Genomic DNA, 72,089 nt, shown 5'->3' with positions numbered 1-72,089 from the left:
AAATTAGCCCTGTGCACTCCCACGCATCTTGTCTATTTAGTTCGGTAAGAAACTCTTTCTCACATTGAAAGCCTGAGAAAATTTTGAGTCAGAAAAGATGATGCCTTGAAAAAAAAAAAAAATCAGCTCGATTAATAATAGTAACTAGGTGCCCAGAGACCTTTCCCAGGGAAAGTTAGTCACAGAGAAAATTCAGTTTCAGCTGTATTTCATCTGATAAGCAACTTAGCCTCCAGGCAAATGGTAAACTTTGCAAATGGGTGGGCACGCCCCGTGTGCCTTATTTCCTGTCTCAGCACTTTTTGCTCCTGGCCCTTCCATGTTCGCTATCTGGTCTTTTCCACCACCGCTCCCTGTTCTTTTGTTTCCCTCTTTCCTACTTGCAACAATGTCACACCAAGGAAGATAGGAAAGTTGGAAGCAACAAACTCACTGAGGGGGTTGGTCTTCTGCCTCTTCCACACGATGTCAGGTGTCAGATAAATGAAAACAAAAAACACACACACCCACACACACACACACACACCCCATTAGAATTATGCAGACTGCTTCCCTAGGGCTCTTGGTCCCAACCAAACCATTTCCACTATTAAATGTTGGCCTTGATTTCCACTTTCTATTCAAATGATCCTGCCAACTAATCTGGATGTAGAATTATCCAATTGATAGCCAGTTAGCTGTAGTGCAAACCCAGATTTAGCCGTTTGCTCAGGAAGTATGTATACTGAGTGACAGGCACTGTTCTAATCACTGCGATGAAGAGAAAGGGGAAAATGATAAAGTTCCTATTCTTACAAAGCCTACAAGAAAGCAGATAAAACAGTAAAAAATAAATAAATAAATAAATAAATAAGCAGGTAATGCATAAGAGTGGCAAACACTATGAAGAAAAAACGCAACTTAGAGTGACTGCAATGGGACAATTCCGGAAGGCTAGTCATATGCCTCTTTGGATAAATAGCAAGTGGTTCAGGCAGAAGAAACAGTGCTCTGGGGAGAGGGAACAGCTGAGTTTGAAGGTCCTGAGATGCAAAGGGGCCTGATAGGTTTAAAAATATTCTGGGTGCGCAGGAGAAAACTGAATGGCATATATTTTGGAGGCATGGCAGTTCATAGAAACTCAAATAATGTGGCATCTTTGGGTCCGAGCAAACAATCTGTATGCAATTGAATACCATTGAAGGGTGTTAACCTGGAATCTCAAATTCTGATTAAAGTTTCAAAAAAGTGGCAAAAGGATTATGGAGGACAAGCAAGGAGAACAACTTAAAAAACCGATCAAAATAGTTTGCACGGGGAAAATGGAATATTAAGGTTGTGTTATCAGGGCATCAATTGTAGGAAATTAGAAACATTTATTATTAGCACCAGCATTCTTAGACCATAGTTTTACACACACACACACATACATAAATATTCTAATAGCGCCATTGTATATACTTGATATTGTGATTTAGTATAAGAAATACATATTTGTCTTCCTCCCCATTTCAGAGCTCCTAAAACCCTTGGAACATCCTAAGAGAACTACAAGTGGTGTCTTTTGTTATGTCAATGAAGTGACTTTTGGAAGTGCCTAGGGATGGAAATGGTTGCCAGGAAACCAGCTTTGTGCTTAGAGGTTTGGAACTTTCCATCCCACCCCAGGACTTCTGGGGACAGAGTAGAGGTGAGTGTCTGGATAGTAAGTCACCAATGCCCAATGATTTAACTAATCATGTGTCGGTAGTGACGCCTCCATAAAGCCTAAAAGAATGGGGTCCAAGAGCTTCCAGGTTGGTGAACACGTAGAGAGCTGGGGAGAGTGGCTCACCTGGAAAGCATGGAGGCTCCAAGCCCCATGCCCTGCCCTGAGCACCTCTGCCCTCTGGTTGTTCCTGAGTTATACCCTTTTATAATAAACGGGTGATTTAGTAAGTAAAGTGTTTCCTGAGTTCTGCGAGCTGCTCTAGCTAGCTAATCAAAGCCCAAGGGGAGGAGGTGGCGGCACCTCTGATTTATAGCCTGTTGTCAGAAGCTGTGGGTAATCTGGGGACGCCAGCACTTGCCACTGGCATGTGAAATAGGGTGGGGCAGTCTCGTGGGACTGAGCCTTCAGCCTGTGGAATCTGACATTAAATCCCGTAGATAGTGCCAGAACTGAGTTAAACTGCAGGACACCCAGCTGGTGTTTTGGAGAATGCTTGCTGTGGAGAAACACTTGCACACATTTGGTAACCACGAGTGTCAAAAGCGAGTATTTTCTGTGAAGATAAGGGAGACTCACAGGAGGGAGGCTTAGAGGAGACCCACATGTGGAAGACTGATGTTTTCCCTTCTTTAATGTATTAGGAAAATATATGATTAAGTAAAATTTTTCATTATACGTTACTACAAGATATTGAATACAGTTCCTTGTGCTATAGAGTAGGACCTTGTAGTTTATCTATTTTATACACAGTAGTTAGTATCTGCAAATCTTGAACTCCTAATTTATCCCTTCCCACCCCCTTACCTCCCTGGCAACCATAAGTTTGTTCTCTGATCCTATGTCTGTTTCTGTTTTGTAAGTAAGTTCATTTGTGTCTCTTTCCCTCTGAAGGGAACTCTAATTCGGAAAGACACATGCTCCCCAATGTTCATAGCAGCACTATTTACAACAGCCAAGACATGAAAGCAACCTAAATGTCCATCGACAGATGACTGGATAAATAAGCTGTAGTATATTTATGCAATGGAATACTACTCAGTCATAAAAAAGAATTTAAAAAATAATGCCATTTGCAGCAACATGGATGGACCTGGAGATCATTATACTAAGTGAAGTAAGACAGAAAGAGAAAGAAAAATACCATATAATACCACGTATGTGGAATCTAAAACAAAAGACATAAATGAACTTATTTACAAAGTAGAAACAGAAAACAAATAGAAAATAAACTTATGGTTACCACGGCGGGAATGGGGTGGTAAGGGATAAACTGGGAGTTCCAGATTTGCAGATACTAACTACTATATATAAACTAGATAAACAACAAGGTCCTGCTGTATTGCACAGGGAACTATATTCAATATCTTGTAGTAACCTGTAGTGAAAAAGAATATGAAAAGAATATATGTATGAATATGTATGGCTGAAACATGATGCTGTACACCAGAAATTGACACAATATTGTAAACTGACTATACTTCAACTGAAAAAAAGTCAAAAGGAAGAGGCATATATATATAAAAAAATTAGTGTCCCTATGAACTGCAAAAAAGCAGTTTGAGACAGACTACCTACAGCCACAAACCTCAGCTTTCAGTCTGTGAAGCACTCAGAAGAAGCATGGGGTCCTCTACCCTCAACAGGAGAACCCCCAAAGAGCCAAGAGTTCTTTCTTGAAAAGCACAATGGACCAACTTGATGTTGGCGGCTGAAATGAGGAGGATTTTGCTCACCCTCATAGAAGCTGAGTACAAGGGATGTGCTGCGAGATCTGAAATGGCACGGGGAACACAGCCACCAGGGACCCTCCAACATAACCAGCCAGGCCGCTCTTCCAGAATACGTCTCCACGAGGAGGACAGACTCCTGGAAGTGGGATCAAATTGGATTGGAGCAGGAACAGTGGAGACAAAGGCAAGAAGTGGTTCTGATGAAAGTCCAGTGCAGACGGGAGACACAAAGACACACACTTAAAACACAGCATAAGAACAACAGAAGGGGGGCTCGGTGAAATTAGAAACACTTAATTAGACCACACCTCCTTGTAGAAGTCCAGGGAAACTAATTTCACGTAGAAATGAAAATGGGAAAATGTTAAGTTCAACCCCATACAAAGTTACTTTAAAGACAAGGAGAATTAGTAGCAAGCTAGCATCCTCAAAGACAATGGAAGCATTTCAGAAAGATATGCTCATCAAAAAAGATAAAAATTACAACTTACTGTTTCAGAATAAGCTAAAAGATGTTTAAACAATGAAAGAAATGAAAGGACCGTATGAATCAGAATCAGTAAATACCAGAAATGACATGAGAGCACTTAAAAAATAAGAAAAAAAATAACTGCAGAAAGATTAAACTAGAAAGAACATAGGGACAGATAAGCCCACTAGTTAATACCTTAAATAAAAGGTGAAAAAATTAAATAAAAGTGAAATGAAGAAATAATTAAAAGGACTTTTTGAAAAAAAGTAAAAGCTAGGAAAAATAAGACCCAACATACAATAAGAATCCCTGAAAAAGAAAACCAAAATAAAGAGAACAGAATGAATACCTAAAGCTTTGAAAATTTCCTTTGATAAACGCCCCAATCCTTAGAATTTCAGGGGAAAATGACCAACAGAAAAGCATATTCTAGTGAAATTATTTAACTTAAAAAATTATTTGAGAATCTAGGCAAAAATAGCAAGTATCCTAAAAGGGAAAAAAGCAGACAATAAGATTTTTTGACAGCAAAGGTTTATATTTGAAAAAAATATAGATAATATACTTAAGTACATAAGAAAAGAAAATGTGAACCATGGGTTTTATATCCAAGAAAACTGACATTAAAATACAGAGAGTGCAAACAAAATTTTATCAATTTTACCAATTACAGTAATATTGGTGATGAATTACAGATAACCAAGATGATTGAAGAGATGAGATATAAAGTCTAATGTATTCAATGCAAACTGCTGGCAAAATCACAAAAAGGAGACAACCAGATCTTTTGTGTCCTTGTGTGAAAGAAAGCAATGCCTGCAGTCTTCATAAAAAGAGCATTTGGGAGCAATCAAGCTTCTGGACCCAGGCGCCAATGTGGAGGGATTTCCAAGGACAAGGAGACCTGTTAAACTGTACCACAGGTGTTTCCCACGGGACGTATTCTTCTTATTGAAATCTGTACGATGGGAAAGTCTGCAGACTAAATGACTTATAGTGTGTTAATTTATAAGAAAAAGAGGAATGAAGGAGCAATCTGAACATTAAAAGAGGACTTAAAATATATTTGAAAGCAAAACAAAAAACTAAACCATAGAATCTTGGATAAACAGTTGGGTGATAAATCTAATAAAAATGCAAGGAAATGATTACTGTGAAAGTTGAGAAGCATTTAAGAAGAGGGCTAGTGATAGTCGTTGGGTACATACATGGGTTTCTGGTGTGACAAAGGTCTATTTCCTGACCTGGTTTGTGGTTGCAAATGCATTCACTATATAATTATTCAATAAATGGTACAATAGCTTTGGACAGTTTTCTGTCTCTGTGTTTTATTTTACAATAAAAATCACAAAACAACCTTTATTTCACTTCTATTTTCAGAAAAATCATGTAAAGTTAAAAAAAAATTCAAAATATCATCCAAGCATAGGAAGTACCGTCACAGTCAATTAAGCCAAAGACTGAAAACGGGGATGTTTGCAGGAGGAATTCAGAAATCATGGCTGTAATGTCAGTAGCATAAGCAGCTGCAAAGGACTAGCAAAGACGCCTGGGGGACAGGGTGTCATTTCTGGTCGAGGTTAAAGCCAAATACACAAAAGGAATGGTGGCACAACAACGTATATGCTGGCATTTCTTTCTTTTTATCCCACCACTTCGGAGTGCTTCTAAACTGAGTTTAGTTGGCTAAACTAAACTCAGTAGTCAGTAATCAGATAATACATATTGTCATTGCTTACGTCAAATTTCCTAGTAACTTAACTTACATAAGATGTTAGTTTTTGTCATATGTTCTCATTTGTGGCTTTGGTTTTTTCCTATGGTTTTTAAATAATGAGCTTTTGTTCTATTAAAAAAAAAAGAGGAGGTGAGAATTACTTCTCAAATGATTTAGTGATTAGTAGAGTTCATTTGGTTATAAATTAAGGAAAGAAAGAGTTAACACATCAATTTATATCAAGAATATTAACAATTTGTAATCAAGTGGGCATTTAAATATATCTGGGTTTAGAAGTTTATTCACTTGTGTTTAAATCAGTTTAGAGAGTCAAGAGTCTGGGCTTCAAATCACTGTTTTTGGTTTATGTCTAGCTCGTGTCTGGTATTTTCACAATAAGCATCTTTGCCATAGACATCTTTGCTGTAAGCATTTTTATCCCAAGCATTTTTACTGCATAAGTAATTGGTGCTAAGGTAATTTTGCTGTAAAAGATAAAACAACTGGTTGACAGTTTGGTTTAACTGTTTGGTTTCATTTCTCCACTGACACAGAACTGATGTTTTTATTACATTAATCTTAGCCCTTGTGATCTATACAGTGATGACCAGACGTGGTGGTCTTAAAATAGTGGATGATAACAACTACATATATCGATTTGATAGTGGTTAAACTTACTGGAAGTATGACACAAAACGTTCTAATGCAAGATTGCATGCTGTGCTGGAAAATGATAATATGTCAGTTTGAGAACCCTTCGGTGATTTGCAGATACAGAGTTGAGCCCACATTTCACGTAGAACTTTGCAAAGTCTAACAACAGGCACATGACAACATGCTAAGAACAAATGACAGTGCAGAGGTTTCCACAACACAGCACAAAGTTCAGTTTTCAAGCATGCATCTTGGTATTGGAAACTGATACCTCTCTTAATGAAGGAAGAAATTTAAGTGAAAAAGAAAAAAATGTGATGTTGAAAAAGGAGAAAAATCAACAAGCAAAACAAACAAATGAAAGTATAAAATACGATGGAAAAAAGACTTGGAAGACAAGTGCTTCTGTACAAACCCACAAAAGAAAATCAGTTATTTGCACAGTATTGCCAAGAATATACACACATGTTAAAATACCCAAATATGTGTATTTTACAATAAAGTCTTTTTAATTGTTATTCATTTTTCATGTTTCATTATGTCCTTCTTAATGCCCTCCTTTTATCAATTGTTGTTTTAGCTTTTAAGGCAGATTTGCCTTGCTGCCAACTAGTTATGCAGCAAAAATGCTTGGGGCAAAGATGTTTATGGTCAAAGTACCAAAAACCAGCTGTTCTATTTACTACCAGATCTTGAGTAGATCTCTTTCATAATTTTAGCACAAATTTTCTTACTGTTTAAAACGGTTACAATAATTATCTCCCAAGTTCTTATAAAATGAAGTATAATGCATATGGTCTCCCATAAGTAACAGTAAGGTTCTTTATAATTTAGTTCTTTTATTCATTTAAATTATAAAATTAACCAGGCTACAAATCATTTTGAAAACAGAAAAAAAATTATGTATTAAAAAAGATCAATTTGATTTTTTTTATTATTTCCAATGAGTACTTTCTCCTCATCATTTCAAATATATACTCTAAACATACATTAAAATATTTACCCAATTTCACTTAACATCATATCTTAAACATTTTTCCATAGAGGTACATGATACCTATTGTATTTAAATACTGTATACTTACCTACTGATAAGTTTGGCCAGAAGTTTACTTCTTCTCTACTTATAACCATCAATTATATCCATTTATTTGATATTCTAAAAGTCATATATTGGATATATTTGTGCATATGTCTCTTTATACATTTTGAGAATTTGCCTAGCATAAACTTCTATGAGTAGAATTATTTTCCAAAATAAAAATTTCAATTTATAAAATAAATTGAAGCGTATGAGTATCATTTAAAAGGTTTAGCTTTCTCTCTATGACATTGTTTAAAGTTGTTTGTGTCCTGCTAACAGAAGCTCTCTTCCAAAATTAGTGCAAAGGTAGCTCCCTACTGAGTTCGGCTCTGCCTTATCCCAGATTCTGTAAGACAAGACAATTAAAGGGACTTTGCTGTGTTAGTGTATTCAGACATGTAGTTCTAGCAGTAAAGAAGGTGCTATTAAGCAACAAATAGAGGTCTACATTAAGTTCCTAAATGGTGCTAGGAAGTATTTTTTGAAAATATATGAAGAGCTGCAGTCAGTTAAAAACATGTACAATTTACATATTTAAACACAAGTTTAAATATCAGCTCAATTCAGATAATCACAGGTGTGTGATGTAAGTGGTCTATCCAAATTTATATTATGCAGGTTACTGATAGTCATTTGCAAACAACATCAATTCATCAGGGAAAGTTAATTAGAATTTAAATCTGGTGGGACATGGAGCAACTTCACCAGCACGAGAGTCACTTTCCTTCTAATTGACTCACTCCCAGGTCAGCTCAAGCAGGATCCAGTTAAAAGAAATAATTTATCATATAGAGATCAAAAATCAAAAAAGCTGTAGTCATCCTACTGGCAGTTTCAAACCCTTCTGTTTTCCCTACCAGCTGGAGCCCGCCTCCAAATTAAGGACCATTGATTTTTCACAGCAATGGATGGAAATTCTCACTTGCTCAGACAGGTATTTATAAATATGAGGAAAATTACTGGTGGACAACAAGGATGTGGAGGAATATAAATATAATATATATTTAAATAAGTAAATATATTAAGTGTATTTTACCATAATACAAAAAATTAGTAGGAGGCACATTATTTGATTTATTTCTATTCCCACCCTCCCTCCTTTCACACTCTTAATGATACTGTCCTTTTCCACATACTTACATCCAGGTCTTTTTCCCTGTGTTTTTTCTGCTTTTTTATCTTTCTCTCTTTTTTTTTTTTTTAAATATTCTCAAATACCTATTTAAAAATGAATCATTCAAAGCATTAACATTAAATGAACAATCTAATTTTCAAGGTCCCAATGCAGTGGAGTCTGTGAACCATTGCTCTGACTTGAAATAAAAGACTCTGAAGCCTGTGGTTGGAGGGGACACATTTCCTTCTAGAACAAAAAATTTCAAAAGAAAACTAAAAATAAAGTGGCATCTTTTAGTGAATCCCCTCCGTAGTGCAATTCTCTCCTAAAGGCTCCACGAGAAAAGCTTCCTCTGGAGATGATTAAGCACACACTGTCACACTGTCACTTGACATAAGTCTTCATGTTCTATCTCCCCACCCACACACCACCTCGCACACCTTTACCAGAAAGCTTTCCTGGGTAGCAAAAGGTTAATGTTTTTCACTCCTGTTTGTGTGTATTCTGTCGTTTTATTATTTATTAAACGTAGTTCAGGCTCTTGCCCCCAAAGGAGCCCATTTTATCAGGACTGTTCAGCTTCACCTAGAATGTCCCTGGCACAGTGATTCATTCCAGGATTGTTACTTCTTTTCTCAAGTTCACAAAAGTTGTGAACAGAAACACCAGCTGGGAGACTGCAGTCTCCATGTGGGGGTAGGTGGGTCTTTGCTCAGCTTTCTTTCATAGTCTGTGCACAGTCAAGGTATTAGGAGTGAGAAAATCTGAATTCAGTCCATCTCTCCAAGACAAAACAAGCCCCCAGCAACCAGGCCCCCAGCCTCTAAAAAGACCCACACAAAGAGATCCTAACAGAGTCCCACCTGAATAAACACTGAATTTTATAACTTACCTCTCAGGTAAAGCTAATCTAGGTGTCATTATCATAAAGATAACATACTTTCTAATTCACTACAGACTAATAAGTTAGACTCTTTCTTTAGGAATTTTCCCCAATACCCTTCCCCCAAAAGTCTAATTAGAAGGAAAAAAGAGCAACATACATATATTTAAACAAAACACTGCAGGATTAAATTAATACCACTGTAACGAGTGGGTAAAAATTTTTAAAAATACCAGAGAAAATGTTCCCAGGACTTTGGGATGTACTTTTTTGAATACTGCTTCTACTCATTGTGGAAGTTACCTACGGACTGTTGTGTGTCGGACATGGTGCTGTCCAGGCATTGATCAACGGAGAACAAAATAGACTTTGTCTCTTCTCACCTGGAGCTTACAAATTTTAAGTGCTAGAAAGGAAAAAAGACTGAGCTTTAAGAACATGTGTAAGACTGAATCATTCAACTCTCCCTGAAGGTTGACCAGGAACCGGTCAGGCAGAGTTGTGGGAAAATCAGGTGTAATACGGAAGTCAAAAAAAGAATGTTTGGACAAGAGAGTTGTTCAAAGCTTTTAGAGGGACTTAGAGCCCTAGTGAGATAAGGACTAAAAGAACTGGATTTGGCAACAGGGAAGGTCATGGAGACTTTAGTGCATGTAGTTTCAACCAATTAGTGGGAGCAGATTTCATGCTGGAATTTATTTAATAGTAAAACAGAGATATGTTTAATAGTAAAATGGAGTCTTGAAAGAGTGTATGAACAAAGTCTTTGAATAGCTTGACTCTGAGGAAATAATGGATATGTTTTGGTTGCCCCCACCATCCATTTCCAGTTTTCCCTTAACATTGGACTAGAAATTTCCTAGTTATGTGTTTTCAGTGGCCTTGGTGTCACCCCTAATTCCAGAAGAGATTTGTGAATGGCTTAATCCTACCAGGTTATACCATTACCCAGGCCGTAGTATTGGTGCAGGGAGATTCATATGACACAATTTGAACAAATGGCAAAGAAACTCTCTCTATTCTGCTACAGGTAGTTTAAAAAAAAAAAAAAAAGCTCTTTGTCTCCTACCTCTGCTAGATAAAATTTGGAAGCAAGTAACCAGCACTGTCGCAGGAAAGTCATTTTTGCTAACATGTGGGAAGTAAGAACACTGAAGTCAGAGTGGGAGGAAGGAAAGCAACTAATTCCCTGATGATGTGTTGAACCAAGGCAGCAAAGTGGGAAGCCTGAATTTCTTTGGAATCTTACAATTATATGAGACAACTGATACTCTGTATTGTTTACATGCATTTTGAATTGAGTTTTGGAATTACAACTGAAAACATTCCCATCTATGGAGAAATCATAGATACAGGGAGGTAGCTCAAGGTGGCAATGGAGCACAAGAGGTATTTTTAATTGGAAAAGTCTAGACTATTTTAAATTCTGACTATAACAGTTTGGGAGAATGGAGGGAGAACTGAACTCTTGAGGGCTCTGAGTGGTTTCAGAAATATACTCCTTGAAAAGCTCCTTCTCTACCTTAAGGGACACTACTGCCCTGGTTTTCTTCTGTCAACTTGATCATTCTTGGTCTCCTTACTTCATTCTGTGTTTATTATTGTGCCATATGATACTGTTCCTGGACATTTCCTTCTGTTCCCAGCAGAACATCCCTCTGCTAACTCTCACTTCCTTTGTTCTTTCAATTCTTACCTTTAATCCATCCCCGTGGAGACCCAGTTTCTACAGCTTTACTTGTACACAACTGAAGCCATTTTCTCTGAACCATCCTTCCATCTCCCCCTTCTCATGTGTTTTGCCTCTCAATGTGTGGCATCCCCTAGCTCAACCAGTATCCAGGGCACATAACTTCTTCTCAAATCTGACACCAAACCAATCTAATTACTAATCTGTCTTTCATAATAATCTTTGGTCACAGAAGTAGGCCTCTTGTCACTTGATTTTGTGTTTCCAATCTCTCTTCTCTGAAATGAGTACACCCAAATGAGTATACTTTTGATGGCAACAGGCACCAACTGGGGCTTTTCTAGATCAACTGAGATGTGTGTCTACTGATAATTTCTTCTTTGCTGAAAATGATGGTCAGTTTCTATTTTACTCAACATTGGAGCAGCATTTGAAACAATCGCTCACTCACATGTCCTCGACACGTTTTCTTCACTCGGCTTCTAAAGCAACCTGCTCTCCTAGTTCTTCTCCCACCTTACAGATGAGTCTTCAAATCTGGTTCTTTCTTTTCTCTCAGAGCCAGTGCTCCAGGATACAGTGCGTGGTTTTCTCCTCTTCTCCATCTTGACTAAGGGTGACTTTAAATGGCACCTATAGCCTCAAATTTCTCTCTCTTGTTCCCAGATGTCTGAGTTTCACACTCTTCCATATCTTTCAAGTGTTTGTTCAAATGTGTTCTTTTCAATGAGACTAATTTTGAGCATCTTAAACTTTAAACTGCCCTCTATTCCCAGAACTTGAATTCTCTTTATGCTGCACTACATTGTGTCTGCTGAACTTATTTCCTTCTAAAATATGACATACTTGAGCTGTCTTTTTTTTTTTTTTTTTATTGTTATAGTGTGTCTCCTCCTGCTTGAATGCAACCTTAGAAGTCAAAGATCTTTGTTTTATTTACAGACGCACTGCTTGGCACAGCAGGACCCTTGCTTCTAATGAACTTCCCCCACCATCCAATCAATTCTTCCCACCTCTACCAGGGTGATCATCCCAGAACATGAATATTAAAAGACTTAAGCAGGACAGGGATGAGTTTATAGCTATGACTTGCTTTCAGAATACATTATCTGATGGCTTTCAAATTATTTTAAGCCAAATAGCTGACACTATATTATTGTCCTAAAACATCTATTGCCATTCAATTTTTCAAGTGGCCATCCGTTAAACAAAGAAGTCAAGTTTAAGTGGGTCACAAAGAACTCTATATGCTACAGAGTTTAAATTTTATCATTCATAGGGAATATTTTTTTAAAATGGGGGATTGCTTGCTCACATTCTAGTATCCTGCTTATCCATTAAAATAAACTAACAATCTAGAGATATAACTTTAAACATATTTCAGATGTCAAATGAGTGGACATGTTCAGAAAATTTGGGGTGGCTTGAGTTCATTTTTCCATACCTAAAAAAATAGCACACTACACTTCTAGATTACACATTTAAACATTCAGTTGATTTTAGAATCAGTGGAAATATTACAGAACTTCATATAAATGGACTTGTTTCTGCCACATTACTAATCATAGTCTGACCCTGAGCAAGTAAGGCTTTCTCCTTGGGCCACATTTTCCTCATTTGCAGGATAATCTATAAATAATTGCTAGATTCTCTTCCAGCTCTAAATTTCTGTGAAAATATTCAAAGGCACTGGCTGGTCTTAAAAATGCATTGGTTGTTGACAGAGAACCACACTCAAACTCTGTTATGCAAAAATAGCACAATGTAGCTTACCCCGATCACATTAGGGTAGAGAGCTGAGTTGAAACAGAAAGGTAAATAAAATATGGAAATTAGGAAAAATGTACCTCCCTCCTTGGGATTTTTAAAAGTCAAAATGTACGATTTTTTCAGTGCTATACAAAGAGATTTTGAAACATCATTTATTTCTATGATAATTTGTATATATTATAGCTAATAGCCAAATTTAAACCAGAAAATAAATATCAAATAAATTACACAAGTAAGCATTTATATCAGAGCCTAACACATTTACACAGTGATTGTTAGCTTGCTTCTTCTTTTCCCCTAATAAATATTTAAGAGCGTTGAAATGCCCACTTATTAAATTTTACTCAAAATAAAGGTTTTAAAACTCTTAACATCAAAGAAGTTCTGAATTTATAAATTGTGAAGTTTGCTCTTTGTTTTACCCACTAGAAATTTCCTAAAGTTTTTATTTCGTGTGGAAATTAGTTAGAATTTTCTTTAGGACCTGCAACGCATTACGTGGGACTGATTTCATTCATAGTGAAAGCAGAAAGGAAAGCATGGGGTAACTCCCTCTGTTTGGCTTAGCTGGGTGATTGCTTTCCAAAATGTGAAAGTGCCTTGTTATTGCTTGAATTCTGTGTCTCAGAGACCTCCAGCTCTGTGTCATTCAGTGAACTGAAAAGTGATTCACATTTCTTAGGTACTTGCAAGTAGAAGTGTGGTGCTTCCAAGTTAAAACTGAGTTGTGTGGGAAGATGTTTAGGTGTCAACTGTGGATTTCAGATGACTTTAGTCTTCTCCCCACTTACAAAACACACCGTAAAGAGCAGGTGATCTCTTAGATAAGGCCAGGCATTAATGGCTGAAACTCAGAAATTAGTAGTTTGACTTTTATTTCATCTTGATCAGCAGAAAAACACAGTCATACATGCTTTTGCTATAGCAGACAAGAGGGTTCGTGCATGTTTCACTTTTAATAAACTGATTTTTCTAGTGGGCAAAATGGATTGTTCTTTCTAAAAGCAGTGGAAACCACATCATTGAAAAGTTACAGAGGGACATTTGAGATTAATGTAAATGTATTTCAGACCAAATTAACAATGGAAACGACAACAGCAATGATAAAGACATTAACAGTGAGAGCTAACACAAATTTAGTACAGCATGCTGGGCATCTTTCTAACTGAGGAATTTATCTTTATTAATTCACTTAATGCTTAAAATGATCAGCTTACAAAATAAGTTCTATTATTATCCCTGCCATTGCTTCTACCATCAACAAAGCTAAATTTTCAAGTTTCACTAGACCCTTGTTCTACCATTTTCCCCAATTTTGGAGATGCGGGCTTAATTCCAGTTAACACAGTTCTTGACTCTGAGAAAAAATGAATTCCCTTCAGCAAAGGATACTATCTCCCTATAGGTTTTAACAGAGAAGCTCCTTTTAGTGAGGCTGGAAGCCCCATAAAAAGACTGGCAGGACCCCCAGGCAGGGCCACTACTCTCCTGCCAGCACCACCCGGTTCCCTGGCCCAGAGGCTCTACCTCACTTTTTGCCTCTGAAATGGCTAAGTTACCCCTAAAATTTTATTGGTTCCCTGAGCTCATTCCTGATTAGTTATTTCCTTCACTCCTGATTGGTTATTTCTCTCCTTCCTGATTGGTCCATTTCTGCAAAGCTTGTTCCTAATTACTCAACTTTCATTATACCTCATTTGCATATCTGTTGCAAAGTGTAAACTGGCAGCCTATAAAAGCCTGTGTAAACCTACAGACGGGGTGCAGAGCTTGGAGTGTTAACTTTTCTGGGCCCGCTGGTGTAATAAACCTGAGTTCTCCAACTCTCTGAGTGCTGCATGGTCTCTCACCAGGTTCTGAGTTGTAACACTGAGCTGTTAACACATTTTTTCTGCAACATTAGGATGTCAGGATTCCAGTATCTTTTTTCATTCCCTTTTTTAATTCACACTTTAGTTATCAAACAAATCATTTCATAAAAATCTTTCAGGAATACTCACAAGCCTTGAGTCTTTGCTAGAGAATTCTTTAGTCATGCTTGTCACCAGCGTCTCCTCCCACGATCAGACTGCTGTACTTGCCCGTTTATTCTACATACATCTTGCAGTGAAACAAAGAGTCCTCCACATGCAGCTCTTGGAATCTCCCTAACTTCATTTAAAATTATTTTTTCACTTACTTTTTAAAAGCCCATGGATATGTGACAGTTCTTCAGCTACTGTTTGGTTTCAAAATCTCAAGCTATTTATTTGGAGCTTCAAGGAAGATGAAGTATTTGAATAAGTAAGATATAAATACAGGTTACATCTTTGCCGGAGCTCTGTTGTTCTCACCAGTCATGTAATTGTGCAGAGTGTGTGTCAAATATCTTCAGACACATTGGGAAACAAAATGCAGTCTGTCTTGCTGGTAAGGAACCGAGGCACAGCAAAGTTAAGTGACAAACACGAGGCCACACTGATAACCAACAGGAGAAACAGGACTCAAAGCCATGAAACTCTTAGACACAGCTCGGTGGATTTTCCATTAATTATTTATTTACATAAAACAAAACAAACAAATTGTGCCAGTTACCGTGTGGTGACGCGGAAACTTTCCTTAAGTATCATATCATAAAGGTTTAGTGGAATCAAAGCTGAACTGGGATTCGAAAGCCCTAGGATCTTAGACTCCTGCTGTCACTAAATAATTCTGTGGCTTGGGGAAAAAAAATGTACCACATTTTCTCAGAACTAAAATCTAAAATGAGGATTTTGGGCTAGATAGTTATTCTGTCAATTTAGTGCTTTCATTCTTATTATTCATACAGATAAGGGGTTAATAAGACTGTGTATTAGAGTTTTTGCCAAAGAAAGGTAGCAGAATGCATGGCCTTAGGTTGTGCTTTTATGTCTCTTCCTTTATCAGTTTCTTAGTTTTTACCTGGAGATACATAACCCTTGCTGCTAAAGGCATTATCACTTCCCTTAAATAAATATACAAACAAAATTATATATATATATTTTTTAATGCATATTATATATTATAAAACATATAAAATCTATTTTATGTATTTCACTCTCTCTCTCATCAGGAAATAGTCCAGAGAATCTAGAGGACACCCCAACTTGTTTTAGCTTTGCCCTCCCTCAAACTACCAGTATGTTGGCCTACTAGGTAACGGTCTCCAAGGCAGATATGTAAAATCTTTGTCTAGTTTAACTGTGACTTAATAACTTACGTGGAAATAAACATATTGTTCTCCATTTCTCTGAAGGAACTTTCTATATATGTGGTCCCTCTTATGGTTGCTTATTTCCTGAGGCTGCAGTGTTTTCTCCTTACTCACAGTATATTACTATTCATAAAATCTTTTTTTCTTGAAATTTAATTTTCAGCTGCCTTTAGTTTTTGTGTTTTTATTTATATATTATAATTTTTAAATTGAAGTACAGTCAGTTACAGTGTGTCCATTTCTGGTGCCCAGCACAATGTCCCCGTCATGCATATACAGACATATATTCGTTTTCACATTCTTTTACATTAAAGGTTATTGCAAGATATTGAATATAGTTCCCTGTGCTAGATAGAAGAAATTTGTTTTCTTTAAACCTATTTTTATATATAGTGGCTAACATTTGTAAATCTCAAACTCCCAAATTTATCCCTTCCCATCCCCTTTCCTCAGTAACCATGAGATTGTTTACTATGCCTGCGAGCCTGTTTCTGTTTTGTCGATAAGTTCATTAGTGTCCTCTTTTTATTTATAAACTATTATCTTTATTATGTGAAAGATTCATGTTTACTCAACTATGCACAAGAAAATTGTTTATTGCCCACTAACTGGGAATAAATATTGTTGATATATTGATATATTGGATTGCCCATATGTATATAAATGTCTTCCTTCTTGCCCTCTTTTTTTCAAATAAGGATCCATACCTTATATTTATTTTTGCCTGATACTTTTTTCTCCACCCAAACTTTGTATTATGAGTATTTTCTCGTGACAAACATCCTGCAAATAAATAATCATAATTGCTTCCTAATATTCAATTGTAAGAATGGCCCATGATTTAGTTAAGTTCCCTGCTTTTGTTGGATATTTTGGCTATTTATTGTTCTTATATAAATAATCCTGTGATGAACATCCTTGTACATGATCTTCTATCATTTCTCATATGAGATCCTTAAGCTAGATTTCTAGAATTGGAATCACTGGAATTAAAATGTGTCCTTTTTTAGTTCTGTTTTGCTTGATAGATGGATCATTTCACCAGGGTACTATGTTTTGTATTCTGTATATGAGTTTCAAAGACTAATCTTTGTAGGCAAAGCAATGCCTTCTTTTAATTACTGTCCTTCCCAAGACTTTGCCTTATTATAATAAATATACAGGCACGTCCTAAAAAGTTCTCCCCAGGTCGATGCCTACCTACTTCCCTAGCTCAAGTTCAGCCCATGATCTGTTCCTCGCATTTTCTCAAGTTCTAGCACGCTGGTCTTCCATTGTTCTCTTGTAGTTAGCTGTTCTCCCAGGCAGCTGTCCTCACAGCCCAGTAGGTGCCACTCCTTCTCGAAAGAGAGCTTCTACTACCTCATTTGTGTTGAAAAGTATGTGGACTATCACAAGCTGGTGCATTTCTCTTCCTAAGAGCGTGTATATAAGACGCCTATCTTCCTAAATATTATCTTTAAGTTAAGGTTTTAATCCTTTTTTGAGAATGAAGTTTATCTCAGTACACTTTTTATTCATAGATAATATCCAGGGTTTATAAATTACCTGGGCATCGTCTTGTGTCTGTACAGTTTCTCTTTTCCATACCTCTTCTTTCGCTACCTGCCCCCTTAGATTTTAGAAAGCTCTGGAGTGACAGACCTTTCTCAATACATCTGTCCATAGCATGCTACTCAAATAATAAAGGATATCCATTGAGATGTGCTTAGCATCTCAGAACAGAAATCTCTGGCTTTCATAAGTGAAGCTACGATACATCATATCGCATAACAGGAAGGCTGTAAGTGTGTCAGTTTCACATGTACAGCTTAAAGAGCCAGGTTTTAATCTTTTTTTTTTTAACTAACCACAGCGAGTTGGCTTTTGTTCTTATGCTTATAGCCTCATAGTGGCAAACTGGCACTTTTAAAGATGACACAGTCACACATGATGTCCAGAGACATAAGGATGCTATTTCTTCCTTGAGACTTTTTTTTTTTTAAGAATCAGGAATTATTTCCCAACAGATCTCCTTAAATAAATCACTGTCCAGAATTAGGTCACCTGCTCCCTCCTAAACCAGTCGCTGGAAGGGAAAGGGTTTCCATAAACTGGTTAAAACTAATATGATTCACCACTCAAGCTGTGAAGGGCTCAGAACTCACTGAAGACACAGGGTTTCTGTTTGGGGGAAAAAATGTAAAGGAAGATATAGAAAGGGTGAGATATAGTGGGAAAAAGCTGACTTGAAGAAAATGAGAATCTGGTGAATTTAGGCTTTCATGGAAAGTGAATGAATTTTATTGAGTCAATTAATCAAAATAAAATTAGATTTTCCTTTTTTTCTCTCTGTCAAACACTTTTTAGTTTCTTCTGTCTTCTGATTTATGAACAATTAATATTAAAAGGTTTCCAAAACACAGTTATATATTCTATTTACCTTGGGAGATTCAGAGCCATCCAGAAGAGATAAGCAGGTTTTCCATTAAAAGTGTAGGCTATTTTCAAAGGAATATTGAAAACCAATATGATTTCTGAAAAAGTGCAGTCCAAATATGGCTAGCATATTTATAATTATTTTGTTGTTGTTGTTGGTCTGCTAACCACTTCCGGCTTTTCAAAGATTAAGAGACAGAGAATATGGAATATACTGTGTTTCTTCTGTTTTCTTAATGTGTGCATACAACAGCAAAAAAGGTATTATTAAAAGCATTGCAGTCTAAATTAACTCTTGATTGTGAGTTATTTAAATTTAAATGACAGTCACAGATAACAAAACAGAATTTTTTTAAAAGCCACAAAGGCTTCCATGAAAAAGTAATAGAAAGGCCTATAAAAAAGGAGGCCTTTTTTTTCCCCCAGGTAACAAATATATAAGAGGATAACACAACGACAGTGCCTAGTTAGGTAAACACCATGAAGCTTAATCCTCCTTTAAAGTTTAGATTACAGACCTACTCAGCAAGGAACAGTCAACAAACGGGCAGGATAAAGCAAACTTGCATTAAAATAAATGAGTATGTAACAAAACAGAGTCACCGCGTAATGGGCTATCAGTGTGGTGCAAATCTTTCCAAATTGCCAGGAAATAGACCATAAGCCATCCTATTTAAAGTGAAATTCCTCTCTCACAAAGCTTCAGGTGATTTAGGCAAACCTTAAATTATTTGGGAATTCACTTCGGTCTGCTCTCTCTCTGGTTTTCTCCCCAGTTCAGAAATCCTTTGGGCAAGTTAGCCTCTGAGGGAGCAGAAGATGCTGCGGGGAGCAGCCGGGGCAGGACCCCTCCCCTCTTCACCCCCCCCCCATTCAAACAACTAGGAAAGGTCAAAGAGACCACTCTCTACAAGGAATTTATGTTCTGTTTTTTATTCACGAAGTAAATCAACATATAATCTCCATTTTGCAGTCTCTTATTCCTGGAGATTCTGTAGTTGCAATTTTTTTTTAAAAAAGAACCAATTATAGTCAAAACGTTTTATCACTATTTAAATTAGCAAACTGTTCACTAATATAGAATCTATTCTTATGTTCCACTGAAGATTGTTTTCCAGGAATTTCAGGGGACTTTTTCTTACTAGAATGTAAAAAGTCAGTTTTCTGAGTCAGTTTTTCATAGCAGAAAAAACGAATTTTGGAGTCCAGTTTCTGTTTATTTCTCTTCCTCCGCTCTGTCCCTGTCTAGTGATACGACCTGGGACAAGTGTTTTAAGCTCTCTAAGCTTCAGTGTACTTAATCCATAAAGTGGAGATAGTAAGAACTTCCTTATATGGGGGGCAGGTTATTAAGATGAATAGAGTTAATGCATATTTTAAAAGCATCTGGTAGATAGAAGTTACCAAATAAATGTTGGACTTTCCTCCACCATTTATTAGAGATGCCCATACTGAAAAATGGGGAAATAGAGACAGCTGCCTTCCAGGCTACTGCTTTCTATGCACCATCCTCTTCTCCCAGGAGAGACTCCACACCATTCCTGATGAGTGGCACTGTCCCCGCATGCTGGTCTTCCCCACACTCTCGTGAACACAATCCACCTTTCATTCCCTCAGGTTTGGGGGCACACACAGCTTGCTGCAGAGTGACATCACATTAAGGGCATCCAATTTAGGAGCGTTTATCTGAATGGGCTATGCAAGAAGAAGGAGCAGGAGGACAAGAAGGCATTAAAAATAAGTTCAGTAGTGTCAGCTTTGACATCATCGTTCCTGCTGTGCAAGGATGCTTGGAGGCCAGAGGACAGAGATGTGACTATGGGTGACACCATGGCCACCGTAGTGAAGGTTTTCAGGAGCCAGTGTGACCACACCTGGCTTTTGCTGTAAGTGTGGTACTGATTAGAAATTTTGGCCTCTGTTAGTGTCAAGTCCACCATCATGGTCAAAGTTTGGCTCTGGGTTCAGATTGCCCTTGGCCATCACCTCTTAGCTGTGTGGACTTGGGTAAGTTCCTTAATGTCTCTGTGTCAGCTTTCTGTTTGTACGCTAGTAATTAATAACAGCATCCAACTCATGGAACTATCATAATGATTGAAATAATCCACATAGAGTCATTTTCACAGTTCCTTGTATAGAGTAAGTACTGGCTATAATGACTACCAGGAGGGCGGAAAGTACCAACTCACTGGTACAGTGACTCGGGGATGGGTATTTGACCCAACCTTGGGCCATCAGAATTCTTCTCCCAAGATATTTCAAACTAGAGCTCAGAGAGGAACATCTCTTTTCCCTTCTGGTCATGAAGACGTAAGGACGTGAGTGTAGAGTTCCTGGCATCACCAATGACCTGAACGATGTCAACCAGAGGACAGAAACAGAGATGAGAGCGGCTCCCCCTTCAACTCAGAGGGCCACACTGGTACCCTCCCAATAAACACCCTTTTTATCTAAGTCAAAGTTGTACGTCTGCCCTCAAACTCCAGAGTCTTGTCGAATGCATATATTTTGAGGAATCATACACAGAGACTGTTAACTCAGCTGCATATGACTTCATGTATTTGAATGAATCTATTTTTAAGGTAAATGGATGAACAGATGCATCAAAATCAATATGAAAAAGCTTGAAATAGGTCTCAGTGATTTATTTTCCAATTAATATCACTGATATCATTAGAACTTAATATTATATCATTTCCAATAGCATATTAATATTGAATTTATTTGTATGAAAATATGATTTTTTTGCCATTAACCACTAGAAATCAGTCATTGAAAATGGATCAATTTGATAATATTTTGACCTATAACTCACATTTGCCTAGTTTATTTGATATTTTATAATTTAGTTAGAGTTCGGTTTGAAGATTTTTGCATTTTAGGTGTCTGTTTCTGTTTTGCCTCCATTTGATGATTTTCAGGAACTTTCTAGTGGACTCATCTCAGGGATCCTGCTTCTTAATATCCAACTAAAAATTTGAAAGTGAGGAATTCAGGAATGAAATGTTAAATCCGGAAAGAGGGATATGCACTTAGAGAAAGCACAGTTATCACCTTTACTGTGATGCTAAATATAAAAACTTGCAAATGCAAATGAGGTACTTTGCCCTTATAAATTAAAAGTAGACAATTGTACTTTCAGATTATTCCATACAGAATAAATTAGTTGCCCATAAAAATTATACCACGGGAACCATAGCAAAATTGTAAGTCAAAACGTGTGTTTACAAATAAAGAAAATGTGGTTTAACTAAATATCACAAAGAAAAGAATCCTCTGAACTGCATCTCACTCTTTAAATGAAGGAGAAAGATAATGAAAATCTTATTTCCCAAAGCAGGCTGCCCTGTCTGAGGCCTGACGGGCTCGTGAGAGATATGAGCAAGACGTGGGATTTCATTTCATTTTTTAGCCTTCATAACAAGTAGGAATACAACTGAATATCCATAAAACTTCTGAGATGGCCCTCACACGTCTAGAGATTCCTAGAAGCCTATCCTGTACGTTGAAAGAGATTATACGGGGAACTGGTGTCTCAATATATTTCTAAGTGCGTATTTGAACTGAGCTACCCATTGCATTTTTTTTTAAATCACAAATTCTGGGAACTAATTATTTGCAAGCATGTTCATAAACTTTATAGGTTCTGGTAAATCACCACAGTAAATTTTAATATAGATCACCATGCTAATTTGACAACTGTAGAAACTGAGGCACAGGAAAACTGCCCTTTTCTTAAAAAGTGTACATGGCAGTTGTGTTAGTCTCTACTGTAGCTTGACCCTGAGTTGCTCAACAGCTTGGTTCCAGCACAGCGAACCATCGTGGAGGAGCGTGTGCTCGGCATGTGTGACGCGGCAACACACAAGCTCTGCTCTAAATTACTATGCGCTGTATTAGACGTATCGCATATAATTATGGCACAAAAATCTCCTTATGCATCAAATAACCTCTCAGAATGTCAGCTCAATGAATTACATGTAAATGAATCAAAAACATATGGGCCAAGTTTATCTTGAAATATAGAACTTGACCAAATGTGTTTTGGGTTTTCACCCACCACAAATATCTGAAAGATATTGTCAGACCTTGGCTGGTCTTAAATCTCCATTGTGGTGCTTCCTGAGTGTTTCCTATCCGTACCTCCAGTCCCCTGGCTTCTGTCTGTTGCTAACGTTCCTTAGTGGTTCAGGGGGCACTCACTGAAGGCATACAGCATGTAGTAAAATACATTAAATACACATCAGAATTGGGTAGAGTTAACACAGGATATGTAATGCACTAAAAATATGCTTTAATCTGTACATTAAGAAAATTTTAGTGTGCAAAAGACAATGTAGAAGCGTTATAAAAGTATGTCAGGCTGAAAGAATTAACTACTTCAGAAGGCTATGAAGTAAAATTAAAATCCACTCTGGTCCTTCAGAAGTAACCATCAGTAATTTAATTATACATGTATAAAATTATACAGCATATGTAAATGGAGTCACATACATGTGAATGTCTATGCGTGTGTGTATATCATTTGTCCCACAGACAGGTCAACAGAGTGTATTCTTCTACTTCAATCTCATTTATTTTTCTCAATATGTCATGCATTTTTTTTTCTAACATAATGGAGTGAATGTGGGGCTTCAGCCTATTCTTTTTAGTGATTGCAGAATATTTAGTGACAACCCTATAGGTTGTTTCTATTGTTTTTCTTTTCCCCTCCGTATTAAATATTGATCCAGGATGCTGTTTTGCCTAAAGTGCTTTCTTTTAGAAAATCAGAATTATGGGAATTGAAAAGACAAATAAGCCCATTATATGGTACCCTTACGAAACAGGATTTTTTAAAAATCTATTTATTTGAGAAGAAGACAATCTCTGGGCAGAAGGTTGGGTTTATACTAACACTTTAAGATATGTTATCTGATCCATTTCAGAAATGATAATCTGGCCTGAAAACCTTTTTCCTCAATTACTGCAGAAGCTGGCATTCTTTTGCAGTAAAGTCAGCAAATGGGAGAGATCCTGAGAGCCAATCTCTTGGGAATGTGAATTTGGGATTATGTCACCACTTAGCAGAACAACAACACTGATGGGCTGAAATGAATCCCTCTCCCAGCAGACTGAACTTCTCAGCCTCTCCCGTATCAGCCATCTCCCTGCTGTGGGGGTACGATTTCAGTAAAGTAAGAGCAAGGCCAAGTTCAGAAAGGGCCCAGACCACAACAACAACGAAAACTTGATAATGAATAATACCAGTCTGTACTTGGCTCCTTTTACCCACCAGTCCCCATTTAACCTCTCAGTGGAAGGGTCACACATTTAATAAATAATGGTAGAGAAACAGCCCGGGAATGATTAATTTTATTGTAATCTGGGGCAATCTACGGAAACCAGCAAAATTTGCAAAATAATATGTTATGTGCTTTCAGATCAGAGGGATGAGAGAAAGGCTAATATTTACATATTTACTTTAACAATTACATAGAAAATTATCTTTAAATACGTTACTAAGTAAGGAGAAAAAACCTTTTTATCTCAACTACCTCACTGCTATTAAATAGTTCAATTAACAGAATCTCAAGACAGAATCAGAGCACTGAGATTCTCCTTAGAGTTCCCTTGTGTTTTAAATATGAAAATTTTCAGTATCAGTAATAAATTCTGAAAATAGTTGAATACAGTTATGTGCATATACAAGGTATACTTACATGCTGAATTTTTAAATAATTCAAAAGAATTTAACTATACTCAGAAAGGACAAGCAATTCTCTTCTCATTGTGGCTTTCTCTGTGTGAGATTATATATATATATTTATACACACACACACACACACATACATTTTTTCATATAGGTGGGAGATTTTGTGCCAATTCATAATTTGGTCATCAATGGTCTGAAAAAAAAAAAAAGTTATGACAAATTCCCAGGGTCTCCACTAATGCTCCCTCCTACAAATGGCAGAATCATGACTTGGAGTTCCTTACCGTTAAGCTCTATGATGTAGCACAAACACAGTAAAGTGAACCAGGTATGTTTCCATTATCATCTAGCTTCAGTTACACACATCCCATGAACCACCAGGTGCTAACACTCTCTTCTCCAACCCTTTTCCCATTTTCATTGTCATTCATTCCACTGGGTCTCTACACCTCCCATGTGACCAAGTGCAATCTTCAAGGTTTTGTCCATTTCAAATCCAGGAATGCCACTAATCATTGATTTTCAGAAAAAAATCTTTCAAAGACACAATTTTATCAAGCAATTCACCTTATTTTAAAAAGTTTTAAGTTGCGTCTAAAATGAATCATAATTTTCATAGTGTCAGGAACAATCTCATTTCCATTCTATTGCATATCTTTTATCCCTGTGCTCTTATAAAAATCCTGAGTTCTGCCCTTGGACATGGAATTCTCTATCACAGCTCCAAGCCTTTGTTCTTACTGCTCATTGGGCTTTAAATATTTGGCATTACTTATCCATACATATTCTATTCTGTTTAATCATTTCTCTGCATACTTAGCATCATCTTATTTTAAAAATTATCACCAGCTTGGTAAGAAAAAAAGGTAACTAATTTTTATACTTGTGATATCAAAATTTTTGTACATATTTAACCCCTCCCAAGGAAGTCTCATTTTACCAGTGAGCCACAGTGAGTCCCTTGACTGGTATGTTTTACAAAGAAATAAAAAACGAACATCCCACTGTAATTCATGAAATTTCAAAGGTGCTTCACATTAGCCTGAGGAGTTTCTACACCTGGGACATGGCACTCAGAGTTTTCTGTCATAACCTTGTTAAACATGCAGGTATCTCCCATCTTCTTTAGACATAGGGCTTCCAATGAGAGAAGGGAAAACTAAAAGATTTAACAATCATCGCACAGGTAAAAATCAAATACTTAACCCCAGAATGTTCCATCTTATTTTTCACCGTTGGTTTTTTGGTCCTTTTCATTATAAGTATTAGCTTTATTGTTTTCATCTCAGTAATTCCCAGGTAGGAATTTTGCAGATTTCTTTAAAAAGTAGTCAGACTTGGCTCGTGGATATCTTAGAGGTCTAACACTCAGGCATTTTTAAAATCACAACTTTCATGACTTACTCATCAAAACTGCAAATAACTTTAGAGGAATTTAGGCCAATCCATCTCTACTCATGAGATGAAAATACCACTGAATTACGTTCCTTGTCTACTTAGGTATCAGATCTATAAAAGTAAAATATTTTGCTTTGCATAGAAATGTTGTTTGTAAAATTATTCCACTTTTCCTAGTTGAACTCCAAGATTCAGAGAAGGCAAACTCTCAAAGTTATAAAATAATCATTATATGTGTCTAGCAGAATCTCAAAGCACTTAAATTTATATATTTAATGTAGCTTGCTTTGCATAAATACATATATTTGACTAATTCTGAAAAAGTGAATTGTAAACAGGAAACAGCTCTGTCCAGTGAAACTGAGTAACCACAGAACCAAGGATAAAATCAACATGCATTAATTTTATGATCTCTAGTTTATAGAACTTGTTACCCATCCCATTTTGCCCTGATTTACTGCACACATTTTCCTTACGTATTGGACTTCTCAATAGCATAATGTCTTACTTACAGTTTGTCTTGAAATAACTCTTGCACATTTTTCTCTCAAAAATAGCTTTCTTGGTTATTTTTTCAGATTACTTCCACATCAAATTAAAATTAACATGACTTATTATAGGACAAGCTAGATAATCACACACAAAGGAACCCTGTACATTTTCTCAACTTTGCTGTGAGTCTAAAATGATTGTTTTTAAGTTAAAAAAGTATTCAGGTTTGTTACCTGCTATGATTATCACTTTCCTTAAAAACAATATTTCAGCTATACTTCTGTTTTCTTTGTTTGGCACATAACTGAATCAGAATATAAATGAAGTATTTACTTCATAAAGGTTTGTTTAAAAACTTATTTCCATCTCAATGAAACTATTCACTATTCTCTTCTTTACTCATTACTTATCTTCAGCAGAAATCCCTTGAAAATATTTTACTGGAGTGAAAAATATTTTTAACATCAATCTAGATGAAAATAATGTATTCAAAACATGTTAGTATAGTGAATCAGAGATAAAAATAAAGATAAAAATAAAGTAAGAAATGTTCTAATAGGGTAATATTTTCAAGTGAGGAAGTTGTTTATTTGTGTTCCAATCATATATTGGGGGGGCGTCCTAGATTTCCATAAATCATTATCCTGTGATGGAAAATTTTTGCTAAAAACTTTGGGCATCTATTTCTTGGAAATAATGCCATTAAATGTGATGTCTATTTGGTAGGATTACAAATTAATCAACTTTAAGGTAATGTTTAGTGAAATGTACATCTATGCATGTATGTGCATTATACAGTCAATTATTTATGTAATTGAAGAGATTTCTACTTGAAGGCACCAATACATTGTATAATTAGGTAGCATCAGATAAATTCAGCCGGTATATATGCAAGTAATTGTAGCCAGTTCAAAACACTGACTTAAAAAAAAAAAAGAGCCCTAAATTAAATACTTCCTCTTCGCTTGTCATATTGCATAAGAACTTGAATTCTATTTATTATCATTAAGATCTGACACTTGAAAAGTTAGGCATTAGCTAGTCTGTAAGTCACCTGAGGGCAAAAATAGACTATGATATACACGTATCCCTGTTCCTTGGCAAGTGATAAACAAGTATGTGTTACAATAATATTCTTACAGAAATGCCTCTTGTCATCATTCTTATGTGATCTGAAAGCTCACAAGTTTGTAAGCTTCACTACCAGGGCATGAGATTCTGAATCTCCAAAGAAGCAATACAGGAATGGAGAGCCAAATGGGATGCCCCCTATTTGAGAAGAAGCCGAGATATCTGAAGGAGGGTGGGCTCAGCAGAGGACCCTGACTTTCAGGAAAGGGTAAAGGTCAGGGAGGGTGAAATAGAAGAGGGAGAGAGGCAGGAAAGGGAGAAAGAAAAACTGAGAGTAAATAGAGCAGAAGTTGGAAGCCAGAAAGATGGCAAATGGTCAGCTGTTGCCTCCTCAAATCACATAGGTTGCAAAAATAATAATTTCCACGATGCATCCGGATTTTCATGGATCTGGTGGGAAAAATGGAGTTTTGAATTCAGGAAAGGAAATTGTGGATCTGAGGGGAAGTAAAATCTATGACCTGAGATTTCGGGGGAAGTTCACTCAACTACCTGTGAAGGGAGAATTTTAGGTGACTTAAGTAAGAGTAATGTTTTCTTGTATTTAAAAAGAAACCAAGCATTGAGGAAATTTATACACAGACACAGACACTCATAGCAAATATCTAGATTATTAAGACATACCCTGAGATCTGAATGGTCAGGTGAATTATTTAGATTACTTTGGAAGTTGATAGAAGAAATCATGGCATTAAATATGAAGTTTAAAAAGAGAAGCTAAAGACACATTAAGATTTTTGCAGGGTGGATAAACAGTGATGAGTGTGTTTGGGAAAAGAGAGTGTGTAGATTGAGTGGGCCGGTGAATCCTGAAAAACATTTTTGGCTAAATGAAAAAGGTAGAGATAAGTGAAGGAGGCATATGACTGAAATATAATCATCTCAGGACAGAATTCCTTTCAGTAAGTCTTTGTTGAAACAAGCACCGCTAATATGTTTGAAAGCGGAGCCCAGGTAAAATGATCGGTGGTGTTGAAACTGCATGCATTACTTTTGTCCTGGTAAAGCCACTTTGGGGAAGGGGAATAAAGATACCGAGAGGGTATCGAGTGTTGAAATTGTGGCCTTTCGTTTGTTTATAACATTGAACATAGAATATTTAAGTGGAATTTGTAGTTAATGATAAGAATGGATTAGTACCTCCCTTCTTTTGATAAGAAGGACATATTCTTAAGAGTTTCTTCCAAAACATTCTTCTTGGGCAAACAAAGTTCTGTAATTTACCCATATTATGTAGCTCAAGCCGAATTATGCCAAGCACCAGAAAGAGAAGCACTGATAATTTATATCTCAAATAATAGACACTTTTGGAGACAGAGAAAAGTAATTCCACATTTTTGTGAACTGTGAGACAGGCTTTTGTGTATCTGCGAGTAGGGGGCGGTGGATTCTAGGAATTTGTAAAGCTAGAAACCCTCCTCTACTCTAGGAAGTTGCTCTAAGTTCCCCTCCTCGCCCTCCTCTCCCCTTCTCCACCTTACTATCCCTTTTCTTTTCTATGTCTGCTATCATGACAGTAAATGTCACAGTTACATGTGGCTGTGTTTCATGATTTGCTGCAATGCCTGTGACTTTTTCTCATAACACTAAGGATGCACCAGGGCCACGTGGAGCTGGGGACGGCTGAAGCATGTGCTGCCGGCTCTGTTTTGAGGGGTTGAATTGAATCCTCATCAGCAAGCGACTAAATAAGGGAAACAGAGAACTCTGCATTTTCAACCAGAAGAAAATAAACAAACTCTTAAAACACCGCTACAATTTCATCCCAGCCCTGAAAGGGAGCTTAATGATGGGGCCCCACAACCACTAGAAGGCAAATCCCTGACCCTTTACTAGATGCTCAAGAGATAGTAAAGAACGCCCCCTAAGTTCAGAGACTCCAGTTTGTGTTTACATGCTTGAACATTCAACTGTTAGAGGATATTATTAAATAAGTGTGAAAACACATTTTATGATCATTAAAACATAGATCATTACTGGACAAAACTCTGACTCAGACGTCACAAGCAGAACTTCTTTCTAGACAGCTGTGAGATGAAGTATACAACCCAAACAGATCACTAAAGTAAAGCAACCCATCTTCTCCGCTAAAGAACAAATATGTTCATTTTAAAAAATTACATTGATCAGTTTCATTTGATAGTAACTAATCTAATGATAGTAACGACATTTTGCAGACATCCACAGTGAGACCCCCACCATCCCCAAAGGGGGCCTCTGATGGTAACAAATGGTTGTCAGTCTAGAACAAATCATACCACCATGTAGAAAAATATATAACTCTGGGGTGAAAATGGCATGCCACTCCACGACGAAGAGCATTCTCCTTTCATTCGGCTCATGAGGCTATAACACAGCAACAGCTTTAAATTAGAGAGATAAAGACATTATTATTCCTTGGAAAACCAAATAGATGACCATGAAGTTATTTCTGTAACACTGAACAGAAAATACCCATGATTTCTTTTATGACTGTTACCAGATAATATATCATTAAAAATAAATATCTTAGCTAACTGTGATGCATTTGAAAGTCAATTAGAAATTATGAATGGATTATGATACTATGTTAAAACCATCTATGGGCCATTTATGACTATAGTTATTTCATAACATCTTTTCCTAAGTGATTGAAAAGACACATATGTTTAGTCTATTAAGGGAGACAGCAGGCACACTCTGGGAATACGGGAGAGTGTCAGTTACACCAATTTAGGAGATAACTCTAACCTCGGTCACCACCTCGTCTCTTCTGTGAAGCTGAATTCAGCCTTTGGTGTCTAATGGCAGCCTGACTCACAGAAAGCTTCTGAAGCAAGGAACAGAGCTACTGAGTGGCCGTGGGTGTCTCTGACAAAGCCTTAGAACAAGGACACAATTCTTTCTCATTCTGGTAACACAAATACCTATGTTGTTTATGTCATCTCACTTTTCCAAAAAATTTTATTTTTTTTTTAACATTTGAGGGTAAATTTTAAATTACAACAAATACTGTTAAATTTTTCTATTCTAATGAATATACAAATAAAGCTCTACAAAATGGAAAGGGATAAAGTTCTTTGGTTGGACATCTGCATCTTGAATACACCTTCAAGTCAACCATTATTTATTGAGTACAAACTGTTCAAGGCATTTTGCTGGGCAAAAGGAAAAGAGGAAAGGACATTTGCTGAGAGTCAGGGTCCTCTGTGTGTGTGTGTGTGTGTGTGTGTGTGTGTGTGCGTGTGTGTGTGTGTGTGTGTAGGTTGATCAATCCCATTTCATTCTTCTTTAATGAGTTTGCATACTGAGACCGCAACTGCCCATGAAACGCCTTGTGGCATCGTCTTGAATTCCATCATTGCTGTGTCCAACCATAGATACAATTGTCCCCTGATGCTCAATGCCCACACAGCTACCAGGGATGCCTCCTCACACTAGCACTGCCACGTTTCTGGCTGGGTGATCACAACCAGCACTACTGTGCACTAAGACTGGGCATCCCACTGTGTGTACCATACCCTAGTGGGAAGAAACATATTTTGTTACATGGTTACTAAACATGCAGCTTAATTTAGAGAAGTGTTGGTGGGACCAGTTCCTTGCATCACTCTTCTACAACTCTTTCCAATCACTTATGAAGCCATAGAAGGCCGAACATGAGCAAAGTTTGATGCTTAGGCATCCTGGTTTAATCGGAATTATCAATCTCTCCTGGTTACTTAAATTTATTTGGGGGTGAAGCTCGTCAGCCTGGTGTCTTCTATTTCTTAGGATAATTTGAAAGAAGAAAACTTGAGAGTGTTCACTTGACAGGGACTGAAGCTCACCTATAAAAGGCTAAGGTAAATTCAGGGGTTTAAAAAGTAGACAGCATGCTGTCACTGCTGTGGTAAAGCCGAAGTGGGAGGAAGGTCTCTTGGGATTTGGAGAAATAAAAGGTATCCTAGGAATCAACTGGGGGCCAGACAGATTTGGATAAATGCTTTTGAGGTTCTTTCTATCTAATATACATATATGGCTTTTTCTAGAACTTGCAGCAATGAAAGTCCTTATCAGCGAATTCACTACTTTATTGAACACCAATGGTGAGGAAATATGACTAGAGGAACAGGTCATGAGTCAGGGACTCAACAGAAAAAGAAATCATAATTTTGCTGATTTAATGTGCAGTCTCTTCCTCTGGCTAAAATTTTAGTTATTTGCTTCTATAGGACTTCTATATTTTAGTGCCTGACAACAGCTTTTCAGTTTTACAAAACTACCCCCAGCATGGAAAGTATGTTTGATGATACAACAGATAGGTTTTGAATCTCATATTTTTAATTTAATCTAAAGTGTATACGGTGTTGACACTCTGGGAATCTAAACACTTAATTCCTCCTCCATCAGAGATCTAAGAGATTATATTATACTTTAGAAATTTTGAGGAAGGCCAAAATGTAATTATTAATATAAGGCTTTGTAAAAAGTATATAATCATGATCACATTGCCTGATTATTTCCAGAATTTCTTATCCATTTCAAGCAAATCCTGCAACTATTTTAATGTGTATGGCCTTATTTCTGAGTTGCATTTTCTAATGAGAGAAGCTTTTGAGCAATTATAACTAACTAGAAATCATATTTGATCTAGAGTTACCCAATATTGCTGCTTGATTGATGTGTTCACAGCAAGATATGTATTAGTTCATTCTTCTCCCAACATGACAGAGTCCAGTTTGACTCCTGGCTTCAGCCACTGCTTTCTCAAAACAGAATGTCAAAGTAGCTGGACTTAATTAATTTAGATTTGGCTCCAGCTTGAGTTCATCCTTTCTAAGCCACCCTCTACCCAGTCTCAGCAAAATGCTATTACCTCATTTACTGCAACGACATCCTGGTTATTCAGGCTGCAGCCTTGTTCCACCGGTTAACCCTCTCCACTCAGAACTGGTAGAAAACAGTCTCCCAACATGTGTGTAGCATGTTGGTGGATTTTCTTCTCCCAAGTTCTTTTTCACAGGAACGCCATCCAAGGAAATAAACTTATATGTACAGACACACCCGCCCCACACATAGCACACACACATGCATATGTAATGACACACACATAGGCATTTGTATAGATTGATAGATATCTGCATAGTATAAAATGCTTTAATTTCACCATGATTTAAAAAACAGTGGAGTATTTTACATTCTCGGTGCTTTCCTGAACCTGCTATAAAATGTAGACACTTGTCTGGAACATTAACTGTAAGTGACTATTTAGGTAAGCTTTACAGAGAAGTAATTTCTCTATTACCTGTAGCTGTTTTTTATACTTTCTCCAACAGAATGTGTCCTGCTCTGGAGTGTTCCTGTCCAAACTGTGGGCCTTTCTGAACCAACTGTCGAAATCTAGCTCTCAGTTCTATTATAGGGGAGTATATAGAGTCCTTTAAAAACACATACACTCTCTTACCGTCTCCTATTTCTCAACAAGTCTCTGTCTCTCTCTCTCTTTCCCTCTCTCCCTCCCTTTCCTTACATAAATACCAAAAATCTTGACCTAAAGGTTTACATACCCCTTAGCATTATTTAGTGCTGTCTGACCTGGTGAATCCATTGGTGACAGATGAAGATTCATTTACCAGACCAAGTTTGAGTGTTAGGAGGCAAACCCCAGTAGCAATGTGAAAATGAGACAAAAAAAAAAAAAAACCAGAGGCTGGGTTCTATCAGTCCATTTCGATGGTGACTGAAATAAATCAAGATTGAAACAAGGAAGGCCAGACACAAGAATTGTAAGGGGAAGAGGTTCTTCAGGGAATTAGTCAACTATTATTCCAGGAATTTGTTCTGATTCAATATTGCATGAATTGATATATGAATCATTAGGATTAAAATTAAACAATGGCAAAATAATAAACTTCAGGCTGCTGCTGTATTAGACATGTGAGGGTTGCAGTCAAGACACTCTGATTGTGGCTCTGAAGGGCCACGTAGCCCTTACTTCATCTTTCCTACTTCAACTGACATATTAAAAAAATTGAGAATTAGTTAAGATTGTCTCTTGGGACCCCATTAGCACTAAGATTCTAAGACAGTAAAATATGTTTATGCCATCAAAAGGAAGGAAGGAAGGAAGGAAGGAAGGAAGGAAGGAAGGAAGGAAGGAAGGAAGGAAGGAAGGAAGGAAGGAAGGAAGGAAGAGGCACTCCTTCATTACACCCAGGACTGTCACTGATACTGGAAACGTGGCAATGAGCAGCTCACAACCACTGCTCTAAGGGGCGCTCCATGTGCAGAGCACGTGGTGGCCAGCCCTCCAGATGGCTCCCAACAAACCCCACCTCCTGGCACTCACACCCCTGTGCACACACCTCCCATGTGTGCCAGATGCATTCTGTGCAACCAACAGAAAATGGAAGATGTGACAGTGTGCCACTTCCAAGATAAGGTTATAAAAGTCACTGTGGCTTCCATCTTGGAGGTTTTCTGGTTTTCTCTCTCTGTCTCTCAGATCACTCTCACCGGGGTAAGCCAGCTACCATTAAAGGGCCCTGTAGAGCTTATTTGGCAAGAAACTCAGGCTTCCAAAAGCCAAGTGAGTGAACTTGGAACCAGAACTCTCAGCTCCTGTTAACCTCAAACAACTGAGGCTTCAGCCAACAGCGTGGCCACAACCCCATAAGGGATCTGAACTAAGCCATTTCCACATTTATGACCACAAGACTGGGAGATAATACTCACTTTAAAAAAAAGTATGCTGTTGTATTTAATAATTCTTTCCATCCATTTCATTTATTTTTTTTAAGTTTAGGCATATAGCATGATGTTTGATTTATTCGTATTATGAAGTGATTACCTCAGTAGGTTCAGCTAACAGACACCATCTCATATGAATACAATAAAAAGAAAAGGAAAAAGGAAAAAAAAATTCTCCATTGTGATGTGAACTTAGGATTTACTTCTTAACAAATTTCCTAGGTACCACACAGCAGTGTTAGCTATGGTATCATGTTGTACATGAAATCCTTAGTGCTTTTTTATCTTATGACTCAAAGTTAGTACCTTTTGACCATCTTCCTCCAATTCTCCCCTCACTGTCTATAAAGAACTTACACAACTCAATAGCAAAAAAGCCAAAAACTCAATCAAAAAATGGGCAAAGGATTTGAATGAACATTTACCCAAAGAAGATATACAAAACACCAACAGGTACACAAAGAGATGCTCAACATCACTCGTCGTTAAAGAAACGCAAATTAAACCCACACTGAGGTACCATCTGAGGCCTGTAACAAGGTCCATTACAGAAGGTTAGGGTTATATATATAAGTGGAAACTCAAATAATTAGAGATACATAGGTCCTTGCATTTCCATCACTCTCTTTTATCCATTTTCCCATTAAACAAATCAAACACCTGTTATACATTTTTTCTTTATTTTGAAGATTTAAAGTCTGAACCACTAATTCAGCCTCTGTATTGATATCTACAGATCAACCCCAAATTAAGTGGATTAATAATGTTAATCAGTAGCTTGATGCTGATGGTTCTAGAATAGTCACAATTCATACAGAGTTTCTAGTCTTCCTGATGTATCATTTTAAGAAAATATTCATGATATATGACCATCATTTCCTCAAATGGGACATTAACTTCCTGTAAATACTGTCTGATAGTCTTTTCAATATATATCGTCACATAGATCTCAGGTGTTTAAAGGGTACCCGGTTTTGATACACATGTTTAGAAAAGATAAGAAGCATGCTGAGTTATAAAGTCATGGAGAGTTTAGAGCTTTTCTGATATTCTCACTAATATTTCATACTTTTTTAGTAATCTGTAACTCATTGCTACATTTCACTTAGGTGAATAATTTCTCATGTTTTCTACTAGGCAGCTGCATGTACTAGTAAGAACAATTAGCTGTGTTTGAGTTTAACAAAGACACTAGAAGGCTAAACCTTAGTTAGCTCACCTGTAAAACTAACGGAAGCTGGGATACACAGAGGACAAGACCTGGGTGTAAGAGATACTGAACACAGAGCCTAACACTTGATGGAGACTCAAAGGCTATATTTTTAAAGGCTGAGGTTATAAATCTCTAGATAATTTCAGGTATCTAATATCAGATAAACATTTCTCAAATTCTGTTTTTGAATTTTATGTTTTAGAATATACTACTTCTGTTCTGATGGGTTTTGATTCTGTTTTATTTGATGGTTCCACTTCATATATTCTGATGGATATTTGAAAGATGTAAGATAGATATATAAGCATTCTCTCTCTCACTGTCGAGCTAGGTAGCTATGTCATCATGAACACAAATTGTGTTATTCAACAGATAAAATACACATCTTAGGTACAAGAAGAATGTCCATCCCAGGTCATAAAGAACGGCATCTTATTTTAGGTCTTTGCATTACCTGTCAAAAGTTGTACCCTAAAGAACAAAGCAAACAACCTCACAAAGGAATACAAGTGGGTGGGGCATGGAAGGCACACAATTCATGGGTGAATTTTAATACTATGATTTTAACATAATGTCTTCAATTTAATGTTGCTTGCTTTGTTTGTTTCTTAAAATCCGTATTTCAAAAAAAAATCAATTCCTTGAAATGATGAGTAAAGAAACAGATAATTTCAATAAAACAGAAGGTGGAGAATTGGCATATAATAGAAAGGCAGTTATAGGTGGCAAGAGTTACAAGGTAGGAGAGGTTTAAGTAAAAGGACAGGATGGGAGGAAGGCTAATAGAGACATCAAGAACAATGACGTCTGCGAAGAAAATCAGCTTGTAACACTGCTGTCTCCAATTCAAACATTTAGCACGACCCTACAGCAATGTATAATTTTATTTAAAAATTGTTTTTATCAGAAGCATATGTTTAAAAATTCATGTGAAGAAAAACATTTCCCAAGATTCTTTTCTTTTTATCATCAGAAATAATTTGTCATAAAATACACACTTATTTTTCATTTTTGTCATAACTAATTAAAATCATAAAGACAATTCTGCTGTCTTTGTAAAATTCTTACCTTGTGTATGCATTTTTAGGAGATTTAATCCCATTTCAAATCGGAGAAGCCAAGCAGAGCAGCAGACACATGAATATCTGACATAAAGGGAGACTCCTTACCTGTGGCTTCACCTCTGAATGATTCCAGGGCCCTGGTACATCTTAAGCACCCTAATTCATAGACGGCCAAAATTAAAATATGCTTTCAGTAAATGCTGCACACAGCAGACATGTCTGAGATGCTTAAAACTATAAACAATTAAAATAATCACTAATTTAATAATAACTTAATAATAAATAATTAAATAACTAATAATGATTCTGGCAATTAAAATGATTTAGTAATTAAAGAACAATGGTGTTTTTCAATTTTAATGGGTGCTTAATTCCATATTTTTAACTATTGTGGGCTAACTAAATTTGATGAGTGATCATATTCAGATGTTTACGGGAAATTGTGCAAGGATTTCAGAACATTAAAATATTATATTTTAAAGCTGTCTATTTTTTAAAACATATATTCCATCATTCAGATCAGTTACTGTACTCAAAACACATTAAAATTAGGTAGCCAAATGTTGTTTGGGGGATAAAATGAAACTTTAAAAAATTCCTGAAAGCTCTTTGTTCTTTAAAATTTTTTGAGTCAAAATACATATCTATGAAAATTAATCCCACATGCTTTTAATCTGTTTATGCAAACCATCAGGCTGATTTGTGAAAGGGGGTATTTGATATTTCAGAAAGTTGTTTTTTGAACAAAGAAGGTATACTGGGTGTGTGTGTGTGTGTGTGTGTGTGCGCGTAGTCTACTTTAAAAAGTAACACATGCTCACAACTTAGAATACACAGAAAATAATAAAAATTACTCTTAATTTTACTAGTAAAAGACACTAACTGTTTACACTTTGGCATGTCTTTTCAGTAATTATATGATGCATATTCTCTGTATAGTGTATGTTCTCACTATAGTTACATACAGCTGGAGATAGAAAACTAGATACATTTGTGTTTATATCTGTATGTATAGTTCTCTGTACATAGATAATACTATATAATACTAGATATAATGAGTTATGTAGATAAAACACACTATTTATTCAGGCTACATATTAAAGTTATATTTTTATTTTTACAAATCTTAATTTTCTCTTTCATGGTTACATATAAGAAAGTATCAGGATTGGGGAGGGTTTTATAGCTGTCTTTAAGCAAACAGGCTATATTTTAAACACTTAAAGTACAAACACTGAGTAATCATTTAAAAGATTAAAGAGATATCTAGTTAATTTTTTTCATGGATTATGAAATTATTCATAGGTCAAACTACTTATAGTCTTTGAAAATAAAAAGCTATGGTGGGAACACAATTTACTGATTTGGATCATGCAGAGCATTTGTTCAGCCACTAGGAGCAACTATTTAAAGGTAACAAGACACGCAGTCTGTTTGGCTAGTGACGCCAGCAGGGAAGGCACACCAGACCACACCCCAGCTGGGTGGCGTGCTATTCATCGATGGCCCCTTAGAGCAGGTATTCTGCTCTGTTAGAATATCCCAGACAAGCAGAGCCCCAAAGAACTAGCTGACCATTCCTTGAACCTGATGTAGTAAGATTTCCTTTCCAACTTGAAATAATTAGCTGTTATCCATTTACCAGCATGACTTTACCATGAAATGAAAGATTTCAGATCTCAAATAGTATGTTCTGTTTACAAATATTTTTCACAACACAGGATTCACTATAATTAATAGTAATAACAAAAATAGTTCTAAATTATAGTATGTGCATAATTTATCAAAAACTAGTCAAGAAAAAAGTGTTTCTCAAGCTCTTATTCTGGACAGTAAACTAAAATAGGTAATTGTGGTTTTCTTATATTTACTTTGTTGAACAGAACACTTGTATGCCCAAACTAACACAATATAACATATTAAAGAAGACATAGTACTTTCTAAAAAAATAATAAGGATCTTATCAACAGAAAGTAGCAGAAATGATAATTGACTGCATACAGATTTGTTTATTTGCCTTTAAGGAAAAAGCTATTTTAAAAATTAGTATTATATTTCCATTTCATACTGCTATATATATATGTGTTTACACTCAACATAAAATATGAATTTTAGAATCTAAATGGTTTTCAATATACTATTAAAATGGTAATCATGTCAGGAAGAGGTCACATGTTTTGAATCATAAAGGCTATACTTAGTAGCAGGCATTTGAGTTAATAATTTTATTGCTGTTACAAAGACTTGAGTTGGCCTTTATGGTCTTAAAGAGATACACTCCCTGGGAGACAAGCGTCAGAGAGCATAAGGTCTTTACTTCAAGGTCGAGTCAATGTTTGGTACAACATAGTCAATGCACAGACTGGGACTCACCTATGAGGCAGTCCTCTGGCGGTTCGTGAGAATATTTTAGCATGTAAAGAAGAAATTAGAATAAATTACATCTGCTGGGGTGCTCAGCGGGCTTTCAGAGCTTTGAATGTAGGTCCATGTCTTCTCACTAACTAAATCTGTGCCTCTGGGCAACTCACTTAACTTTTCTGTGCCTCGACTTACTCGTGTTAACTGAGGGGCTAATTAATTATCTAAACTTTCTTCCACCTCAAAAAAATCTTTTTTCTATAAAAAAAACTATTCATTTCTTAGTTTCACACCATGAATGATCATGTCCTAGGTCACATCATGCAATGTCAACTCAAGCCTAGAAAAAGGAAACAAACTAAAACAGCTGGTGACCCAGTTAATCTGGGACTAACATTAATATCTCCAGATTCAGGCTGCTAACTCTGTCGTTAGATTCAAAAATGAAAAAATAAAATCTATTAGAGCCAGTTAAGTAAATGGAGTGGATATAGTATTAACACGACTCTAGATACCAAATAAAATCTTACTTTCCCTTAGAATCAAATGCATTGCTTCATCTAAGTACAGTCCTTAGTCGCGATATGAGCCAAATGTTACTTTGGAAGAGACCTCCTCGGGCACAATGAAGAAAAATTCCAGGAGTTTCTGTTGACCAACCTAGTTGACCAACACAATTTGCCTGTGTTTTTATGAATCTGACCAGTGGTCGTTATACAAGAAGAGCTTGTTTAATGTGTAGCAGAGAGTAAAAGCTGATATGTTTTCTGACACAAGATGGGGGGACCATCTTTGGTTCTCACTAGCGCTTCAGATCCTTAAGAACACAAAGGCACAGAGGAAAGAGATCTGGAAGACTTGACTCAGAACAGGACCTTTTCTGAGATATTTCTTTCTTGCTTAGGGCAATCTGTGCTTTTATGCGTCCCTTTGGTACTTTCACCCGGAAAAATAGTAATAAAGAACGCTATTCCACTGAGGGGTTTGTTTTGTTCTGTTTTGATTTATTTTGCTTGTTTTTTGTGTGTATGATGTTGAAATGTGCTCTGGGCACATTAAATCTTGAATTCTTATCTAAGAGATTAAGACTGGCATAATATATTGACTGAAATAGGCCTGGATTACCCAAAATAGCTACACATTCAAGCAAAGTCAACAGTTTTGAGCTAAAACAAATTGCATGACCCCATTACCTTAAAAAGGCAAATGGAAACACAACCTATAGCCTAGAATAAGCCTGATGCTGGAATAATTCACAGGGGATAAAAATAACAGAATATGTATGTGACTCATGAGAGTCTTTAATTTAAATAAACATGTATTTCTCCCATTAAAATTTAATGCTTAGTGTCAAAGGGATTTGCTCAGCCTACGCTATTAACTATTCAATAGTGTTCAAACATTTCTAGCAAACAGTACAACCAAGTAGTTGAAATTCCTGAATCTAATATCAAATCTAATATCAAAAAATGCATAGTACACATATGAGACAGTGTATCTATTCCTGATGTAAGCATACACACAGGCTGTAAAAGTTTTTCTCAGTGCATATATGCAAGGCTGTTGAAGAGTTAAGAATTCCTTTAAAGACTGGAATGCCACATACAAAAGAACAAAGCTGTACCGACTGCTGGCCCTTACAGCAGAATTCAGTGCCTGTCTCCCTAAGGAGAGGTAAGGCTGTGTATTTCTAAGTGGGCACAGGCAGATAATTCTGGTTATGCAAACCCTGTGTGACTGGGCACACTGATCAGAGGTTTCCAACATGAAGCATCATCGTGAACGTGAGTTAGGGGACTGACTTCATTAGACACAAAGGTGACTCACTGGTGGGACCTGAGGACATCTCAATCACAAGCCATGTTCTGTACAAATTTACCATCTTAGAACCACCATACAAGTTCCTCTCCTTACGTTCACCTTTTACTTTTCAGGTCCACCCAAGAGAACTAAATATTAAACTGAGTCATTCTTACTTAGGCAATTAAATGATCCTGATAGAAAGTGGGGCCTAGCGCTCTCTGAAGGCCCATGGAATCTCCGTTAAATGAGGAGGTACCAAGCGAGAAAGGAAGATTCTCTGAAGGCAAAGTCCTTCTAATTTGCTCTTGAGTGAAGAACATCAGAAGTATAACAGAAAGTGAAAGAACTATATAGGAAAACTAAGTAGCTTTTTCAGTAAGACATCAACACGTATCAAACCCTGAAACACTGAGCAACAGTTGTGTAGGCATGCCAGTTTGAAGTATGGAACTAACTACTAACAGAAACTGTTAAAATAATTGGAATAATTGAAGTAGTTTCCCTTAGGGAGCAGAAGTCAAGAATGAACCAGAAACAGGAAAAAAAAAATTATGTTTCGTGTTATAAGCTCTTGATTTTTTTAACAGCATGCTTGCTTTATTCGGATAAAATTTTTATAAAACCCAACAAATCAGAAACAGAAAAAAGGCAACGTTTTGCAGGTAGCAGCCGTGGTTTCTTTATATAGAATAGACTGACCAGTCTTCATCCAACACTCCACTAAAGCCATGAAGCAGCAGTTGGCAAACAATGGCCTGAAGCCCACCACCTGCTCTTGTATGATCACAAGACAAGAATGGTTGCTATAGTTTTAAATGATTGAAAAAAAATCAAAAGAATGGTATTTTATGAGATACGAAAATCGTACGAACTTCAGTTTTCAGTGTCGCTCAGTGAACAGAACACAGGTGTGTATTTCTGTATTGTATATGGTTGCTTTTGCGTGAAAATGGCAGAGCTGAGTAGCTGTGACTGGGCCACCTGCAAAGCCTAAAACACTTCCTAGTTGGCCTTCTAGAGAAAACGTTTGTCAGCTTGTCTGTACTGGGTTAAACAGTTTTCCCCAAAATTCATGTCCGCTCAAACCTTGTGCATGTGACCTTATTTGGAAACAGGATCTTTGCAGATACAATCAGGTTAGGATGAGATCACACTGGAGTACCTCCAGCATGACTGATGTCCTTTTCAGAGCAGGAAAATGTGAATCCAGAGACACACACACAGGGGAGAACATCGTGGGAAGACGAGGCAGAGATTCAGTGATGAGCCTACAAGCCAAGGAATGCCAAGGAGTTCCACCAACCCCCAGAAGCTGGGAGAGAAGCACGGAACTGATTTTCCTTCAGAGACTCCAGAAGAAACCAATCCTGCCAACACAATGACCTCTAATCTCTAGCTTCCAGAACTGAGAGAGAACACATTTCTGTTGCTTTGAGCTACCCAGTCTGTGGTATTTTTTCATAGCAGCTGTCAGGAACGAATCCACCCTGGAATAAAGGGTAGTGGCCGTCAGTGCATAGGATATGGCCCCAATAGAGTTTATATGATAGCATCCCCGTCATAATTCAATTAGCCATCATAAAAAATTACAATCAGTTCTGTATTGAGTTATGTTTTGTACACAATAGCCTCTAAATTCTTTGTCATGCTCTGATAAAACTCCCTTATGAAGTAAGTAGCGTGGAGGACCATGACAAGACCAGAGGCAAGTAGGCTGGCTGAAATAGGGTGGGGTGAGATACTTCGTATTTAAGATAACATCGTGAAGTTACAAGATGCGGCTTTGGAAAATGATGATAAGCAAAAACAGAATCATTGTGGGTTTTTGAAAAGCAGCAAAGAGCCACAGGCTGGGTAACTGCTCACCGAACACGAGATAGGAGGGGACCCTGAAACCACCTTGTTGATGCTGCTCTGGCAGGAGAGCTGGCCCAGCTGACCTGAGCTGTCCTCTCGGGCTCCAATTTCTCACTTGTGGGCTCCCACCATCTGGCACAGAACAGAGCTATTTTTCCTGCAACACTTTCTAAAGAAGGAGAGGAGGTGTCTGCTGCATGAATGCTATGATCTTTTATTAAGACTGAAATACTGGGGCTTATATATGCTTAATTTTTGAACGCAAACAATAAACCAAATCAGCAGATGGATTTCTGGATTTCAATAGCAAGTGCACGCCAAGGACCAGACTTTGACACTCTTCTGGATTTGAAGATGATTATGTACAGGCTTTAAAATTAACAGAAAATAAACTATAGGCAATAGTCTTGTGAATTCTTAAAGATTTTTGAAACGGAGCAGCTGATTGGAATAATTTTATGTGGGCAACTTTTCTATGGTGACAACACATTTCCAAAGCCATGAATCATAAAAGTATAGAATTTTAGAGTTGAAAATTTTCTATATTAAGGTATCAAAATAACTTTCTTTTTCCCATTATCCTCTCTCTGTCTATTTTTATCTATGGACAACAGAAATTGCCTTGTAAAAATTTTTTCAATATTGTCATCACTTGAGGCTTAGGAACTAACTATCAAACCTTCCAATTCCAGCTAAATTAGAAACATGTCATATTTTGCATAGGAAACAAAACACAGAGTATAAAACGAATATTTCTCAACGATCCACATATCTTCACAGCAGCCTATGAACAGAACCAACCCAATATTTTCTGAGTTGCAAAGTTATTTAAATGATCAAACTACATTAAAACTATTTACTGCAGTAGATATGGAAGTCTCCTTACTGCTCCTAATGACTTCAGAGTCGCCTAGAAAATTGGTTCCCACAGTTCTATTTCACTAATGAAGTCATACAAACCACGAGGAAGGTGGCACTGTTGACCCTTCTGTTGCTGCATGCCAAATTTTAAAGGTAACACGATAAGAGTTTTGGATACAGAAACAAAGCCCGCCTATGTGTAACCACATAAGCAGGGAAATGACAAACAAAGATGGTATAGAATGGAATTCGATAATTCCAGACAAGAGGAAGGTAAAGTAATCCTTCTTGCCCTGTTTCCTGTACAATAGCGTGTTCATACCCTTCTGTTCCCCTTCTTTCCTTTTTCACCTTTAAAAGCAAATAAAGAGCTTTGTCGTGTAACATGGAGTAAAACCATCTTAAGAGTGATACTAACTCCCCCGAATTTTCAAATACAATAAAATGCGCCAGAACCTCAGTCTGCGTTATAAAACTACACACCCACACCCAGAAGAAGCATCTTGATATAAGATGCGTTAAGAATGGCTCCTTAAACATTTATTTACACTTATTTGTATTCACAAATGGTTCAAACCCTCATAATAGCCTTTTTCCTGGTTGATAAACCAAGAAAATGATATAAAATCAAAAGACAGATTGTAACCATTAGGTGGGAAATATTTCACGTGACTATGTTTTCTCTTAAAAATGACTAATATGTACTGAAGAGTTCAGGTAGATATAGTAAGATAATTAAATTATTAATTACACTAACTGCATGAACATATGTTTCAGCTTACAGTCAAAGATCTGGAAATACATGACAGATATTCTTTAAGAATGAAAAATAGGTTTATAAAGGATGTAAGGAACAGATAAGCATTGCTTTATTTCAGGATAAACTGCACCCTGAATTGAAACAGTTTCAGCCATCTCAGTGTATTGACAGCATTTTGCAACCAACATCATTTTCTCTGTCAGTTTGTTACTGAAACATCTTTGATCTTATTAAAACAACAAGCATCACTACTGGAGATGAAGTTAGAATATGTGGATTAGGATTTGAATGCTATCTTCAGGTAACTTGCTGTAAAACTTCTTTTCCTTTTCTGTAAAATACATGATACTTACCATAACCTGGGCTTACTGTGAGAAATCATAAATTACCATTTCTGTATTGCTCTGTGACAAGCACTTTCTATCCATTTCATAGTATTAATTCCCATGATCTCGACAAAAATATCTCCGATGTATAGTTTGACAACGAAACTGAGGTAAGAGAGATTCAGTAACTTACTCAAGCAACCCAGCCTGTAAGCGGTAAGTCAGGTTAGGGATCAGGCTGAATCAGTTGAAACTTCCCCTTTTAATAGGAAACAATATTGGAAAGCATTGAGCACATAGTAGGTTCACAAAACTGCGGTTTCCCTCCCCAAAACATCTTTCAAAACCCAGCATAAATTATTTTCAGATGATCTACATTTTATACCATACATTGAAATGTTACATGAAGTAGTATATATATTATATATAAATGCACTTACCATCTATAAAGTGGCATACACATACACAGATTATGACTATCGGGGCTGATAGTGGAAAAGTGACCTTATCTTGGAATGACGGGTCCCATGTAGGAAGCTGGGATATCTTGCAGTAAATCCATCCATCTATAAATAATAGGCTATTTTCATAACACACATCAGTTACGGTTCACTCTAAATCTACAATCTCAAAGGATACATTTTGTCTTAGGGAGATGTGTGTGGGGAGGTTTCCTGTGTAAATCTTGTTGAAAATAGTAAATGTTTCCCTGAGGACCAATTAAGTATGATAAATCTCAAGTTGCTCCTCATGAAGCAAGAGAGTAAGCAACAAATTGCTGAAAAGTTGTTTTAAGATGATGCTTTCTTACAGAGCAAGTACTTCCCACAGCATCTGTGGCACCACAGTTTGATATAATTTGAATTATTTTATATGTTGTGATAGATCTGTGTTTATCAAAAATTCCCATCCAAACCACATTAATCTTCAGAGGAAAATGGAGACTGTAGATGGTTATTACAGGAATTCTATGAAATCAAGACATTATTAGTCATAGAATATCTCTCAGGGTCTTTGGGAAAACAGTTTTCCTAAAGCAACATACCACGACTCAACCAAGTATTTACTGAGCTCCTAATATATATTTAATCTGTGCAAGAATATAGGGAGACTTTTACCTATAATGTGGGAATAAAAATGTCAAATAATTGCAGACTTTTAGAAGGTGCTACCTAAGGAGTCATGATCATCATACCATCTTGAATGCATCTGAACTCATCAGTATAATTAAATCCTCAAACCTGTCTTATTCACGATTGCATCTCTGGTCCTAAATTAGTGTTTCACATGCAACAGAGACTAAGTTTTGCAAATGCTTTTTAAACTCTTGAATTGATAAATAGGTGTGGGTGTGCATACATGCATGTATGTCTTATTCATGAACATTTGATTAAATTGTAAGACTTCCATAGCCATAGTATATATGGCTTACTTCTCATAATTGGGCTTAAGAATTCAGAGACCCAAGTGTAAATAACGTATGGAACATCCAAACAGAAGCACACACCCACACCGTCACCACCATTATTATCACCACAACACATCCTTCTTACAGAGCATTCTGCAGAGGGGGCTATTTATAGATTCTGCTCTTCAACACCTGAATCTTGAATGCAGTAGCAATTTGTAGTCTAGTGAAATAAGTTAGGTATCAATGATTTAACTGAGACTGACTGAATTTCAGACTCTTAAGTTACATTTTATATAATTTTGTTCAGTGGTTCACTTGGACAGTTTTACACACATAGCAAATGATGGTGTATCAGTTAGATTTTGATACATAATACATGATTCCAAGACTTAGTATCTTAAAACAAGTTTTCTTAAAACGTAGCTCACAATTCTGTGTGCATTCTTGGATGATTTCTGCTGGACTTGCTTATGGGTCTACAAGTGTTGCAGTTGGCAGGGTGGTCAGCTGGGCTGCTGGGGTGACCGGACCGTATGCCTCTCATCCCCCAGCAGACTAGCTCAACTTCTTTAAACAGTAGTCGCTGGATTCCTAAGACTAGCAAGACAGCAAACCCCAATGAGCAGCAAGGGTTTTTTCGGTCTAAGCTCGCTATCATTTTACAGACTAAAGCAAGTCGTATGACCAATCCCAGAGTCAATGTGAAAGAGTATGACTAAAGGATATGCATTCAGGGGAAGAGATCACTGCAGCTATCTTTCCAAACAATTTACCACTTAAGACTGTTATTCTTGTTTCCAATTATACATGAATTCTTTCATTAAATATGTATTATAGTGCTACGTGACCCACAGTTGGTTGAATCCATGGATGCAGAACTGTGGATACAAAGGGTCGAATGTAAATTTACCCGTGAATTTTTAACTGCACAAAGGGTTGGGTGCCCCTAACCCTTGAATTGTTCAAGGTTCAACTGTATTCTCTTTTTCTTGTACCTTTTGACCACCTTCACCTATTCTGCTTACCCCTCACCTTCTGCCTCTGGCAACTGCCAATATGCTTTCTGTATCTATGAGCTTATTTTTTGTTTTTGTTTTTATAGATTCAACATATAAATGAGATCATATGGTATCTGTCTTTCTTTGACTTATTTCACTTAACGTAACACCCTCAATATCCATTCATGTTGTCTAAAATGGCAAGATTTCATTCTTTTTATGGCTAAATAATATTTTATATATATATCCCATTTTCTTTATCCAATCTATTGTAAATAATGCTACAATAAACATAGGGGTTAGTGTTTTCATTTTCTTCAAATAAATACACAGGAGTGGAATAGCTGGAGTATATCAAAATTGTTTTTAATTTTTTTGAGGAATCTCTATACTGTTTTTCATAGTGGCTGCACCAATTTACATTCCCACCAACAGTGCATGAGGGTTCCCTTTTCTCCATGTCCTCTCGAAAACTTGCTGTTTCTTATCTTTTTGATAATAGCCATTCAGCAAGTGTAAGGTGATATCTCATTGTGGTTTTGATAGCCACATGCAGAAGAATGAAGCTGGATCACTACTTTATACCATACACAAAAATTAACTCAAAATGAGTTAAAGATTGAATGTAAGACTTGAAACTGTGAAAGTTCTAAAAGAAAACATAAGTGGTAAGCTCCTTGACATCAGTCTTGGCAACGATATTTTGGACTTGAAGCCACAAGCAAAGGCAATAAAAGTGAAAATAAGCAAGTTGGGACTACATCAAACTCAAAAGCTTCTTCACAGCAAGGGAACCCATCAGCAAAATGAAAAGGCAGCCTACTGAATGGAAGAAAATATTTGCAAATCATGCATCTGATACAGGGCAAATATCCAAAATATATAAAGAACTCATACAACTCAGAAACAAAAAAGAAAAAAAGGCAATCCAATTAAAAATGGTCAGAGGATCTAAATAGACATTTTTTCCAACGAAGACATCCAGATGGCCAACAGATACATGAAATGATGTTCAACATCACTCATCATTAGGGAAATGCAAATAGAAACTTCAGGATCTACCCATTCTAAAGTAAAAGGCATTCTCCCTTGGGACTAAATCACCAAACTTTAGGAAACTTCATATTTATCAGTATCAATTACCCACCATGGCTCATGTCTTTCTTATTCATGTTTTACAAGCTAGTTTTACATTCAAGATGCACACGAAATTTTTTTATACCTTCATGTCCGATTTGCATGCACACTCCCCTTTGTCATTTTCTTAAAGATATGGTGAGACTAGTTTAAAAACAGAAATGATTTCCCAGATAAAAAAATTAAGTCCAAAATAAGTGGACCAGTTGAGAAATAGATTTAAAAGTTTTTTTTTTCTTTGAAACTCCCTTGAACTTGAAATTGATAAAAATTTGAACTAAAAAATTAAACATTTGGACAAATTTTAGTTTTTTCCCATTTAACAGGACAGAACAATTTTCCCATTGTACTTTGCAATGGAGAAAATGCATTCAGTTCTTTTATTCTATTGACTAGATTATAATGGGATATATGGTTGGAATGTTTACTTTATGCTTATAATGTCTTATAAACACATAATCTTCAGAGTCCAAGACCGTCTTTTTAATCTAGCACATATTTAATGCCAGTTTTTGAGAATCATGAAAGCCAGCGAGAAATGCACGCAAAGTCCCACAGCATGAGATTTTACTGCCATTATTCCTGGCAGGAATACTATCATTAAAAAGATTTCTACATGAATTCTTCTTCCATTAGAAAAAAAAATAGCAGTAGTTAATGTTGATTGCACTTTCACAACATAAAGGCACTTTGATAAGTGCTTTCCATGAATTATCTCACTTAAGCAACAAATACAAGACAAAGTAAATTGGAACAATCTATTGTTTTTAATGGGGGTACCTAAATTACCCTACACGACTGCCGAAATTGATCTACTAAGCTTGATTATTACTAATTTGTCACTTGACATTTTGCATGTTGCTTGTCATGAATTTGAAATTCCAAACAGACTGAGAATTTTAACTCTCAAATAGTATATGAAGTCAGTTTTCTTATCTTAGTAATAAGGAAACATTCACTGGATGATTATTAGCTCACTTTTAAGTCAACGTCTGTAAAATGAAGGACAGATAGTTAGATACATATTTTTGAGGGAGGGTAAGGTCTCAGTCTGCTTAAGGACTAGAGTAAATTTCTAGTGTCTTGATAGAGGAATATGAATCCCACTAGAACTAAAAACCATTTCTGCTCACTATTTCACTAGTATGTTAAGACATCATTTGAACTTTGTTCTCGATCTTCTCCTTTTTTTAAACTAAACTGGTATAATGCAAACGGTAGTTGGTTGTGTTTTTCAACGTGTTCTGACTGTGACTGTCGCTGAAGGCTGGCCAACATCCATGAGTACATAGAGAACGTTGCATCATCTCCCAACATACAAAGAGTGAAGAGAGTCCCCAGGTGTTCAATCTATCACTTTAAGGGCCGTGTTTTTCCTAAGAGTGTTGATGTGGAGCTTAAACATGAATGAAACCATGTTGATGGGAAAACTTCCCTGTTACATGGCTGTTAGTGTTGCAGTGATAATTTGATTAGGAAATCAGTCTTAACATGCCTATTTTGCTTTGCTTCATCTAGAAATAGTTATGTTTCCATCTTTATTTTGTGCCAAATACCAAATGAGTATTTACACAGACTGTCTCTGTTGAAAGGGTTCTCCAGACACCCAATTCTGCGAAAAGACTTATTTGAGTTACAAGTTATAAAAATGAATGTGGTGGTAGAGCAGATGCCTGAGAGCTCCTTCTGTCAGTGCTGATGCCTGTCTCTACCACTTAGCTGTGTGATCTCTGACAAGCTGTTCAAAGTCCCCGGGTCCCTCTTTCCTTATCTGTAACAGAGGAATCAACAGAAACAAACTCTACAGATGTGGGGAATAGTACATGAAAAGGTACATAATGCATTTTGGGATAGCATTTCTATAAGACCTAAGAAGTTATTTTAAAGTTACCAACTAACTCCCTAGATATCCTGATTTTCAAAGGCACTATTCTATGAAAATATAGTACATATCCCTGTATGTGAAATGAGGGGGGTTATGTTATTTGAAATTTTTAAAAAGAGAGGGTTTTTTTTCTATTCACCCTCATGTTTAAGAATGTAGAAAATCAGAATGTGACAATGAATATATGTATATTCATGTATGACTGAAAAATTGTGCTCTACACCGGAAATTGACACAGCATTGTAAACTGACTATAACTCAATAAAATGAATGAATGAATGAATAATAAAAAAAGAATTTAGAAAATCAGCATCATTTCTGGGGCCAATTTGGGAAATTAAGATTGATTTCAGTCAGATGGAGGCCACCCTCCTTGAAGGAAATGGTTCCCCAAATTTTCCAAGATAGCACCTTTGCACATTCTTCTTTTAGTTAAGATAATGAACTCTGTATGGATGGGATGACAGTATATTTACCTGTATATTCTACACTGTACCTACTCAGTGCTTTGCACCAAGTAGCTACCCAGTAAGTAATCCTAAACTCTACCAAATTATGGTTGCCTCTTAATAATCTTGCATAATTTTTGAAGTTGAAGTTTTTATGCCTTACATTCTCATATGGCACACTTTAAGGTAGCAGCCCTTAGTCTGGGAAAGACGTCTCTTCAGAACCAATTATAATGTCTCAGGAGTAAACAAAATATCCTGTATGGGGACATCTATTACCATAGATTTAGAACAGAGTACAGTGGAGGAAACACACGTGACTGGGACATGGGATAGAGAGCTTTGCTTTGCTATCATCATGTGGGGGCAGAAAAACTTAAATTACAGCATCCTACTGAATAAGAACATACTGTTTGTGTTAGTTTTCTGGGGCTGCCATAATAAAATAATGAGTGGCTTGAACAACAGAAATTTTAAAAATTATTGTGTATTAATAATCACTCATGTTAATGACTGTTTCTTTCAGTGAAATTTTTACCCTTACATCATTATTTTATTAACATTTCTGAAGGGAATTGAAATTATGAAAGTGGTAAAAATGACATCAATCATCAAGGAAAACAGAAGACAAAGCATCATAGAGAGGAAAACAGTTCATGATCCTATGACAATCATGCTTCGATAAAAATATATCTAACCTGCGGAGGGAAATAGCTCAATGGTAGAGCATGTGCTTAGCATACAAGAGGTCCTGGGTTCAATCCCCAGTACCTCCACTAAAAAAACAAAACAAAAAACATATCTAACTTGAGGAAATCAGATGTCTACCGGTCAAAATATCATCACTCTCTCTCTCCACATTTTTAACATGTCTCGTGGTAACTGGTCAGATAACACGCAAGGCTACAGTAATAATACAGTGGTCTGGGCCACTGGCATCGCCATGTCACCATCAAAATGAGCATGCCAGAGCGTAACTTGAACAAATACATCCTTTAATTGGGAAAGGCTGTATATCCCTTAAGATGACAGGAACATGGGTGTGAATTATTATACGTACTGATTCATTCAACACCACTGTGAGTCCTTACTACGCTTGTGGATCCATATTCTGAGTGATGTATCTGCTGAATGCAGTTATCTAGGACAAGCAGTGGAAGAACTTCTCAACACACAGATTCCACTCAGAAACAGTATTTCTCCTACTGCGCTCAGAGGAAACTAACCCATGAGATTCTTCACAAGAAAGGGATTCCTAGCCAAGCAAGTACGTAAAACACTGTGTAATATATTCGCATACTTAGGGTTGCATGGCAAACATTAGCTATGAATAAAACATTAGCTGCATCCCAAAAGTCCGTTTAACTCTTTAAGATGTGTGCAGCCTGTCACTGTATCTATGGACCTAGGAACAAAAGAAAACCTTAGTGTTTGATTGAGCTAACATTTTCCAAGACAGATAGATGGGTAAAGATAATCATAGCAATGGCCTATGTGAAGGTACAGATATAAAAATAATGATTAGTCATTTAACATGCCTATCTGTCTACCTATCATTGGTCTGTTTTCATCTTCCAAATATATTTTTCTTGGTATCTTTCCAGACACTCATGAATTGTAGTGATTGTTACTCTATAAGATGAACATTCTGTAGAAAGACACTTCTAGTGTTTCCTTTCTTGTATCATTCTAGATATCGAATCTTTACTTACATCAAAATGCCATCTCATTAACTGTCAGTCCTGCATATCAGCATTTCCGATATCTGAGTTATATTCAGTGAATACTGAGTTGCCCTTTTCCTTGCATGATATGCCATGACTTTTTTTTTTTTTTTTTGCAACCAAATATCACAGATGTAGACTAAAACTGTGGTCTCTGACTTTTTTCCCCATCACAACTGTTGCAAATATTCAAAATCACAACTCATGCTATTAATTTCAGCTGATATTTTCAACTCTCTTAACCCAGCACTTACATCCGACAGCTGTAAAGGCTTTCAGCCATAATAAATCTCTGCCTGACTTCCCAAAGCAAACAGTGTTGAGGAGAGTGATCGCTCTAATAACATTTTGTCAGCTCAAATCACCACCACAACATAAGTGATTCAGACAGTCTGAACTGACTCCAGGCTTCCCAACCTCCGGTCCTTATTTCCTATTTTCTTTTACTTATGACCTGTTCTTAACAGGTCATAATATTCTGAAGACTCTGAAAATGCTGTGTTCATTCCTCAAGACTGGCTGAATGCCTGTTTAACACATTTTTCTTCTCTGTCTCTTTCAGAAGATTCTGTCTTCTGACCTGCTTAGTCTAGTTCATCTAAAAACCAAGTTTATTGGGGTCTGCTAATTTTGGGGGGAAAAAAAGAGTGGTTAAACTGTAATACTATAAAATTAAAACTTAGGTAACAGATCTTTATTCTTGGGAAGTAAGTGAAACAGTGACTTTCGTTGATATGCTTAAAATTAATTCCAGAGGATGTGATGTCCATGGAGCATGTCACTCTCAACTGGGCATGTCATAAACAATGGGTGAGTGAATTCATGAGCTTCCCTGGAATTGAGTTCCATGAACAGAAGCTAGGTCAGGGCAAGTGAACCTGGTGGAGAAATGTATGTATCATCTGAAGCCATGCTTTTCAGATGGCAAATAATGCAACAATTAAGAGTACAGGGCATGTCACCCGCAGCTGCCCCTCACGCACGTGCTGCTCTGCCGCTCCAACAGCATCAATGGCAGCAACCATGACAGTCACCCCGGGGCCCGGAGAGCAGACTGTTGACGCTGAAGCACACATCAACATTGGCTTGAGATTCCAAGCAGAGATCCCAGAACTCCAGGATGTCTCTGCCCTGGCCCAGGACACACACAAGGCCACCCTGGTATGGAAGCCCTGGCCGGAGCTGGAAAACCACAACCTCCAGCAAAGAGTGGAGAATCTCCCGAATTTCTGCTGTTCAAGTGCATCGCCAGGTGGAGGGACCAATTCTGAATTTGCTTTGCACTCTCTCTTCGAAGCCAAAGGTGATGTGATGGCTGCACTGGAAATGCTGCTGCTGCTGCGGAAGCCAGTCAGGTTAAAATGTCATCCTTTAGCAAATTACCACTGTGCCAGTTCAGACAAGTGGACCTCCCTAGAAAGAAAACTGTTTAACAAAGCACTAGCCACTTACAGCAAGACTTTGTTTTTGTACAGAAGATGGTGAAGTCCAAGATGGTGGCTCAGTGCATGGAACACTACTACACATGGAAAGCAAGCATGAGGTTGGGGCAGAAACACCGGACACGCCTGGCGGAAATCATCGATGACTGCGTGATGAGTGAAGAAGGACAGGTAGAGGAGGAGGACCCGGAAGAAGACAGGAAGTCCACAAGAAGAGAGGGAGCAGCTGAAGTCCCCGGAGCCTCCACCCGGCCTGGTCCTGGCTTCCGCAGAGGGCCCCCACCCACCCCGTGCAGGCCCCGGGCCAGCCCTCAGGCTCCTTCATCTGTGAGATGCCCACCTGCGGGGCTGTGACCAGCTCCTGACAGGCACTGAACGGCCATGCCCGCATCCACGGTGGCACCAACCAGGTGACCAAAGCTCGGGGTGCTGCCCTTCTGGGAAGCAGAAGCCTGGCAGTGCCCAGAGCAGGTACTGCTTGCTCGGTGAAAAGCTCGCCCTCTCACAGCACCACCAGCGGCGAGACAGACCCCACTGCCATCTTCCCCTGCAAGGAGTGTGTCAAAGTCTTCTTCAAGATCAGAAGCTGAAGTGCACACATGAAAATGCACAGGCAGCAGGAGGAACAGCAGAGGCAGAAGGCTCAGAAGGCGGCTTTTGCAGCTGAAATGGCAGCCACGATCGAGAGAACTACGGGGCCGGTGGGGCCGCCGGGGCTGCCACCCCTGGACCAGCTGAGTCTGATCAAACCCATCAAGGACGTGGACATCCTCGATGATGAGGTCGTGCAGCAGTTAGGCGGCGTCATGGAAGAGGCCGAGGTCGTGGACACCGGTCTCCTCTTGGATGATCCAGATTCCGTTTTGCTTCACGGTGACATGGAACTGTAAAGCCCTGCCCGTCGCTGGGAAACAGCAAGAACCCACGCCTCCGCCTTCATTCACCAGGAAACCTGGACTGCCTGCTCATTTCGTAACCATTTTAAACTACCTGTTTAAACAGTCGTCATTTTTTTCAGGTTTAGAAAAAAAGTTCATTTCTTTTCCTTTTATTTAAAAAAATGTGTTTTTGTGAGTGGTTGGGGGGAATAAATAATTGACACAATTCTAAGAAACAAAGCTGAACAACAGCTTAGGGTGGAGGGAGGCGTACAGAGCAATGACTAAGAAGAGCCGGCTCCTGAGCCTGCATGCCTGGGCTCACGTTCCCAATCCTGTCACCTCCTTGCTTGGCTAAAACACAGGTTACTTAATCCCCCTGGGCTTTAATTCTTTCAACTATACCTGAGAGATAATAACAGGAGTTAATGAGCTAATAATACTCTACTCATAACAGTATTTGGTACATGAAAATTGCTCCCAAAATGTTAGCCTTACTATTTTTAGCAAAGGAAGACATTGACTAGAAAGTTTAACAAATTTGCCTAAGGACACACAATTAGTTCACAGCAGAGGCTTGATTTTACTTGGCACTTCAGAGCCACCTGGCACTCATTACTGGATAACAGATACATGTTATTTATTATGAGTATCCAGCTAGGGATTGGGAAAGCAACGATGAGTTAAATTATTTTGTTAGATCTTACAGTCTCATTATGGAAAAATGTAATTACATAAAGCAAACGATGTTGTGTGTGTGCGCGCGCACTGCTGCATACAACCCACAGAGGGCACTGGGCCGCTAATGGGAGGAATGACCTCTTAGTGCCAGAGAGCTTCACGGGAAAAGTGACTTTAAAGCAAAGAGTGAAAAAGTGAAAGACTGAAGGCTGGCGAGCATTTGGGCAAAGCGGCCAGGATCTCTCAATGTCTGCACCGTAACAAACCTGTCACTGGTTTTTACATCTAGAAAAGCACTTCCATGGAGCCTATGAAAGCTGGCAAGCCTGGAGATAATTCCATCAACTCAATAATATGAATAAAATACAATGCACATAACCTCCTGATGCTTTTTTCCTTTTTTCTTTTCTTCTTCTTCTTTTTTTTGGGGTGGGGGGAAGGATTAATGACTGTTTATAGAATTCTAAGCAATGCCTTTTCAAACTCAGGCCATCTAAGTGCAAAGTGTGATTAATAACCCTGTGAGGTTAAATGTTTGATTATATGGCAAAAAAGAAAGTTGCTACTGTTGGTACAAATGGACTTGGTGTGTAACAGAAAGAACACTGAACAAGAAGTAAAAACATACATTATTTCTCTTTTGGCTCTGCTTGTTGAAAGTATACTTAAAAACCTTTTTTGTTTGTTTAGAGGACAACTATTTCTGTTCTTCAAATGGTTGTCGGTGAGCATCGATGTCTTCTGGTTTTAGACACCTCAACTTTATTGAATCTTTTGAAAAATAGACAGAGAAAGAGAGAGAGAAACATTTGGCATTGGCTATTAGGAGAAAATTGTAATGCTGGAGATAACAGGTTTGCTGATAGAGCAATCTGGACTTCGGTCTTTCAGAAACTATAGAAGTACCCTTTTAACTTGGGGATCCTGTTCTCACGGACATGCAGCCCAACAGACAAGGCAATAATTCTGTTCAAGATATCGCAGTTTGCACAGAGTATTGAGAGTAACAGTAGCAGAATTTTCATCACATTCCAGTTTTGTAAATACACTAAGTAACTAGATAATTGAATCTGGTTTCCTTCAGTGTTTTCCCTTTCTGTCGGTGTATACTAGCTCAATGCTTCCTTTCTTCTCCAAATTCATATGTCATTTATAGAATGCAGTCTTGTTTTATGATGATTAAAAACAGTTATTAAGTTTATGCCAAGCAATAATGGGACCGCCCAAGATGATTAAAGAGGGAGTGAGGGATAAAGTCTTTGCCCCAAGCAATAGTTGGTTCAGAGCGTGCACTGATGTTTAAGACTCCATCCTACTCCCCAAAATACTTAGTACATTTTCTTTATTCAATTTATAAGCCCAAAGTCAGGCATTGAACTTTTTATAAAAGAAAAGCGTCAAACATTTGTAACTTTTTTTTTTTTTTTTTTTTGGAAAAAGCTGTTACAGTTTGTGATCCTAATTCAATCCAAGGTGACAGGTGAAGTCATCTCAACTGAATTTTAAGTTTCTAGGGCAGCACCACTTGAGGACAGCTACTGCCTTGTTAAAACACAAGATTCTGACAATAAGAGATATCTCTTTCTCCATTCAGCATTTTAGGGCATCTTGAATCACATGCTCTAGAGCCAGATCGGCTTGTTTCTGCTCTCTTACCTTGGGCAGGTGAGCATTTTCCCTTGTTGCACGTCATCAGCATGGCTGACGTTCTCTCCAAGTCATCTTCACTGCCCCAGGGAGGCCAGGTAGGAGTCCCAGAACACAGCCACCACGTTGGCAAAAAGCACGCGGAACTGCAGAGGGACGTAGTTGATGTTGATAAACTGCACCGGGGTCCAGGCTCGCCAGTTCATCTGCAGCGCCGTCCAGAGCCCGCTCTTCATCTTGGCAGCGAAGGCGGCCGTCCTTCCCGTCCAGGAAGCTCATGACGAGGCAGAACAGCAGCAGGAAGGCCGGTGCAAAGCGGAAGCGGGCCAGGAGCAGCCTGTTGACGCCCACCAAAGGGGCCTCGGAGGGGATCCAGTGCGCCACGAAGACGAAGAAGTGACTCAGTGGCCCTGTGAAGAAGGACCCAAAAATGGCGTATCTGAGAGGCCCACTGACATCGAGCTTCTGAGAGCAGTTCTCTTTCTTCTGCTGCTTCTCAATCATCTGGGCCAGGAGGTTCCCAAGGGCTGACAAAATGCCACTGGTGGCCGCCTTGGTGAGCACGGGGTGGAGCCGCAGGAGGCGCAGGTACTGGGCGATCGCCCGCCGCGGGAGCGCCCCCAGCCCGGCCGCAGCCGCCGCTTCGACGCCGCCGGCGCCCTCGCCTTTGCGCCCCGCCAACCGCAGAGTGAATGTTTATATGGCCCTCATTACACACTGGACATTGTTCTACGCACTTTACCTGTAACAACACAGTGATACTTACACAACCTGATGAAGTAGGTTCTATTTCTATCCCCATTTTACATGAAAAGAAACTGAGTTGCAAAGATTAGCTAAGTTGCCCGCTAATGGACTCCGTAAAGAGACTGGAGGCTGCTAACGATCACCTAATCAGCCAGTAAATTTTGTAGAAGAGTTAGCCTGGGGCTGAATCCATTATGGCGCTCTTGACTTGGCTGCCCCAGTGAAACAATGTAATATGTTATTTGAAGATGGCTCACCTGCTTCAGCTCTTCGTCCGTGCTGCCTCCTGAGGGAGGCCTTTCCCAATGCCTTCTTTACAGGGATCACCACTCCCTTCCCGGCTTGCCTCTGCCCCTTCCCTGATTTATTTTTGTCCACAGCCTTTATCATGTGATTACCAGATGTGTTATATATTCTATTCTATTCTATTCTATTCTATTCTATTCTATTCTATTCTACTCTACTCTATTCTATTCTATTTTGTTTCGTTTTAAGTTGTGTGTCTCTTCACGAGAATTAGACCCCACGAGGGCAGTACTCCTTAGCTGACACTTAGCGCGGTGCCTGTAACAAAGAGGTTATTACTCCATAAATGTAAGTCGCATAAATGGATGAATGAATATGTTGGCGACCTTTCCTAAACAAATCAACATTACAGAGACTATTGACATATTGATTTTTTAATCTGTGAGTGGCCACCTTCCTTGATTTAGTTGAGTCTTCATTACTTAACACTGAAAGATTTTTTTTTTCTATAGTGACGGCTCCTTATACCTAAGTACGGAGTCTCATCTGCTGTTTAGTTTGTTTCAGTCATGGAAGAAGTTTGACTTTGGAAATGTTCTTTGAGCCCCCAGAGACCTTCTCAGCCAGTCCTTTGCTGGAATCACGCTCCATTGGTCAACTTTTACGTATTGTCTCTACTAATAACAAAGAAAAATAGGGGGAAAATAGACCAACGGTGCGTGCCTACTAGCCCTTTGTCTTGTGTGTGAATATATATAAAAAGCTGGCTATATGTCTACATCTGGATTTATGCCTTTATCTAACCGACTTTTTATAACCAAACTACAGCACAATGACGTTATTCCAACGTCGAATGGGTACTGTGATGCAGCATGGCTCAAGGTCCAATCAGAAAGGTCCTCTGGGCCACTTAGGCAAACCATGGTGCATCACAAGCCTTAAGAAACCCAGCTTTGACAATTAAATGAATTATTCTGCTCAGGGCAGAGAAGAAAGTCAGAGTGAACAGAAGTGAGAGCTAGAAAGAATGTCTTTTAGACACACTCAATGGAAAGTAAATTTGATGGCTGTGCAAATGATCGAAATGATATAATAATTCAGGCACAATAAATATTTAACTTTTTTGTTCAAATATTTCTGAAAATCCCACCTAAAATGTCACCTGTTCTCCTATTTTGCCTCTTCATCTAAGAACTTTTCTTTCTTTCCCCCCTATTTTTCTGCAATTGATCTTTATTTTACATACAGATCAGCCTGTGAGGTTGTGTTCACAGTCCGAAGAAATTTTTTTCCTGGAATATTCCTGCCTTGTATTGGACTTTGGGGAGCCCCCTTGAGCAGCTTGGAGACCAGAGGCATACCTCAGTCTCCCAGGGGGTTCTTATTACAGTGCATTTGCCAGTCTCTTGTGGCAGAACAGAAGAAAGAAGGGAAAGAGAGGGGGTGGGAGGAGGGGGGAGCCCGCTTTGGGGGAAAGTGCTCCGTAGATTTGTCACCTGCCATTACAGCCAACCTTTTTAAATTTTCAGTGATCCTAGTGTGTCACCCAGCATCAATCCTAGCCCTCATCTCCTAGATGGAAAATTTCAGTCATCCTCAATTCCTTAATCTCCATCCTTATGAACTCTGCCTTTGAGATTTATTCTACCCTTTGTCTGTGATTCTAACCCAGACTTAGGATTTCTTATTCTTTGTTCCCGACAACATTTCCTTTATTCCAAAAATGTGAACAGCCTGCCAGACAGTCGCACAGCATCTCCCTTCTCTGGGTCCCCTCTCCCTCTCTTCTCTAGCCCAAATCTTAACATTCAGTCCCTGTCTTTAATGGTCACTGAAGTGATTTGCCTCTTCTTGGCCGGCCCCAGTGAATAACTTTTGTGAATGGCTCTCAAGGTTTTTCATGTACGTAAGTCCTCTTCTGAGGGAGGTTGTGAGTATCTTAGGAGGCGAGAACCACATATGTCCTTTATGTCCCTCAAAGGGCTCAGATAGCTTGGGGCATGGACTGAGTTATTCATAGACTTTTTTTGAAGTCTCTGCCATATAGATAAGAGGTCTGTTAACCCTTAGACTTTATTTCTATATTTTCTTATTTAAAAACCATATTTTACTTTGTAGAATAGATAAACAAGATTATACTGTATAGCACAGGGAAATAGATACAAGAACTTGTGGTAGCTCACATAGAAAAAAATGTGACAATGAACATATGTATGTTCATGTATAACTGAAAAATTGTGCTGTACACTGGAATTTGACACAACGTTGTAAAATGATTATAAATCAATTAAAAAGTTAAAAAATAAAATTCATTAAACAAAACATATTTTACTAACTGAAATCACTTGTATTATATTTACTTCTCTAGACCTAGTTCAAGTTTCTTCATCTCCCAATTTGGAAAGACTCCTAGCAAACATGTTCCAGTTCATACCAAATCAGTTCTACAAGAACTGGAAGAAGCAGCTCATTCTCTCCAAGTGGGTTAATTTTCTGTTTCCAGTTCAGCCAATGGAATTTACTTTTTTAAACAGTGTAGATCTCACTGCTGTCTGACCTTCAACTTCTAGATAATTTTTCTTAAATTTAAATAGATATTTTTTGTCATTTATCCTCCTCTTTTAATATGACTTCCTCTTCTTTCTTTCCATCTTTCTCCTCTTTCTCTCTTCCTGTCTTTGATTTTTGATTTAAATCCATCTCTTCCTTTTGCAAAGTACCACGCAACTTCTTTTTCCCAAGTGGTACAAATTTTTGATTCCTCCCCTCAAGTTAATTTATGGATTTATAATAACTTTCTCCCAAACATTTTTAGCCAGATTAATTGCTGAAATTTATCTAAAGGCTTAATAACCTCTTCATGTTTGGGGGGAAATGCTAACAAAGGTAGATGTTTCTATGGAGAAAGTTTTATACAAATGTGTCACACTTGGAAAACATCCCTTTAAAATATATGTATTGAAGATTTATCTACTCAACAAATAGTTATTAAACACCCATTATAGGCATTTTTCTGTACAATAGAAACATTTGAGAAATGTCCAGTGGGATGGAACTCAAGTAAAAATATTTTTCAATATTAATTTTGAAAATATTTTACTTTCTTTCAATGACCTGTTGCCAAACTAAGACCTCTTCTCCCCACGTGTCTTCAATATTTTATTCTTACATTTTTATGAACTACTTTTTATTAATTAATTAATTTCACTAGTTAATCTTTGTTACTTACAAAGAGACAGCTCTGTTTAAATGCGTTAGACTTGTTATCTCATTTAATCCTCACAGCAATGCTAAAAAATAAGTGTTATTATCATCCCCATTTCAAAGGAGAGGAAATTGTGTGGCTTGAGGCATTAAATCACCTGCCTGAGGTCACCCAGCAATGACCCATTAGTGCAGGGCTGGAGCCCTGGCAACCCACTCTCCTATTTTTTTAAACCACTGTGCTGTAGTGCTTCCCATTTCAAGTGCTTTGCAGCATCTATTTGTAACTGTTCTTCTCTCCTCCTGTCTTCCTTCCCCTCCCTCTCCTCTTCCATCTTCTTCCTTTTCAAGACCCACCTTTAAAGGGCCATATCACTGTGGCATGTCTGCTTTGTAAATAATCTGGGAACTAGTCTCATCAAAATGGTTTTAAATTTTGCCTTTAAAAGGATCACACTGCAATCAATATTTATTGAATTTCAACTCCTTTTTCAGCAACTTTCCTTGGTGCAGACAAACCTGATTCTTGTCCCTCTCAATATAAGTCCACCCAAATGAAGACACGATGTCAGAAGGTGTAATCTTTATGAAAGAGAGGTTTATTGTCCTCTGAGGTGGCGATGGCTCCTCTGCGGAACACTGCCTCAACCAAGTCGCTGCAAGATGTGTGTGATAAGGGCATGTACATGTTTACAAAATGATTCGCAAGTGCATCATCAGCACTCACTTCAAAGCCAAGAGCTTCTGTGAATCCCTGGCAAAAATAAGGGTGTGGCTTTAGCATTATTAAACAGCAGCAGAAGCGAAGAGGATTAGTGAAACAGGGAAAGACAGCCAGATGGAAGGTACAGGCCAGAGATCTTATCTTCACTGATGCAATTTCCAGTCTTGGGTGCCCAGAAGATACAACACAGAGGTGTGTAGACAAATCAAGGATGGGATATGGCTACACACCATAAACAACACAAATTCTTCAAAAGATGAGGCTTGCTGCAACGCTTCAGGAAGAGAAATGAAGCCCATGGTCTATAAAAACCCTGAAAGCGAAAGTGGGTCCTTTTTAAGTTTTGCACACTCCGGGAGGTGATGACAGTTTCCTGCAGACTGGCCTTTAGCTGATCAGATTTCAGCAGCTCATTCAGCTCCAAGGCCAAGTTCTCATCCCATGTAACAGTGGAGGGCTCGCTTAGACAAGAGCCCATATGGCAGGTTTGACTGTACAAAAGAACTTTTCCTCCCTCCACCCTCCCCATTTGACTCTTCAGGCAACAGGAGGCCAGCATCTCTAACGTGGACCTAATTCTGAATTTAAAATTTTCCCAGTTGCAAGCCAGTATTTTCATTATAAATGCAGTTTTGCACCAAGACTTAACGTCCACCATATTAAAGCTTAAAATGACCTGGGTCAGCAAGTCTCTAGATGATAACTTGCAAATTGAGATACCACTGGCTTTGGAATTTTTCTGTTATAACTTAACTTATCCAGAGAAGCAGCAAACTTAAATGGTTAGAAAGGACAACATTTGCAACATTTCTCTTGTATATTGTATGATATGATATATGATATCTTAGATGATAACTAAGGAAAACCTATTTGGGGAAGAAAATACTGGAGATTCAATTCTATTTCATGCAATCCATTTCCCCCAGGGGGAAAGAAACAAAGTGTACGTGCATGAGAGAGAGGAGGGAGAGAGAAGGAGAGGAATGTTTGAGAAAATGTACTCTGCATGTCTGAGTTATGTCTTTCAAGACTCCATATGATGTTTCTTCGCTTCTAAAATTTTCCAGGGTTGCCATCCAGAGTCAACACACTATTTAAATGCAGAGGCCACCAGCACCATCTCAGGGCAAAAGACCTAAACAGTCACAATCGTTCAATATTGTCAGTGAAGCCTTCTTGGGAAATTGTCACTCACAGGCAGGAGTCCCTGCATCACAGAGCAAATCCTCTGAGATTCTCTCCTGCTGAAACTTCATCTTCCACCTCTGCCTTGGGGTCATTTCCAAACAGCGGGGCACCAGACATGTTACCTTATGAGGAGCCAAACCTCAGTACAAGAGGATGGAGTTTCAGTGTCGGCTCAAAGCCTTTTTACCTTGGAGACTTTACAGTAAGTCAGGACCTTGCAGTAATATGATCACTTGTTGTTTTAGAACGTTAATCGTTCCACTGAGTTATCCAGTTATTTAAAAAATAAAATAAGAACCACATTAAGATAAATTAGCCCTTGTTTCCTCTGCCATGTCAAGAGTTAAAAAATTATTTAATTACCAAATATGTTGCTAACTCCCTTCTGACAGTTCAGGATTTCATGTTCAGATCTGAAGTCAGGAAGAATGGTTTTCTGAATTTACCCTCATTCATAGTCGGGATGCTAACTCCCATTTGTAAACTTGTCCAAATCATTCGAAGTTGCCTTTTGGGTCTGAGTTACTTAGAAGCCTCGTCATTATTATTTTACACATAGGAAGGAGGAGGGCTGCAGTGTTTCGAAATCAAACTTACAAGGTTACCCCTGCAGCCTGTGAGAACGGGGAAAGCCGGGCAGCTGCCCCCGCTTGCTGATTTTACCCCACTGCCTGGCCCTGCCCATCCCCCTGGGCTGGCTTGACATGAAGAGCAAATAACAAACAGCGTTAATTCTCAGGAGTTGGAAGGGAGGTGGGATTAAAGTTCTCTTTCTCTTCAGACCTTTGCAAAGACAGTGGCTGAGAGCATGTGGCAACAGTCAGCAGGGCACGCTGCTCGGGCTACTCTGCACGGTGACAGCCACCCTCCCTCCCTTAGAAGAGTGTGGGCCCTTTTGTTCTGTTTTGTTCCCTCCGAAGGGAGGACGGGCACCCCTTCTCTGGCAAATGTGAGCAGAAAGGGCTGACAAAGGAACAGAGAACTGGTAAAAAGAAGAAAGTCACTTGGCAACTGTAAAACGCTTTGCCCCCAAAGCACCTTTTTCATTCCTGTCCCTAAGGAGTCTTCCTCCTACTCCTGGAGTGAAGCACAGAGGATCAACTGTGCCTAATTTAGGCTGAGATGAAGTCTCCTGGTTGACGAAGAATACGTGATGATGGCATGGTTGTGTCAGTCATGGTGTTCTCAAGTCAAAGCCTGCATTCCGATTCCAAAGAAATTAGACCCTACTTCAGGATGACACCTGCACCCCAATGTTCATAGCAGCACTATTTACAGTAGCCAAGACATGGAGACAGCCTAAACGTCCATCAATGGCTGACTGGATAAAGAATCTGTGGTATGTTTATACAATGGAATACTACTCAGCCATAAAAACCGACAACATAACACCATTTGCAGCAACATGGATGCTCCTGGAGAATGTCATTCTAAGTAAAGTAAGCCAGAAAGAGAAAGAAAAATACCATATGAGTTCACTCATATGTGGAATCAAAAACAAAAACACAATCAAAGCATAAATACAAACAGAAAAAGACTCATAGACATAGAATACAAACTTGTGGTTGCCAAGGGGGTGGAGGGTGGGAAGGGATAGACGGGATTTTAAAATTGTAGAATAGATAAACAAGATTATACTGTATAGCACAGGGAAATATATACAAGATCTTATGGTAGCTCACAGAGAAAAAAATGTGACAATGAATATATATATGTTCATGTATAACTGAAAAATTGTGCTCTACACTGGAATTTGATGCAACATTTTTAAATGATTATAAATCAATAAAAAATGTTAAAAAAAAAAAGAAATTAGATATTTCTTCAGCTGGAAATATATTCATAAGGGGCTCTTGAGTGCAAAGCTGGAAGTTTTCAGTATTATAATAAAATTGGGGGATGTACTCTTAACCACCAATTGTCCAACAGTTTAAAAAATCAGATTTACTTCATAAATCACATCACTAAATAAGTGATTTTAGAAGTTCCTAAATTAATCATGAGATCAACAATAGCATACATGTGGTTTTGAAAATATTTCCTTCAAACTTACACACAGAATAGTTAAATCATATTTCAGTTTTTTTCCAAGAAATCTATAGCAATGAACTGTTCAAGGAGCGTCAGGGTCTGTAACATCATGTACTGGCCTTCAAACCTTTTAAAACATCTGAAAACCTGTACATGATTTTGATAATTGCTTACTTTCTGACTTTCATGTCACATCATAGGTCATTTTCTGCTAGATCGTCGCCTACTTGACTATTAAAATATAGAAATTACTACCGGGCTCATTAACACTCAATGTCACACACATCTCATGTCACTCTAAGTGGTTCAGTAAATGACATTTGACATCTTTATGGTTACTTAGTTGAAAACTTCCAAATCTTTTGATCTACCCCACTGGAAACAAGCCATCATCCTTTGGAACTGGAAAGCCAAAGATAGTCAAGAAAGGCAAGAGGATGATGTCACAAATCTCTTTTTAAGTTTTTTTCATTGCCTTTTTCATTCATGTACTTCAAATACAGAATGATGATTTTCCTTCTCGAGAATTTAGCCCAGTCCCTAGGGAGAGGAGAACACGATGTCTTTATGTTCATTTGGATTCATGAAAGGAACAGGGACATAGTTTGGAAGATGATCGAGATTTCTGAAACTTACCAACATGTTCAATAAAAATGAGTAGAGGGTCCTTTGACTCCCTACCGAAGGCATCAAATTGGCTCATCCCATGTCTCCTTTGGTTGATCATTAATATCTTCAGGAGTCCTGTAAAGTCCAAGAGTCTGAAGCCAGATCATGACCCATTTAAAGGAGTTAGAACCTGTAATTTGATCGTAACTTTCTTAATTGCTTGAGTTCAAAATAGTAGCATATTTATCTTTCATGATCTAATACAGAAACCAATTGGGAGATGTCACAAATTCAAAAATGTTGAAAATTAATCATGCCAATAGCTTATGCTGAATACTGTTTTATTTTTGAAAAAAATTAACAGTAAAGTGAAAAGGACTTTTTTTCTCTAAAAAATATTCAGTGATTTTTAGAGGTTAAGAAACAGATGACGTTTTCTATAACTGAAATATATCATCTATTTATGCAGTTTTTTTTCCCCCTGGGTAGGGACTTCCTAAGTTCTAGAACACTTAGATCATACACTTAAGTTTAAATGTACTACAGAACTGTAAACTTCCATTGTACGTAGAAATTAAAATATAAAGTAAAACCTTTCTCCTTTTTAATCTAGAGGAAGTATAAAATATATAAAAAAGAAAGATCCTGAAAAGCATAGTTCGGTTCCTTCTCCTGTGTATTTCTTCTCCTAAAAGAGTACCCTGTAAGCAGTACCACCGATAATTTCATCTGAACGTATTCTTCCTCTGGTTTCTACAAATGTGAAGTCTTAAAACCTTGTCTTATACAGAACTTTTAAAACTCTCTTGAAATTAAGTTAGAATTCAGAAGAAAAGCATATTAGGCAGAAAAGTATGCATCCATTCAGACCAAGAAGTGCTAACTCCAGACCATTTCTGGCACTAAAAGGCAGCAACCCCGCTTCCCTTACCCCTAGGACTCCACCAGTTACACGCGGCTGTCTTCCTAGTTAGCTCTTTGTCAGTTTTCAGTCGAATTCATCATTCCTCAAAGCGATGCTGGGGAAGTAACTGTCAGAATTACCTGCAGTGTTCATTCTCTCCTAACTCCTGGGTCCCACGCAAACCTACTGAATCAGTATTTCTAGTTTGGGTCCTGGAATCTGCACATTTTACAAGCTCTTAGAAGACTGAGAATTATTAGTGTAATCCATTCAACCCACGCATATCAGTTGGCTGATGTAACACTAGACTAATTGATTAGAACCGATTATGCCTGTAGAAACTCATATTTATTTCATCATTGGTCTCAGATCCCATTTTTCTTAACCTTCTTCTGTCGTACTTTCATAGCACCTCCCTGTCTTTCCTTAAACTTGACTTTTCTCAAATGATTCACTCTGTTTCAAATCTTCACCATAGAGACTGCACCTTTTCCTATTTTGTTCAACTTTCTATGTACTGTATGATCTTTTGATCAGATTAAGTTCCATGACAGGAGGATTTTGTCAGTCTTGTACATTTCCATAGCCACAATGTCTAGAAAAGGGTCTAGCATATCGTAGGTGTTCCACAGATATCTGTGAATGAATGAACGGATTGAGGAGAGATCTTGCCCTTTGTTCTTCTATAACCATAATATATCTCCTGATTTGAAATATACCATCGAATTATACCATATCCTTCTTTTAATTTAATTAATTATGACACCAGTGTGATAGAGTTTTTTGTTGTTGTTGTTGTTTTGTTTGTTTTAGGCACTGTGTATATAAATATGAATAGGGCCTGCTCCCCTGTGCTGGAGAGAGTCAGAATCGAGAGTGAAGCACTTGTTACCCTTGTCGGCTTCCCCTCACCTTAATTCAGCACCTAATTCGTATTTTGCTATTTTATCTTTGAACAGTGTCTCTGATGACCTATCTGGAGGCTTGATTTCAGTCCTTCTACCCTAGTGACATTTCTCTTTTGACACCAGTTGGCCATGGACAAAACACTGCTCATGCAATTCCATCACATGAGTAATTGCATCACAAAATTCCAAAATAGGACACTCCCCCTCTACAGGCACACCTTATTAATTCAACCTATTTTAACAAATATTTATTAAGCACACACAGTATTTTTAATGCATTTTGCTAGGGTGAGAGAGAACTACATACACATATATGTTTTATATACATATATACATATGAAAAGAGAAAGAGAGAAAGAATATATAGAACAAAATCCAAAAAGGCCTTAGAACTTCATGTGGTAAAGAAGCATAAAGAATAAAATTAATAGCTACTGGTACATGCCTTACAGTAAATTAATAATAAATGTCTGAGTGGAAAAATTTGGATCATGTTCTCAGAAGACATTTGAAATCATCATGGAGGAAGCCCTAAAAATCTCTCAGGACCTCTCTAAGAAGTTACTTCTTTATCTTTTTGAGACCTGAATTTTAATACTTTTTAAGTATAATCACAGTCAAATATATATTATATCCCAATCTATGGCTCTGATTTAAATTCTGCCTCTCTCCTCTGTGTCTTTCTCGTGGAGCTTCATTTTGCTTTTCATTTTGCAACTAGAAGCTTCTTACGAAGCGTTATTCAAGTACCAAGTCACCAGGAGCAGGGTGGCACAGACCGCAGAGGGACGGAACTCTCTCCTTTCCTTTTTTCACTACCAGTGACAAACTTTTGCATCAGATCAAACCTGACTGCTATACACCACGTTCTTGAATAGCTTGCTATTTTAGGTTATTTTACATTTTTGCAGAAATGAGGGCATAGCCCTCTTGACTTTCCGGCATTCTTTCCCTCATTCCAAACTGCAGGGTTGTGAATAATCTCTGAGTCACTAAAGACACGTTGGATGTGTGGGTGGTTTCTTTTTTCCCCTTTTTTTTTTCTTTTTTTTTCCCAGAGACTGGTAAAATCACACTGGCTCCAGAGTTTCACCCTCATGCCCCAGCGACAGAGGTCATCAGTAGCTTGGAGTCAGTTTGGGATATCTCCCAATCAGACACAAACAACAGCGGCTCCTTTGGGAATTCACCGAGACCATTACAGACCTTCCAACAAACAGTTACGCTTTGTAGTGAGCCTCCTTGAGAAACAGCTGTTTGTCTAACCTTTAAACTGACCGATACATTAATCTGAAGCATAATTTAGTTCTGTCTGAGCTTCTGGGTATGGCATGAATTGCTGGCTTGCTAATATTCTACCAGTCTCCAAAATAATACTTTTTGTGCTTGTCTAAAGGGAAGAAAAAAAGCATTTTCCCTTTCCCAATTGAATTATGTGTGATCACTTGATAGGGGAATGCCAGGGCCGGTGTACAGTTCCTACACTGCGACTCTGGTAACTAACGCTACCTCCATCTGCCTCCCTCCCTCTGTCAGTGGCGGACACTCATCAGAATCCGTAAAGCAGCTACCGCTTTCTCTGGAGCCTCTTTTCACACCAGAGAGGAGGCTGTGCCCGGGCTCGGCCCCGGGGAGGAGAGGTCCCGAGGAGTGGCACTCGTGTGCAAGCCCCGCGCTGCGCAGTCGCGCGCTTGTCCCGTAACACTGTCACGCTCTACGCACAAGCCCCAGTTTGAGGCCAGCTCCCCAAGAGTCTCCTGTTAGAGCTGGAAAAGGTTTGCAGCACACAAAACCATCGGACTTTGTGATTCCTTTCTTAGAACTAGATTCCTATCAATTCAGTAGAAAGGATGAGAGAGAAACCCCAGCAACCGGGAAGGTACTTCGGCAGAACACGTGTCACTGGAAGACTGCGGTCCCATTCTTGGAGGATGCGAGGCAAAGGGGACTGTAACACCAGGAAAGAAAAGGAGCTTGTCACCTGCAGTAGTTTCAAGGTAAAGAGAAAACGGTGAAAGCACATTTAAGGTCCCCAGAAGCCACAGATGCAAGGGTCACCGGACTCATGAGTTTGTTTGTTTGCCTTTGAAGGAAACAAGAAAACCCCAGTGGGCGCATCTGAGAAGCGCCCTGGTACAGAGGCACTAAAGAGCCCCCAGGCCTGAGTATTATGGGACGATGAAAAACTCAGGGAGCAGTGACTTGGAGATCTGGCCAGCCTGCCAGGTTTGAATCTCAGCTCCTTCATGTACTAACTGTGGAGTCATGAGAACTTTCCTCAACCTCTCCATGCCGAAGCCACGCTGCCTGTAAAATGAGAACCACCCTCATTCACCTATCCCAGAGGCCTGCTGTGGGCCCTGGAAGAGCTAACACATGTAAAGAAAGGGACCAGCATAGAGTGAGTCTCAGTAATGACTAGCTGATTGCAGCCTTTCCGTTCACCCACTGCACGGCCAGAGGCAAGGCATTCCATGATGGTGGAACTCAGCTGCTTCACACATAACATTAGGTGGAGGGACCGGGGAGTATGTAAAGTAACTTCTCGTAATAAAGTGTCATGATTCCTCTGAACTTTTTAAAGTATTCACATATCTACTAGTTAATATTTATGGTGATTATAGTAATGCCCATGTTTGTATTGCATTTATTGGTTTACAGTGATTTTCTCATTCTTTTCATTCCTACGGGAGTATATTCTTATTCTGCAGATGAGGAAGTTAAGGTTCAGAAAGTTTAAATGGTATAAAATAGATAAACAACAATGTTATACTGTACAGCACAGGGAATTATACTCAACGTCTGGTAGTAACCTATAATGAAAAAGAACGTGAAAATGAATGTATGTGTAAGTAAGACTGAACCACTATGCTGTACCCCCAGAAACTGACACAACGTTGTAAACCGACTATGCTTCAATTAAAAAGAAAAAGAAAATTTAAATGAGTCACTCAAACTTAAGAAACTATTATAAGCAAGGTTGTGTCCATATTTTTGTTTTCACTTCAAACTCAGCAACTTTGGTATACTTACGGGCGACTGTATTACTACAGTGCACTGAAGGCAGGCATGCACCACACCTAAATGCAAGGGAAATTCACTTGTCTATGCTTATGTGGAACATAAAAATAAAATGGGAAAAGCTTGATTCCTGTATTCACATGGACTATAGTTTCTGGGCCTAATATTCTTCTCTTTGGAATAAGGGGGTGGTAGTAGATATTGCTAATAAGGTCCTTCCTAGCTTAATAGTCGAGGAATTTTGCTTCCCTCTTAGCGCACATCTCCCTTCTAACATGAGCCTCATTTGCAATATACCCTTGTGTTTTCTCCTCTAATGAGGTGTGTCCATTCTAGCAGCCTCCGTGCGTTAACAAGCCAAACTGCTCACTTCTGAGGATTTGGATGGAAGACTGTGGGATCCCTAAAGAATCAGGCAGAGGCTTCCAAGAGGAGCATTCACTCACTGTTTGGTCACATAACCTCGCATATACTGGTGCCTTCATTTGTTTCATCTCCATTTAGGGGGCTGTGCAGTTTTCCTGGTGCTTTTTTATTTTCTGACAAGAAAAGAGAGTTTAATAGCTGAGGCATTGTTAACCCGCTTTTCCTAGGATCTCAGGCGTTAATTGCTTTTGGCAAGGAGCTTAAAGAAGGATCTCCTTCTGGGAACTCTGACTATGAAGCACATTGGAAGTCATGCAAGATTATCTTTGCAAATAAAAAAGAGGTGATCCTCCTTGTTTTCACTGTCTCATCAGAGGACTAGTATTTCCCATGAGATAACCAGCTCCAGGCTATCTCAACCCAAGCTATCAGCAACAAAATTCACATGAAGCCTTGAAATCAGTGACTTTCTGCAAATCCTAACAATGGTACTATTTACTTCTTGATGTTGGGGAGAAAAAACAAAATAATAACAACAAAAATCCAATCTCTACATAAAGTTCATGAGGAAATTAGTGAAGGTTGGTTTTAAAGTCAAATATTCAACTCCACACATCAGGAGGACCGTGTAGAGTTGGCAGATTTACAGATTCTTTGGTTTCTTCTTCTTCTTTTTTAACTCCAAGTCCCATTGCCTGCACCTTAGTTGTTTCATTTCTCTATAATACTCCCCATAAAAAGTGCCAGCCATCAACAGTAGCCTCATAGCAATCAATTCCTTTGGGGACTGATGTCAGCAGGATGACAGGATGGGACATCCCAGACCTTCCTCCCTCCCATGGAGAAAACAATTTGAACAACAATACCTGCACCCTTCCTTTTTATGAGAAGTCCAGAAACCAGCTAAGAGGCTCCTGCACTCCAGATGAGCTCAAAACCAGCCACATCAAAGCTGGTAGGAAATTTCCTGGTACTCGCCCTTCATTTCCCTCCCCAGGAACCAGTGCTAAGTCAATGGGAGGAACCTCCCAGTGCTTGGCTTCTCATTGAGGCATGAAAGAGCTTTGGGGGGGACTAATATTCTGACTTTTGGGGTCTGCCTGAGGGACAGTGTCTCAGAGCACTGTTGCAGCCCAGCAAACTCTAGGTCCCTTGGGGAACATTGCTGCATATCATTTAGAAGTTTAAGTATAATACAATTTTAATTCTGGTATAGAAGTTAAAAGACAAAAGTCATAAAAACTCACAAGTATAAAACTATGTTAACAGATACAAAGTATAAAATGATGTAATGGTAACAGCAATAACATAAATGGGAGAAGTAAAAGTGCAGAGTTTTTGTGTGTGATTTACTGGTTTGAAATACATTGTTATAACATAAGATGCTTTCTGTAAGCCCCAAAGTAACCACAGATACCTATTGATCATACACAAAAGATGAGAAAGAAATCAAAGTATGTCACTACAAAAAAAAAAATCAATGAAACACAAAGACAGTAAGAGAGGAAAAGAGGGACCAAGGCTACAAGAGAGACAGAAAACAATTAACAAAATGATGGTAGTAAGTCCTTCCCTATCAATAATTACTTTAAAGTAACTAGATTAAAATTCCCAATCAAGAGACACACAATGACTGAATGCATTAAAGCAATGAAAAAGAAACAAGTTCTACTATGTGATGCCTACAAGAAACTTGCTTTAGAACTAAGGGCACACATAGGCTGAAAATGAAAGCATGGGAAAAGGTATCACATGCCAGTGACAGTCAAAAAAGTGGC

General features: G+C 38.0%; 2 pseudogenes; one reads left to right on the top strand and one right to left on the bottom strand.

Annotated features, from left to right (window-relative positions):
• The first annotated feature begins 52,432 nt into the window (after positions 1 to 52,432).
• Positions 52,433 to 54,047, top strand: LOC105074690 (transcriptional-regulating factor 1 pseudogene; annotated as a pseudogene).
• An 836-nt stretch (positions 54,048 to 54,883) lies between these two features.
• LOC105074683 (peroxisomal membrane protein 2 pseudogene) lies at positions 54,884 to 57,500 on the bottom strand (annotated as a pseudogene).
• Positions 57,501 to 72,089: the final 14,589 nt, after the last annotated feature.

This window comes from Camelus bactrianus, chromosome 35, assembly GCF_048773025.1.
Source record: "Camelus bactrianus isolate YW-2024 breed Bactrian camel chromosome 35, ASM4877302v1, whole genome shotgun sequence".
Lineage (NCBI taxonomy): Eukaryota > Metazoa > Chordata > Mammalia > Artiodactyla > Camelidae > Camelus > Camelus bactrianus.
This window is presented reverse-complemented; position numbering and strand designations above follow the sequence as displayed.